The following is a 72,089-nucleotide window of genomic DNA, read 5'->3' as shown; positions in this document are numbered from 1 at the left end:
TAGGATGGGGATAATGTTTAGAACCAATTAAATACATGTTTTTCAGTAGACAAATACCTATTTTGACACAGATCTGTACATCATTACTGAAAGAGTACATGAAGAAGAAAGAGTGACATTGGGCATTAGGTTTCCAAAGAGGGACTGTCCTATAGAGTAATATGAGAGTGGCTGAATGCCTAGTTTTGCCCTCCCATAATTTTGACAGCTTGCAAATAAATACCTTGAAACTGTGATGTGTTGTTTTGCAAGCATTAGCAAATACATCCCTGTAATTTCACTCCTGCCAGTAATTAAATGGGTTGGATTACTGGACCTGCGATGACTATGATGACAGCATGTCTGCTTTGTAAGGACTGTAGTAATCCTGGGCAAGTTGCTGTACAGAATTATTTCATAAGGCTTTTACCAGTGTTACACAAACATTTTTTTCAGGTCATCAACATTACCACGTGAATAAATCTTTACTACCCCATCTTTAATGTGGGCAAGAATCTTCAGGCAAAATGACACACAGAGCTAGAGATATACACCCATGGATGTTTTAGAATTGCCCTTTAGGGCGATGTATAGGTTGCTATTAAAGTACGACTTCGTAAAGCAATACATTATAACTGCAGCACGAAACTTAATATCGGCTTTGCCCATAACTAATATGGCCACCGAATTCCGCTATAGAGGCGGGATAATTCCCTTGACAGCCTTGGAGCGGTGACGTCATGGCAGTATAAGAGCCCGAGAGAGCGCTGCACAGTAGAGATGGGAAGTTCGGATCTTTTCAATGATCCGGATGATTCGAATCGGATCATTGAAAAGATCCGGATCTTTGATCCGAATCTCGGATCATTTTACTACCGAAGCATTCGGGGTGAAATGACTAGCAGGACAGGTCTTTCCCTGCTGTGGACAGGAGAAGGGGAGGGGGGTGGACACACAGAGAAGGGGAGAAGATGGACAGAGGGCAGGGGGTGGACAGAGAAGGGAGGAGGGACGAGCAGAGAGCAGAAATGTTTGCACACAATACCCACATGCTGCAATCATATGCTTTACATATATTTCACCTATATGCTCATCTGTATACTTTGACTGCAAACGTCGCACAGTGAAGGAAAGCATTCCCAGAAGATAAGTGCAGCTGTTTAGTGCGAGTGCAGTGCAATCACAGTGCCTGCAAAGTTACTGAGCTGTGCTGAGCCAAAAGTTTCCAATGTGATCACTGTGCAGCACTACGGAACAGACAGCCTATAATGGGCAGCACATTGCAGCCAGTATGTGTGCTCTACACATATCTGGCAGTGGCACCCATGTCCCCTCTCTCTCATCTACCTGCTGTCCCTGCAAGGCTGCCTCGCATCCAACAGAGCGATCCATCTCAGCTCTGCTTCCAGGAGCCCGCTGCCCGCTGAGAGGGGGCGTGTCGCTTCTGGCCCCGCCCCTTTTGCGATCCGAATCGTTCATTTTGATGATTCGGATGATCGACTCATAAAATAGATTCGGATCAAAGATCCGAATCGTTCATGATCCGGACAACACTACTGCACAGACAGACAGCAGATAGATACTAGCTTAGCTTGTGTAGCAATAAGGAGACCTACAGGGTTCGCGCTTCAACAGTGATTGGACGGAACCCCAGCAGACGACACGATGAGTTCTCAAGTCCGCCAGAATTTCCACCAGGATTGCGAGGCTGCGCTGAACCGCCAGGTCAACCTGGAGCTGTACGCGTCCTACGTGTACTTATCTATGGTGCGTATGAGCCCTGGCATGGCGCGACTACCCTGCCTCCTCCTCCCTCTCACCAGCCTGATCAGTGTGCCAGGGCATGCTTCACTTCCAGCCCCACAGCACTGCCCTGTAATCAGAGTATGTAGACATTTGCCGCACTGTATGTATAGGGCCTCGTCCATTAGCGACTCTGATTTGTGCTTTGATGTTTTTTCATCTGGCTATTTTGTTAGCAAAAAAAAAAAAGTTCAATCATGAATTACTTGCAGGGCAATAATTGAAGATCTGCTGACGAGTATAATGCCTGCCACACACCATTCTGTCAGATCAATGGGCTGATGATGATTTTTGATAGGTCTGATCAGGTTTCCGATTGATCTTGTTCAAAAGTGATCAAAAAAATCAATTGGACCTGTTGGGAAATGATTTGACAAGCCGATCTGATAGGAAATTGCAGGGGGTGCTAATTTTATTGATTGTGACTTGGTTGAGTGGTCTTACACTGCAGACTGCACATCAGATGCTTGTGCAATTTACTTAGGTTTGGCACACTATATTTAATTTTAACTTCAGATCTTATTTCTGATTAGAGAAATTGCCTTTTCACCCAAAGTTTAAAATAGATCATCCTTGTTTGGACATGCTGGAAAATATTGATTGAAATACTGGCTATTCTGTGTAGGTGTTTTTTTTTTTTTTCAGTCCATTTTTGCTCACTACTACTAATTGAAAAGTGTGTGTGATGGATTTCAGTTCTGAAGATCAATAAAATTGCATGGTTCCCAAGGGGTTAACATTTTCCATCCTACCTGACTGAGCTTCACTCAGTTTTACTCTCAAAACTTATCACTTTTTTGTTTCATTTAAATGTAGTATAACTGGTTTGCATGAGCTTGACTGCTACTGGTTTATGGTAACATTTGCTTGCCAGCTTAGACCACTGTCAATATGGCTTCTGGTACAACTTATAGGTAATGTGGTGGACCTTGGGCAATGGCCTCAATGAATCCCATTCTGGTTGCTTGCTACTAGGTCTGACCAGACCTCTGCCATTTTTCCCTACTCTGTAGTTCAGGTATTTTGAATTTACCTTGGCACTTTCCTATGTTACTTGTGAACAAGGATCCACATTTCCTTTTGGGGTATTTTGAATGTAGCGATTACTTAGTTATGGGAGTCCTTTTTACCTTGCTCAGGTGATCTTCCCTAAGATAGGGGGCAAGCTGTGCACTGAATTCTTGGTGGGGTCAGCTAGTGACCATCTTGGGGTGAATTTGTATAATCGTAAAGCTGTAGTACTTCTGTAAGAAATGTGGCGTTGTTGCCTTCAGAACCAACGGTTTGTGATTTGTTGAGGGCATTAATGTTCCTGCATGGCATGCAGCATTTAGGAAGTGGTATCTTGATGAGCAATGCAGCCGATCTACACACAGGGTTATTTTGTGTATCCATGGATCTATGGTAACTTTTGCCTTCAAAACAGGTGTTTGAGATTATTCAAGTTGGAGTGAGCATTTATCTCCCACCGTGCACCACTGCTGAAGATGCAAATCCTCTTATTGTTCCTGGAAGCTAAGCTCTGCTCCAGAACCACTGGATTGCAATGATGTGCCTTAATTGTACAGAGCCGCAATGATACAACATGCATTCAGACTGGTTGGCCCTCATCCGTGCATAGCCTGTATTAATGTGGCTCTGTGTTTAGTAAGAGGGTGTTTGGTTACCTATACAATTTTTTTATTTTTTATTTTTTTTCATACTTGCTGTTGCAAAACATTAGTTATTCCTGCTATTCCTCTGCTGTGGTGGTTTTTTCGCAACCAGGCCTAAGTGAAGTTTGCAGTATAATTTTGTGTGCTAGTTATGGGCTTGTCCACCAGGCTTCTTGCACCTTGATACTCATGCTTAGTCTTATCTCATTTGTACGATGCAATTTTTTTTTTTCTTTCTAATATATTGACGTCTCCCTCCTTATAGCAAACCTGAACTGAGAATAAACTGGCAAAGATTGTATGGGAAGTTGCAATAGGGGTATAGCACCTTCCGTGTGTCTGTCTCTTCCAGGGGGCCTGGCTGAATTGACTGCAATTGCATAGTAAACACACTATCCCTTGCAACACAAAAGTGAACAGAGGCAAGTTGTAATTGGGCTTGGGAATATATTTTAGAATGAATAGTTCAGGCAGATTAGATTAAAATGATTGACTGCTAGACACCATGCAATTTTCACTTCAGATCCTACTTCTGATCAAGAAGATGATTGTGTGGGCAAAAGACATAGCCACCTGACTGCCAGAGACTAATATCAAGATCGATCTTTCTCGATCCAAACAAGATCAGATGTGCTGAAAAATATTGATAGAAATTCTGGCTATCGTTCAATGTTTGCCCTTTTTGAGTCCGTTTTTTGACAGGTATCAATCAGAAATGTTATCAGAACTTGAACATTTCATAAGTGTGCTGTCTTTATTCCATGTCAGGTCTGGACATCGATCTGATTGCTTGCTTCAGTTGGATCTGAAGTGCAAATGACAAGTCTGACAGCAGTCTTTGTGGAGAACACTGGAGATCTCTTGATTTAGGGGAAACGATGATTATCTGCCAGTTAGAATACCACCACCCTGTCCCCTTCCCCTCTTTACCTTTAGATCATCTTTACTGTGCAGGCAACAGAGTGCAAGTCGCTTGTTCTAATTATTGGTTTTGGTGATCATGACGGTAGTCTATCTGAAGTGTTACCCACCCCATCATCTCTCAGATCTGCTGGCTTGGGGCTGTTTTCTTGTGCATAGACATGATTGTCACTGATCTTTTAGAATACCGTAGACAAATTTGCAATCATTTGGTTTCAGGACACGTAATGCTAAAATACAAGTTCAGTTCATTATAAATAAGTGTCTGAAAGGGTTAATTATTGGAGACCTCATGCTTCTGCTAGATCATGGCTGCTTTTCTGAAACCATCCCTTCTTAGAGGTCATAGCGTCTTTGTATGATATGTAGAGGGAACAGCTCCCACGTGGCATACATGGCTGCAGTTGTGTTCATTGCAGCACCCTCTGCTGGACATGATGTAACTTGGAAATTTTACAGCTAGAATGTTGTTGTCCTGAAGAGAACTGTGCTTTTTCCTTTTTAAGCAAATGAAATAAATATAGCTCTCTAATGAGATCTTCAAAACGCTCTCGCCTTAATGTTGAAATGGCTAGCTGCTAGGCTGTTCTGTCAGATGGGAACATGTTCTGAAATGTATCTGAGGTAACTATGCCAGGGAAGTCACAAAATGTGATCTGCATGCTTGCTGGGGTGAGGTTTTTATCAAGTTTCCATGTCGGTTTTATTAAAATGAAGACCATGCATAACAGAAATCACAGTGAATATGAAAGCATAGTAATTGTAAATGGACTGTATTTTATCAAGTTTCAAGCTCTAGGGTCAGTATTTCTACAATGAGGCTAGCATTTTTTCCAAAGTAACTGAACAAATGTGAGAATATTTCCCAGATCAAGGAAAGGTTCACTTCCACATCCTGTTTTGAGCAGCTAATTTTACCACCTCCAAGTAGTATGAGAGCTTGCATACACAATCTGGTCATGGTAATCAAATTCTGTTGGCCCTCAACTACTTGGAGGTGATAAAATTAGCCAGTCATTGGCCAATCAATTTTGAGGTGTACGAGGCTTAAAGGGAACCTGACGTGAGGGACATGGAGGTCACCATTAATTTTTAACTATAAAAATTGCTTGGCTTTTCTATTGATCCGGCCTCTTAATTTTTTTTTTTTTCCATAGAACCCCAAACAAGCATGCATATTAATGGTTTGACAAATCTTGACAAGATTGGCTACATACATGCTTGTTCCAGGTGTGGCTCAGATTACAACTGTAGCCAAAGATCTGTAGGACTGCCAGGCAACTGGTATTGTTTAAAAGGAAATATGGCAGCCTCCATATGCCTCACTTCAGGTTCCCTTTAAGCTGAGTGATGTGGGAAGTGAGGTGAGTAAAATGGTCTTGTGTAGGGTTGCCAGCACTGAGGATAGCATGCTGTGGTCTGGTGCAATACCTCTCGGTCACTTTTAATGTCTGTATTGCCTTTGAAACAATTGATTTTGAGCTTGGGAGCAGACAGGAAGCAGCTGAATTATAAAAGCACAAACCTTAAACCTTTCTTCTCTGAGCAATTTAAAAGCATAGCTTGATAAATAATGCACATATTCTGCATTATTGATTTCTTTCTAGATGGTCAATTGAAATATCAGCCATTGTTCCATGTGTTCATTTTTTCACTTGAGACATCTATCAAAATGAGTTTGAGAACGCGTGTATGTGTGCACTACCTTCTATATTCAATAGGTCGGATCTCTCCTAGGGTTTGAAGTAAAATTGCATGTATGTACCAATTGACTGCCAAGCTGAGAGTTCAAGCGCAAAAGATACAGAAGGCCTCCTTTCCATGATCACACTGGGTGCAATGGAGGTGGCCACCGCGATGCATGGTACTGCGTTGCTACACGACTTTTCTCCTACTGTGGATACGATTCCACTCATTGATGGCATCACAAATGTGAAGAAACGCACGCAGTCATGCTTTGTGAATCGGCACATATGTATGGACTTCAAAGTGCGGTCTATGTTGTGATGCCCCTGCGGATTGCATCGCCAAACACTACCGTAATTTTCAGTTTAAAAAAAAATGTACTTTTCTATTGTGCATTGGTTCTGATTTGTTTAGCAATTCGAAGCAGTATTTCAATCAAAATGTCCCTTCTCTTCAAATTTGTTCAAAGTTTTTTATAGAAGCAGAATAATACTTTAAAAAGTGCTTAAAACGGGTTGTTACTGTCCATGCGGTCAACCCTACTCGACACATCCGTATTGTAGGTGCACAACAAAGATCCATCAACAGGAATGTTAGCTGAATGACTGATGAAAGCTAAGTACACACGAGAATTGTTGCCAGTCAGTGGATCGAGAAACGATCCCTCGGGTGACAATTCATGGAACGATATTGTACAGACCCATCCCTAGCCTTGAGGCTAGCAATGTGTTCTGTTGCTGTGGAGGGCAGAGGGATGACTGAGTGGTTTTAATTGGTCTGCAGGGCTTGTAGAAAGCTTTGCAAACAGTCATGCTTGGCCATCAAGGGTTGTTAAGAATCCAACCAGATGGCTCTCTAATGATGCCCAAGCATCAGTAGCTGCTGTAAACACTATTGTTGGCTAAACCGGTTAGCGGCTGTTTCAGACGATTTATTGCATGTGTGTATGCAGCTTGAGGCAGCTGCATGAATAAGCAAACGACTGCCTTCATATAACTCTTAAATTTTTGATGTGGCCCAAAAAATGGAGGGGGAGAGAAGCAAATGGCGGCTGCCTCCATAACAGCTGGGGACTAATAGTAGTTTGGGGGGGGGGGGGTTGTTCTTACACAGATTAAGACTTTGGTTCAAAATTGTAGCACTGTGGCTATTCTAACATTAGGCCAGATGCACAATGGTGCATTCACTGCAAATCCTGAGGGGGTACAGTGTCCTGTCGCAATGCGATGTTAATGCTCACCACAGTTGTGCATGCAGCCTTCTTCTGCCACATATCAAGTCTTCTACAGCTCAAAGCTCTGGCAGAAGCATAGGGCTCACATTGTTTGCAAAAGACCAATGGGAATCCTGCCTAGCAACAGGTAGGAGTCTCATTGGTCCACCATAAACCAATGAGAATCCTTCCTGTTGCTAAAATGTATACTGAAATATTGTTGTTGGCTCCTAGTAGTCCACCTGTACTGGACTACTTTTTTACTTTCATAAATCCAGAAGCTTGTCATGGTCAACTGGTGCTGCCTCTAACAAGTGGCAACTTTTAGAAAGCAACATTTGTTTGCTTGTTTCCAAAAATCAGGATCATCCCTCTCATCCCTTTTTGCCACAGAAATCCCCATTTCTATGTGCAGTGAGGAAATGTAGTTTCCAGTGCGCTGCAGAAGTTGCCTACAACCTTTGGGGATTATTGTAGGCGTTTACGTAAATGTTATGCTGCTCTGGTTCTGTACATTGTACAGTCTAAATGCTTGCCAAGCTATTTTCCAACATGTTAAACAATAACTAGTGTGTAATTGTACTGTACAGAATTAGCCTGTGACAGGTTGTGCTCAGGCCAGGGTGTGTTCCTTGTATAAACACTGTTCCCTGAGTTATTAAAGGTGAAACCATTACTTGTATAAAGAGAACCTGGGGTGAGAGACTTAAGGAGTCTGACATATTTCCCTTTAATAAAGGTGGCCATACACTGGTCGATTTGCCATCAGATTCGACCAACAGATCCCTCTCTGATCGAACTGATCAGAGAGGGATCGTATGGCCACCTCACTGCAAACAGATTGTGAATAGATTTCAGCCTGAAACCGATCAGTCTGTGGAGCGGCTGCTGCATCCCCCCCCCCCCCCCCACCCTGCATACATTACATGCAGTGCAATGTAACATTAGATGTTAAAAGCCCTATCCACCCAGCACAGACTCTTCCATTCTGCAGTGATGGCAAGTAATCGCATATCAACTCCCCCCCCCAGATCTTATCAAACTTGTCAAAATGCCTTTTGAACCACCAGCAAGCAAAACCATACTCAAAATAAATTTCTTAGTGCTTTTTCCATTGCAAAGTGCTAATTAATTATATCAAAGATGAAAAATTGTCTCCTTGGAGAAAAACTGAATTGCATATGAGCCCTGGACTGTCTCACTTGTGCTCAAACAGGGATAGCAGATGCATTCAGTATTGGCTAAAGAACTAGGCTCTGTAGAAAAAAACTGTTCCAAAACCCCTGGGAATCTAGTCATGTTTACTGCAGTAACTGCATAATCACACCAGCAAGAACAACATAACCCTTATTTGGTGAGTCATGTTCTTCCTGGCAATATGCCTATAATTGTACCAACGTAATATGCTCAAGGGGGGATGGTGCACATGCAGGCTGCTAGTCCTGACTACAGCTGAATTCTCTAAGGGGCGGAGTTCTCTTATCTAAGCAGTCTTTGCTTTGTTCATATTCTGCACTCACTGCTTGTGGCCCTTCATTAGCTAGCATAACAGTTTGTTGTATTTATGCAGCACTGTAGGCTCATTCATAAGTGTGATTGCAATGGATTTTGCAGCAGTTGTACAGCAGTCCTCAGTCAGTGATTGAGAATTGCATTGCGATCGCTCTAAAAGCTATAGGCAGGAAGTTTGATTTTTTGCAAATCGCAGATGCTACAGTGTGAATGATCCCACTGACTCCCTTGCGTTGCAAGACTCGCTACTGCGCTCTCCTTCCTTCCAGCTTGGAGGAAGTGCGCGGTAGTGAGTCTTGCAATGTGTCCAATAGGACATGTGCAAGACGTTTGGAACACTGATAACAGACTTATGGGTAAGTAACCCCCCTGAGGCAATTAAGCCTCATTTTAATCACAAATTCAAGTGGCTTCCTACTTGGAAGCCCATTGCTGCACTTCAACTAGCAAGAAAATCCTATTTTTTATTTATTTTTTTTCCCCTCACAAATGAGGCCTGTCTTGTTCCATAAGTAACTGAACAGGATGACTAAAGGGTAGAAATTTGAGGCATTCAGGTATATCTTTATGGGTGGTTTCTTAGGGAACAAAGAATCAGTGTATTTAGTACTGAGACTGAGCTTGTGGTAATTTGGAGTGATCGGTTGTCTAACCTAGAGCAGTTTGGCCTTAATGTATCTTTGTCGTGTTTTTTTCCCCCCCAGTCTTATTACTTTGATCGTGATGATGTGGCATTGAAGAATTTTGCACAGTACTTCCTGCACCAATCCTATGAGGAGCGTGAGCATGCAGAGAAACTTATGAAGATGCAGAACCAACGCGGAGGTCGCATATTCTTGCAGGACGTCAAGGTGAGGGCATTTTTTGTGTAGTTAGTCATGCATATCCCATGCATGCATATGGGTACGTTAGCTGCTGATGCTGTTGCTCCCAACTTGTGATTGGTCTGTTTGCTCGCAAGGGTTGTAGTGCAACCACTCCATTGGGATCCACTGATGTTGTACTTTGCAGATTGCTGGCAAATGGTGGAGTGCTGCCATCTGCTTTGGAGACAACTTCTCAGGATTTATGGTCTTTCTTGCCATGGATCATTCTTCACCTTTCATTAACCCCTTAATTCCTAACTCTCCCAACTCCAAATGACCACTATCACAAATGTAAGCTTAGTTTTGTAGTATATCTAGTCACCTTCCCATATGCATAGGTACATCTTAAGATTAGAACATTAGCTAAAGGCTCCATTCCCACTTGACACAAAATGGCCTGGTTTACACAACAGCTTGAACTTCAAATCAGGTTTGTGTTTCTATTTTCTCTAGGGAAATGTCCTTGATTTTGGCACGTTTTGTTCTTTAAAGCATGTCAACACTTCTGAATCTTGGGGTAGGTGTGAGCACTGTAGGACTTTTGTTACTAAATGTCAGCTGGACTTTGGCCTTTAGCAGAAGCATTGCTGACATGACATTCCTCAGGACAGAGTTTAAGCCAAGTTATTCTTTGAGTGTAATTTGCTCAGTTGAGAGTTCAGTTTTAAGTGGGCAATGATGGTTTGCCATGATGCATTGCTCCTGAATAGGCAAATTAACTTTATGCCCCTGAAGCCAGGGTTATATCTAGAATCGCTGGTGTATAGCAAACCTATAGCTTATAAAGTTTGCAGAGCCACATCATCAAGCCAACATGCAGATATCCTGTTTCAGACTGTTGGTCCACATCCCTGCATTGGCAGGGATTGAAATGGCTCTATGGGAAAGGGCTTGAACCAGTACTACAGAATACCTAGATTGCTCATGGTGACTCAGAACATTAGGAAAGTATAGGGGACTTGAAGACTAAAAAGCAACACCAAGTGTAATTTGCCTTCCTTAAAACTTTATTTTCCTAGTGTCTGGGTCGCCATGAGCTACCTGGGCGTCCTATATCCTATGAGAAGAAATCATAGCACTATTCAACACCAGGGGATGCTCCCATCTGACTGGATTTCTGCAAAATGGAGCCACAGCCAAACCCAGTAGCAGATAAATGTCACTTTTCACCAAGATATGTTCAGGCGCATCACAGCAAGCAGTTAAAGGAGTTATCGGGCAAAAAGAGTTTAACTTACCTGGGGCTTCTACCAGCCCCATGCAGCATCCTGTGCCCTCGTAGTCACTCACTGCTGCTCTGGTCCCACTCCGTCTGCTCGTTTAGTTTTTGCCAACCTTGGTCGGTGGGCCGCATTGCGTACATTTTTACGCATTCCCGCGGATGCAGGAACATTAACTTTTTTTTTTTTTTTTTTTTTTTTACACGCGTTAGTGGTTCAATGCGGGGTCCCTGCACAGTGCAGAGGATGACCTCAAGGCCGTCCTTACTGCACCTGCGTTAAGCACTGCTGTCAAAGCCCTCATTGTCCACAGTGTACTGCAGGGCTGTGGAGTCAGTACAAAAATCTTCCAACTCCGACTCCTCAGTTTATGAAACCACGACTCCAACTCCGGGTACCTAAAATGGCTCCGACTCCACAGCCCTGGTGTACTGTGCATGCACAGTATGCCGCGGACAACGTGGGCTTGATCGACAGCGGTGCTTCACGCAGGCGCAGTAAAGACGACCTCAAGTTCGTCCTCTGCACTGTATCCGAGAGGCAACTGTGCATACCTCGGACGAGGCTTGGGTTTGCCCTGCGACGGTCGTGCACCTATTGGCGCCTACACCTGCAACCTCCCCCACACCCAGGTAAAGCAACAAACCCTTTTTGTGATGCCACATTTCTGATGTTATGTCAGGTCGCTTATCTGCACGTTTTTGTATCAACTGTATCTTGCCACATGATGTTTCTGCCACATATGTTGCACAAATAAACTATAGTGCCAGACATTTCTTGCCTCTCGGATACTTTGCATGGACTTTGCCTACTGTCTTGAGCATAGTTTTGCTGGATGTGTAGAGCCTATGCCAGTAACTTACAGCGTTTCCCGAGTGCCTGCCAGCTCACCCACAAGAATTGTCCTCTGCAAGGACCCCGGGCCGGTGGCTGCGAATGGAGCTGTCCGTGTGGGACAGACGGCTGTAAGGGGGCTGGAGTAAGCCCCAGGTAAGTAAATTGGATTTGCATTAATATTGACCGCTTTCCTTTTTTAAAATATACTTTTTATTTGCCAGGTGTTAACAACAAAGTTACTTTCAGACCTTGTTGGGACAGCACTCCTATTTGTCAGTGTCAGGGTTTGGACCAATACTACAGAATACCTAATCAATCCCTGCTGTACACTGATGGTCAGATGGTGAGAGTCCAAAACTGGCTATCTGCATGTTGGGTTAATGTGGCTCTGGAAAAGTTTTTAGAAGCTATTGGCTTGCTATACACCAGCAGTTCTAAGTAGAAGTTTGGATTCAGGGGCATAAAGAGATAATTTGCATATTCAGGAGTGATGCATCATGGGAAACCAGTTGCTCATTTAAAGCTGAATTATTGCTTCTTTGCAGTCTTTGTGATGTCTCTGCTAGTGTGGTATTCTTGCACTTTATATAATCAGTTTGCTGTAAGACGCGATGCCAGCGGCATTTCAGACTTGTTACAGCAGGTGAAGCTGACTTCTAAGGATGTTGCAGACTCTCCCTAGCCTCAGTAATTGTGTAGCGTCTTACCACAACTGTTAAATATATCTGCAGAGATTGACTGACTGGACAGCCTGCTTAAAGCAGAATATAACCCTGCATTTCAACTTTGCTCTAAAACATTATTTACAGCATATTATATGCAAAAAGCATTTTTTTTTTGTACTAGGGTTTAGTTTGATGGGTTAAACACAGAGGTTTAGGCTGGTTTCACACCAGGACGTTGCGTTTTAGGGGACGTTATGGTCACATAACGTGCCCCTAACACAACGCCTGGTGCTCCCTGCTTTGGACGTCAGAGTGATCCGCGTTGTGCAGCTCTCTGGCGTCCGTAATGCGCACTCTTGAACGCATGCGGCATCACATGGTCCCGCCGGCCATTTGCCGCACAGAGCGGCCGTTCCAAGAAGTAAACACTGCACGTCACTGAGTGCAGTGAATATTAATTAGCCATGTGCCTGGCCGCTCTCCGCTCCTCCCCAATGTTACTGAGCATGTGCAAGCAGTCTAACGCGGCTCTGCCACTTACAAAGTACTGCATGCAGTACGTTGACTTGTGGCGCAGCGTTACTGTGTAACGCAACGTGGGCACTGTGAACAGCCCATTGATTTTTCACTGCTGTGCGGTGGGCTGCGCTACAGGCTGCACTAACGTACGCCTGTAACATCCCACTGTGAAACCAGCCTTAAAGTTCCATGGAGAGCGTTGCAGAAGTTCAGATTGTTGCATTCTATTTAGTTAAATGTATCTATTGAGAAATGTTACACTCTTTGGCTGTCCACCAGCTCCTTCTCAATCAGAGGGTCACATTCAACATTTAGATACATTTATGTAAACAAAATGTATCTATGTCAACTTTGGATGCTTCTGCAGAAATCTCCAGCAATTTTAAAGCCCTGTGTAACCCTTCCAATGCTGGTCTAGTAAAAAAAATAAAAATATGCAGGTTGCATATAATATACTGTAAATGTGTTAGAGCAAAGTTGAAATGCAGGGTTATATTCCGCTTTAAAGTACTTCAGGCAGACTTTGTTAGTCTCCATTCTGCAGCCATGCAGATGACAGCTGAAATGTTAATCGCATAGGCCCTTCCTTCCCTGAAAATCTTAGCAATGAATCATGGGAGGTAATTTTCCTAACAAAATCAAATGATGCTGCCCTGAGGCAGTGCAGGTCTTCTACCACTTTCACCGGCATTGGAGTGATGCAAGAGAAGCTGCTGGATGAAGTTTGTCTCTCTAGGTGTATAGCAACCCAAAAGGCTGCAAATTGCATTACATAAAGGAGGGCCTAGAAAGAGGGGGGGGGGGGGGGATGTGTAGCTACTAGTTTTCTCTGGACTCAGTGATCACCAAACACAATGAATAGTGTAGTTTTTAGGGTAACGGACCAGGTCTGGAGGGTAGAAGCTAGAGTTTAGTTATGAGGGTCCTGAGGCACAGGTACAATGGCTTATTACTCCAGTGTCATGACAGAACCAATTTCTTAGTGTTCATCAATTTCCAGATATGTCAGAGGAATGTGACCATACTAAGCCTGACATTGCAGTAAATTCATCCTGTTTAAAATAGACTTATAAGTTGTTGCTTAGCAGAAAGGAAGAGGCTGTGCTCTTGTCAGCTTCTCTTTGCCCTGTTTTACCCCTCTGTGCATCTTTGGCTCTGGCTGCCCCTCTGCGTGTCTTGTGTGAGGGTGGATGTGGCTCTGGGTGCGCAGAGCGAGCCTGGATACGCACAGGGGCACGTCAAAGTGTCCATGTGCTGTCATGCCGAAATGCTACGGAAGTAGAAGGGGGTTATGGCCATCTTGGTAGGAGGTTGTGAGCTTGACGTTCAAAAAAACTGCAGTGAAAATCTTTTTTTTTTTTTTTTTCCCTCCCCTGGCGTTCAAGGTGACCCTGGATGCTATATGTAGCGTCCTAGGGCAGTTAACCACCACAGGGTAATGTTCCCCTAGGGAAGGAAAAACGCATAGTGCATCCGCAAGCTACGTGAAGGCTGCTGAAAGCCTAAATGTGCCGCCGCCACAGCCGGGCAGACACCCGTGTGAACCAGCCCTTAGTTATCCAGATTTTATAGATAAATGGTCCTGTAATATAAACTACCTGAACTCAGCAGCACTCTTGCATTTAATATTGCAGTAATGTTACGGTGTACAGTAAAGTATAATTCTGGAAGGAAACCGCCCCTGCCCTCAACTCTTGCCAGGAAGTTCTAAAAGCACTCTGTTTTGAAGGGTTTGTGTAAACCTTTACATATTTGTATGGACAGTCAATAGAAGGGGCAGTGTTTACATGGTAATATGCATGCTTGCTATAAACCTTTTCTGCTTTGCCCCTCGTATTATCTGTTCTTGTGGAGTGTTGTAGTCTTTGTATGATCATTTTTGTCCTGTGACTCTTTGCAGAAGCCAGATCGTGATGAGTGGGGCAATGGTCTGGAAGCTCTAGAATGTGCTCTGCAGCTGGAGAAAAACGTTAACCAGTCCCTGTTGGATCTGCACAAACTGTCTACAGAACGCAACGACCCTCATGTAAGAAGCTAAAATCCTACTTCTGTTCACTGAAGCCATAGGTCACACAAGCCAGCCTGCGAGAATAGGGATAATGCACACTTCTAAAATGTCTGACACAATGTAGTATTTGGGAAACCTTTTACTTCAGGCAAACCTAAAGTTAACTCTGTCTTGACGTTAACGCTTCAATCCTTAAAATAACTCCAAAATTCTAACAGGCTGTTAATTAACTGTCTGAAAATAACTACAGAGGAGGTAACTTTGAGAGTCTGAAGCCAGATTAAAAATGGCTTTTTAGCTTGTATTCAGCAGGGGCATGTTTGCCCCTGCTAAAACACCGCTATCCTGCAGCATAACGAGGGGTCTTTACCCCCCAAATCACCCCCCCCTGCAAAATCCACAACCAACTTTGTCGTGGATTTTGCTGCCCCTGTGCTCTTCCGTGTGAGGCAGGGCTACGAGCTGCAGCCCTGCCTCACACGTGTCTATCAGCGGCGGATCTCTGCCTCTCCCCGCCCCTCAGCAAAGGCAGACAGAGGGGCAGAGATCCGCCGCTGATAGATGCGTGTGAGGCAGTGCTGCAGCTCGTAGCCCTGCCTCACACAGAAGCGCTCCCCAGAGGTAGCAGGGGAGATTTGGGGGGTTAAGACCCCTCGTTATGCTGCGGGATAGCGACGGTTTAGCAGGGGCAAACATGCCCCTGCTGAATATAAGCTAAGAAGCCATTTTTAATCTGGCTTCACTCTTTAAAGGGAACCTACGGCCTAAATCTGCTCAGCAGAACTGAAAAGGCTTGGTGTTTAACAGTTTCACAGCATCGGAACTTTGTTGTTCGTTCCAAAGCATCATATTTTTTTTAGCTGCATTTTTAGCTAAGCTCCACCCATCAAAGAGACCTGCCCGGGTTTATTTATTTTTTTTCCCCCTGATGCTGTGCAAAGCATGATGGGATTTCCTATGTTCACATTGCCTAGCAACTGGGAGGGGTGATCAGCACACAGGACAGTTGGAACTCTCGCTCCATCACCTCCTTTCAACCAAAAAGATGGCTGCGCTTATGAAATCAAACATTTTCCTATTCTTTTAAAACAGGGTGGCTAAGATTATATTGCCTATTTTAATTAACATGACTAATGTAACTTAATAAGTGTCTGTTTAGGCTGGAGTTCCTCTTTAAGGAATAGAGATAAGATAACTCACTGGTGGCAAGCTTCCTCTTGCCTTATCTCCAGCATGATCTTAGTGAATTGAGGCCTTTGATTGCTAAGCTATTGCGCCTGTTGCCAAGAGCGTTTTTAACAACTTACCGACCGCCCACTGCACAGGGGCCGGAAAGTGGATCCCGCAAGGACCGCCACATGTACAATTGGCGGCAGTTCTTGTACAGGCATGGGCGGAGCGATCGAGTCATCTGTGACGCGATCCTCCACTGGGGATCGATGGCTGGGGATTTAGCCTCCAGCTCGCCGGTCACTTAGCAGCGCCGGCGGGCGGAGGAATACAAAATGCGTATAATAGGCTTTGTAATGTATACAAAGCCTATTATACAGGCTGCCTCCTGCCCTGGTGGTCCCAGTGTCCGAGGGACCACCAGGGTAGGCTGCAGCCACCCTAGTCTGCACCCAAGCACACTGATTTCCCCCCCCCCTGCCCAGCCCCCAGACCCTTGTTTGCAACCATCAATCACTCCCTGTCACTATCTGTCGACTAGTTTTATTCCCTAAACTGCCCCTGCTCCCTCCTGATCGCCCCCCCCTGTGTACTGTATGCCTCTATTTCCCTCCCCCCCCCCCTGTAATAACCCACTGATCACCTGTCAATCACCCCCTGTCACTGCCACCCATCAATCAGCCCCTAACCTGCCCCTTGCGTGCAATCTGATCACCCACCCACACCAATAGATCACCCGCAGATCCGACGTCATATCGCCTCCCAAGTGCATTGTTTACATCTGTTCTCTACCCTAAACACCCACTAATTACCCATCAATCACCCCCTGTCACTGCTACCCATCAGATTAGACCCCTATCTGCCCCTAGGGCACTCAATCACCTGCCCACACCCTTAGAACGCCCTCAGACCCCAGCCATGATCACCTCGCCAGTGCATTGCTTGCATCTATTCCCCCCTCCTCTAATCACACCTTGAGACACGCATCAATCAACTCCTGTCCACCCCCCCCCCCCCCCCCTAGCACTCCTATCCATCAGATCAGGCCCAATACAACCTGTCCTCTAAAAGGCCACCCTGCTTATGACCGGTTCCACAAAATTCGCCCCCTCATAGACCACCTGTCGTCAAAATTTGCAGTTGCTTATACCCCTGAACAGTCATTTTTGAGACATTTGGTTTCCAGACTACTCACGGTTTTGGGCCCGTAAAATGCCAGGGCGGTATAGGAACCCCACAAGTGACCCCATTTTAGAAAAGAGACCCCAAGGTATTCTGTTAGGTGTATGACGACGAGTTCATAGAATTATTTTTTTTTTTGTCAAAAGTTAGCGGAAATTGGTTTGTCACTTTTCACTAACTTCAAAAAATAAAATATTCTATGAACTCGCCATACACCTAACAGAATACCTTGGGGTGTCTTCTTTCTAAAATGGGGTCACTTGTGGGGTTCCTATACTGCCCTGGCATTTTAGGGGCCCTAAACCGTGAGGAGTAGTCTAGAAAACGCCTTAAAATGACCTGTGAATACGACGTTGGGCCCCTTAGCGCACTAGGCTGCAAAAAAGTGCCACACGTGGTATCGCCGTACTCGGAGAAGTAGTATAATGTGTTTTGGGGTGTATTTTTACACATACCCATGCTGGGTGGGGGAAATCTCTGTGTGTGTAAAATCAAACAATTGTCATTTACAGAGAGATTTCTCCCACCCAGTATGGGTATGTGTAAAAAAATATACACCCCAAAACACATTATACTACTTCTCCTGAGTACGGCAATACCACATGTGTGGCACTTTTTTGCAGCCTAACTGCGCTAAGGGGCCCAAAGTCCAATGAGCACCTTTAGGCTTTACAGGGGTGCTTACAGTTTGGCACCCCCAAAATGCCAGGACAGTAAACACACCCCACAAATTACCCCATTTTGGAAAGTAGACACTTCAAGGTATTCAGAGGAGCATAGTGAGTCCGTGGCAGATTTTTTTTTTTTTTTTTTTGTCACAAACTGTCATTTTCTGCTAACTTGTGACAAATATCTTCTATGAACTCACTATGCCTCTCAGTGAATACTTTGGGATGTCTTCTTTCCAAAATGGGGTCATTTGGGGGGTATTTATACTATCCTGGAATTCTAGCCCCTCGTGAAACCTGACAGGTGGTCAGAAAAGTCAGATGCTTGAAAATGTGAAAATTCACTTTTTGCACTATAGTTTGTAAACGCTATAACTTTTACCCAAACCAATAAATATAGGCTGAATTTTTTTATTTTTATCAAAAACATGTTTGTCCACGTTTTTCACGCTGCATGTATAAAGAGATTTTACTTTATTTGAAAAATGTCAGCACAGAGTTAAAAACCTTTTTTTTGACAAAATTCTTTTTTTTTTTTTTTTTTTTTGATATAATAAAAAGTAAAAATCGCAGCAGCAATCAAATGGCACCAAAAGAAAGCTTAGTGACAAGAAAAGGAGCCAAAATTCATTTAGGTGGTAGGTTGTATGTGCGAGCAATAAACCATGAAAGCTGCAGTGGTCTGAATGGAAAAATTACTACGGTCCTCAAGTGGTTAAGGGTCCCTGAGCTTTGCATAAATGAAATTTGGTTTTACCAGTGGCTTCCTGCAGCCCACAAGATCCTCCTTGTCCCGTCTCCGGTAATCTGGGGAGTTCGGCTGAAGCCACCCGTGTGCACCCCCGCTGTGCGTCATCACACCGACCAGCATAAGGGTCCAGCGCATGCATGGTTCAGTCCTAAGCCCAATCTACTCGATACGATTACTTGTGCGATTCGATTATTTTATTTCAGATCTGATTAAATCTGACATGTCTGATCAGGATTCGATTTGCCATTGCAAAACAATGGCAAATTGAATCCTGGTTGGACATGTTGTATTTAATCGAATTGCACAAGAAATCTTATCGTGTAGATGGGGCTTTAGAGACTGGCTTCAGCCAGATTACTGGAGCCAGGACAACGGAAGGGACCAGGAGGATGCCGGGGGACCTCACTAGGGCTGAACAATTTTCAGTTTAAAACCGAAAATCACAATCAGGGTAATGACTATCTTAAGATCGTCAAAGCGGCGGTTTTTGCCGCTGCTGCCTGGTCTGCTCCTCTCCACTCCTTTCCCCCGCTTGTGGCCCCCTCCACCAGTAAGTTCCCATTACAGTCGGGCTCACCGCATTGCACTACCACGCGGTGAGCAGTGGGAAAGAGCAGGTGTAGTGACAGTGCAGCCTCGCAGATTGTTGGTTCTGCGCATGAGGCTGTACAACATGCATGCTACGTCATCCTCCGACGTTGCAGCTTGCATTCACTCATGAGAACATTATATTTTAGTGCTGCTGCGCTCTATTATACTCCACCCCTTGCCCGCCGCCCCTTCTGCCTTTTTTCACCTCCTGCTGTTTGCTGAACAAACACTTTTTTTTTTTTAAATATTTACATTCCATAAGATACAGAGGATATCGGAGGGCAGTAGGAGGCCTTTTAAAACTGCGGAGGGGGGCATACGCGGCCAGACGTTTATAAACAATTCAGCAGCGGGAAAACAGGCATGCGCTTTAAATTGTCACGTTCTGATGACAAGACAAATAACATTTATATTGCGCTTTTCTCCTTGCGGACTCAAAGCGCCATGACGTGTAGCCCGATGCTCTTGCATGTGATGACGTTTCCCCCTTCAGCGTGCTGGGCTGCATTCGGGCTGCCCATTCTGTCATTACACTGGCAAGCGTTCTTGGACTGTACCAGGAAGTGTGGTGTCGCTTCCTGGCGGCCACTGTTGCTAGGCAACACTCGTTGCCTCTACCATGCGGTTCACCGTGCAGCATGTAATGTGGTGAGCCCGACTGTAATGGGAACTTAGTGGAGGAGGGGGCCGCTAGCAGGGGAAAGGAGCGGAGCAGGTAAATTCAGAGGGAAGGGGATCTGGAGGCTGCAGCACCTACACGCTGCCTAACCTGTCCGGTGGCCACCTATACTGGGGAACTCCTACTCTCCATTAGTGTGCTGATCCATCATTGTGTATCTAAAATCGTGAATCGAAATCACAATTTCTGACAGAAATCGTGCAATTCAAGCTTTTCTTAAAATATTTCAGGCCTAGGCCTCACAAGCTATGAGGGGCTGAAGGAAGCCCCAGGTAAGTCCAAATTTTATTTTTATTCAGAGCTCAGGGTCCCTTTAAAGGGAAGCTGAGATTAGAGGCTAATATATAGCTATTTATTTTTTCACAATGTAAGTTGCCTGGCTGTCCTCTTGTTTATGTGTACTTTAAGCCATAGACCCTGAACAAGCATGAAAATTGAGTGCTCTGACTCAAGTCTGACAGGATTGGCTGCATGCTTGTTTCAGGGGTGTAATTCAGACACTACTGATGCCATAAAGATCAACACACCTGCCAGGCAACTTGTGTTTAAAAAGGATATAAGGCTGCTTCCATATCCTGTTTACATCAGGCTCCCTTTAATGTTTCACTTTGCAGGTGTTCAAAAAGAGGGGAGTGAGGGGACACACAGACTAACACAATTTTAGATTTTCTGGAAACAGGCCTGTCCCATTAATCCTTGTGCTGTCAATTTAGAATGTTACCTGAGGACTGGAACCCACTTGGATTGCTTTTCTGAACGCTCTGTGATTTGAAAAGCTCTTGCTCATGTCATGCTATGGATGTGTGACGCTATGGACTTGAGCGATGTGATTTAATAAAAATCTCCTTCTTTTTTTTTTTTTTTTTTTTTTAATTTGCTAGCACTGAGAAAAAGCTTCTAGTGGATTTGAGCCCTGCTAATAGTATGAATTAAAAAAAGTCACTAAATATACACTAAAATCCTTACTAGTACCAAGTGTCCCTACTTACAAAGTACTCCCATTAGCTACAAAGCTGTCTTCATGTGAAACATGTCATTGGAAGGGTATGTAGTGTTAATGTAAGTTGATGGGGTAAAACCAGCAGCAGAACAAGAGCGGATGCAGTAACTAAATGTGATATTTAAAGGACCACTATCGCTAAGGATAACTTAAAATGCATGTAGAAACCTACAAATAAGTACATTTCTTCCCTAGTAAAATGAGCCATAAGTTACTTTTCTCCTATTTTGCTGTCACTTACAGTTGGTAATAGACACTAATGCAGCCAAATAGACCAGTGGGACAGCCAGGCAACTGGTATTGTTTAAAAGGAAATAAATATGGCAGCCTCCATGTAACGCCTTACTTCATTTGTCCTTTAAAGATACTCTGTAACAACAAAAACCTCCCCTGGGGGGTACTCGCCTCGGGTGGGGGAAGCCTCCAGATCCTAATGAGGCTTCCCACACCGTCCTCTGTCCCACGGGGGTCTCGCTGCAGCCCTCCGAACAGCCTGCGACAGAGCCGACTGTAGCTTCAATATTTACCTTTGCTGGCTCCAGCGGGGGCGCTGTGGTGACTTTCGGCACGGAAATAGACGGAAATACCCTATCTCCGTCGGGTCCGCTCTACTGCGCAGGCGCCGGAAACTTGCGCCTGCCCAGTAGAGCAGACCCGACGGCGATTGGGTATTTCCGCCTACTTCGGCGCCGACAGCTATCAGAGCGCCTGCGCAGGAGCCAGGAAGGTAAATATTGCGTCACGGCTGTACGAAGGGCTACAGCGAGGGACGCAGGACGGCGTGGGAAGCCTCATTAGGATCCTGAGGCTTCCCCCACCCGAGGTGAGTACCCCCCAGGGGCCGTCTTGTCGTTACAGTTCCTCTTTGCATTTATTTGGAAAAATTCTACAAGCATAATTTAGTGTTTAACCTAAATTTGCTTATTTTCCAGCTTTGTGACTTTTTGGAAACACACTACTTGGAGGAGCAGGTGAAATCCATAAAGGAGCTTGGTGACCATGTGACCAACCTGCGCAGGATGGGAGCCCCACAGAACGGCCTGGCCGAATACCTGTTTGACAAACACACACTGGGGGAGTCACATGACTGAGCCATTGCAGCCAACTGCATCCAGCTTCTTGCACTTTTATCTGTTTTTGTTTTTGTGATTTCTTCTAGTTTGTTTCTCTGCTATATATTTTTGCCACAAATAAAAATTATTGTACAAGGAATTTTGTGGGTGAATAGTGTCTGTTTAGTAATCAGTGGTGAGCAGATTGGGTTTGCCCAATCAGGAATTCTTTGAACAGGGCCAATCAAGGGTAGATCTCTCAGCTGCTGCACTGCCTGCTTCTGGCAGTGGGACAAGTCGTCATCGCCTCTTCAGTGTAGCGGCTCATGCCTGTCACATGGCTGGAGCAGCATAGTGACTTGCTGCGCAAAGCTACACTGAAGAGTGAGGAAGACCTGTACCACTGGAAGCATGTACAGTCCCCAGTATCCGGTACCAGCAGGGATCACCTTGTACTAGATATGTGCTTCCCTTTTGCTTAAAGAGAATCTGTACTCTAAAATTACAATAAAAAGCATACCATTCTATTATGTTCTCCTGGGCCCCTCTGTGCTGTTTCTGACACTTCCTGCTGCAATCCTGGCTTGTAATTGCCAATTTTTTATTTTTTTTTCAAGAATGCCTGGGGTAGATTGCAGTAACTCCCCTGGGTGATGTGAAGCGAGCTTATGTTATCCAATGCTGAACAAAGAATTGACAGATTTTGATTCCCCACCCTCTTAAGCCTAGTGTACACAATCGCTAAGCATCAATTGATCGATGAATTTCCATTAGATTTCTGTTTAGTGATTTCCCTAGCGTTTGTGTTTAGCAATTTTGATTTTCAATTCAACAGGAAGTACATTTTGACCTGAAAGTGATCAGCTTTTTACAAATGCTAGGAAAATCACCATGTGCAGTGGTTTTATTGGCTTAAGGCCAAAACTTACCTGGAGCTTCTTCCAGCCCCTGGACTCCTACTGTGCCCACAATGTTCTGATGCTCTCTGGCCTGCAGCGGTGACCTCTGCAAAGCTGTCCGGTTGCTGCCAGTCAGTGGCTACTGCACATGCACAGCCTCGAACTGTATGTACACTAATCACACTCCTGTGGACGGGAGCGTTCTGCACAGTACGTGGGATTCGGTACTGCGCTGAATGCTCCCAGCTGCGTGATCAGGGTGCTTGGGGCCATGCATGTGCAGTAACCACCGACTGGCTGCAACCAGCCAGCTTTGCAGGAGTCTGGGCAGCAGGCCAGAGGGGATCAGGACGTCGCAGGCACAGTACAAGTTCAGGGGCTGGAATAAGCCCCAGGTAAGTAAGACTTTTTTTTTTTTTTTTTTTTTTATATAAATACATATGGGCAGATGGCAATACTGGTTGCTAGGCAGCTGAAAACTGCTGTTTCCCACAATGCAACAGTGTTCCTGCAGTGTGGTGGCAGCACCTAACTGCTGACATCACACTGTGGGAGGGGTTTCACCACTCAACTATACAGATATCACTGATCTATTTGATTAAAGATTTCTCATGGGAAAGGGGGTATCAGCTACTCATTGGGATGAAGTTCTGTCCTTGGTTACAGTTCTCTTTAACCACTTAACAACCGCCTAACGCCGATGGGCGTCAGCAGGTCGCAAGTGGTTTCCCATGGAAACCGCCGCTTGTTTCGAGCGGCCTTTCATGTCAGTTCACGGAGGGTGTCTCTGTGAACAGCCTGCGAGCCTCCGATCGTGGCTCGCAGGCTAATTGTAAACACGCGGGGAAGAAATCCCCGCTGTTTACATCATACAGCGCAGCAGCGGCGTAAAGGAGATCGGCGATCCCCGGCCTCTGGCCGGGGATCGCTGGCATCTGATAGGTTGAAGCCTATCCTAGGTGGCGCAGGATGGATCGCAGTCCCGTGCCGCCCACAAGAGGGAGGAAATCGCTGCGGAGGGGGGCTTTGAGGAGCCCCCCTGCATAACACAACCAGCGGCAATCAGACCCTCCCCAGCAGGCCATCCCCCCCCCCCCCCCCCTAGTGGGGAAAAGGGGAGGGGGGTTAAAGTCCGGTCGCCCTGGCTGAAACCTGATTTGTGCTGTGGGCTGGAGAGCCCACGCAGCACAGATCAGTGCAGAATAGCCTGGTCCTCAAGTGGTTAAGCTTCCCTTTAACATTGAGGTGTAAATGCTGTAGGGACCGGTTTGCCCCCCAAAAAATCACATTGCTCTGGAGTGCACTGGCTAGTCCATAGAAATAAAATTTAGCTAAGTGCTTTTTAAAATCAGCAGGTTTGGGGTATACAGTATTTCACTAGAAGTGGCATAACTGGCAAAGAATAGTTTTTTTTTTTTTTTTTTTTTTGGTCACTGCACATTTTTGCACTAAATTGCGCGCCATGTGTTATTTGGTATAGGAAAGTGGAGTAAGGCTAGGTCCATACTGGTCCGTTCAGGATCGGATCCGTTTCTCAGTCCATGGGAATATATGCCCAGCTGTGGGGAGAGGCAGCCAGCCATCATGCTGGCGGGGTATAGCAGGCAGGATGGGGGTTGAAGCGGGGTCCCTTCCCCCCCCCTCACCTGGGTCCCCAATCCTCGCTACCCCTCCAGCTATGTGCCACAAAGCTTGCTACAATGTATAGCAGCAAGCTTACCTTCACTCCACTTCCTCCACTTGCCCAGTCACTGCATGCAATGCTGCCCTCCAAAGTATAGTTTCTAGTTTTGTGGCATGTAGCTGGAGGGGTGGGGGGGGGGGGGGGGGATGGATAGCTGGGACATGGGACCCAGGTGAGGGAGGGGCGGCGTCCCCACTGACTGCTGCCACCCCCATCCTGCCTGCTATACCCCTTCGGCATAAAGGCCTCCTCTCCCCTCACAGGCTGTGACACAAATTTGATCAGTTTCTGTGTCCAAATCTGCCTGCGTAGAGGGAGCTCCGTTTTTTTTTTTTCTATTGCTTGTCACTACCTCTGCCTGTATCAGGATCCATATCCGTTGCGTGAAAATGCAGCAGATCCGGACCTTCCGGGAAGGTTTTGAAAACTGATGCGCGCAAACACAGATGGATCTGTTTTTGTTTGGGTGAAGATGGCTGCTATTAACATTGCTATCCGTGGCTCCGGTTTTAATCAGGTTTTAAAACCGGAGCCACGGATAGGTTTCCGGACCTAGTGTGAACGAGCCCTTAAACAGTCATTGGACTGATTGTTTTGAGCACAGCCATTTCATGATACAGCCTCATACGCAACTCAATGAATGTTTTGCTATGGTGATCTCCCAATTCTGGCCAGAGCTGTGGTAATTCTTCTGCAAGCAGGGCCAGATAGGCACTGTAGGTGTGTGCCTACAGGTGGCCAAAGTATTACACAGATCTTTGACAACCTTAAAGTGCCCCCTCTGTTCCCCCTCCCTCTGTAGAGTGACAGTGGAGTAGTTTCGGGAAGAGTCACTGGCCCCCGGCGTTTCAACTATGATCAGCAGCAGCAGTGCATCCAGCGCCATCTCCATGGCTACAGCGGGTCTCTCTGCGTGTGACCTGGCGGTTCGTAACAGTGCATCACGTGACTTGCTGTTACAAGCCACAAGGTCATATGCAGAGAGATGCGCTGTAGTCATGGAGACTTCTATACCTGGCTAACCTATACTGGGTGCACCTATAGCTGGCACATCTGATTATTGGGGGAGGGCAGAAGGGAAGCACATCTGAATGTCTATTGGGTGAGGGCTGTAGCCTGTGTTAAGGGGCAGGGTTTAGGAAGCCCGGAGCTCATGTGCCTACAAGCCCTGCCTGCAAGTGGTCTGCCTAAGAGCCATTCTTGCTTTTTGTCCTATGACTGCTTACATGAGTAAAAGGCATCCCTTAAGGCCTAGGGCCTACTGGCAGCGCTTTTGCAGCACTTTGTGATCACTGGCAAAGCACTGCAACAGTCCCTATGGGGGTGCAGCTTTCTGATCAGAGCGCTGCATGCAGCATTTTTGCAGTAATCCCGGGGCAATTGCATTCAGCTGGCTGCAAAGCCAAATTGCCATCACTGGGAATCGTCAAAATTGTGGGATTTTTGCATTTTGGAAATTGCAAATGTGTTGCGATTTCTGAATCTCTGCCAGGAGGCACCCCAGACCTGAAACTGTATGACTCCTAAGACCCTCTGATTCTCTGTATCAATCTATACTTGTGCACATTTTACAGGGCAATGGAAAACTCTATGAATGTGCCCTGCTTTAGGGTCGGTTCACACTTATTTAAAAACAGTGTCCATGTTACATAGTTACATAGTTATTTTGGTCGAAAAAAGACATACGTCCATCGAGTTCAACCAGTATAAAGTACAACACCAGCCTGCTCCCTCACATATCCCTGTTGATCCAGAGGAAGGTGAAAAAACCCTTACAAGGCATGGTCCAATTAGCCCCTAAAGGGAAAGATTCCTTCCCGACTCCAGATGGCAATCAGATAAAATCCCTGGATCAACATCATTAGGCATTACCTAGTAATTGTAGCCATGGATGTCTTTAAACGCAAGGAAAGCATCTAATGCTTCATACACACTTGAGATAAGTCTTTGGAAAATGAAAGATCACAGACCAATCTTACCCCCTTCCATGTAGTATGAGAGCCATACTCTACACAGTCTATTCTATGGAGCTGAACTCCCCATCAGATAAAATCTTTGCAAGATGCTGCACACAAAGATGCCCGTACACACTCAAAAGATCAATATCTGCAAAAGATCTGTTCCTGCAAAAGATCCGTTCCTGCAAAATGCATTCATAGTCTATGAGATCTGCAGATCCTCATACACACTTGGTTTAACAGACAATCATCTGCAGATCAAATCCACCAGGATGGATTTTCAGATCTGCAGATGATTGCCAGATATGCAGATGAAGTCTGTTAAACCAAGTGTGTATGAGGATCTGCAGATCTCAGACTATGAATGCATTTTGCAGGAATGGATATTTTGCAGGAACAGATCTTTTGCAGATAATGATCTTTTGAGTGTGTACGGGCATCTTTGTGTGCAGCATCTTGCAAAGATTTTATCTGATGGGGAGTTCAGCTCCATAGAATAGACTGTGTAGAGTATGCTCTCATACTACATGAAGGGTGGTAAGATTGGTCTGTGATCTTGCCTTTTCCAAAGACTTTTATCTCAAGTGTGTATGAAGCATAAGCCCCCTTTAAATGCAGGTATAGAGTTTGCCATAACTACTTCCTGTGGCAATGCATTCCACATCTTAATCACTCTAACTGTAAAGAACCCTTTCCTAAATAAATGGCTAAAACGTTTTTCCTCCATGCGCAGATCATGTCCTCTAGTCCTTTGAGAAGGCCTAGGGACAAAAAGCTCATCCGCCAAGGTATTATATTGCCCTCTGATGTATTTATACATGTTAATTAGATCCCCTCTAAGGCGTCTTTTCTCTAGACTAAATAAACCCAGTTTATCTAACCTTTCTCGATAAGTGAGACTTTCCATCCCATGCATCAATTTTGTTGCTCGTCTCTGCACCTGCTCTAAAACTGCAATATCTTTTTTGTAATGTGGTGCCCAGAACTGAATTCCATATTCCAGATGTGGCCTTACTAGAGAGTTAAACAGGGGCAATATTATGCTAGCATCTCGAGTTTTTATTTCCCTTTTAATGCATCCCAAAATTTTGTTAGCTTTAGCTGCAGCTGCTTGGCATTGAGTACGATTATTTAACTTGTTGTCAATGAGTACTCCTAAGTCCTTCTCCAAGTTTGATGTCCCCAACTGTATCCCATTTATTTTGTATGGTGCTAGACCATTAGTACGTCCAAAATGCATGACCTTACCTTTGTCAACATTGAATTTCATCTGCCATGTATGTGCCCATATAGCCATCCTATCCAGATCCTGTTGCAATATGACACTATCTTCCTGAGAGTTGATGATTCTGCACAATTTTGTATCATCTGCAAAAATAGCAACATTGCTCACTACTGCATCTACTAGGTCATTAATAAATAAATTGAAGAGCACTGGACCCAGAACAGACCCCTGTGGGACCCCACTGCTAACAGTCTCCCATTTTGAGTACGATCCATTGACCACAACTCTTTGTTTTCTGTCCATTAGCCAGTTCCCTATCCATGAACACAGACTCTTCCCCAGTCCTTGCATCCTCAACTTTTGCACCAGACTTTTGTGGGGAACAGTGTCGAAGGCCTTTGCAAAGTCCAAGTATATCACATCTACAGCATTCCAAATATCCATATTAGCATTCACTACCTCATAAAAGCTGAGCATGTTAGTCAAACAGGACCTGTCTTTAGTAAACCCATGTTGATGCTGAGAAATAAGATCATTTTCTACTATGAAGTCATGTATAGTATCTCTTAGTAACCCCTCAAATAGTTTGCATACAACTGATGTTAAACTTACAGGTCTATAATTTCCTGGATCAGATTTTTTGCCCTTCTTAAATAATGGGAAAACGTGGGCTGTACGCCAATCCACTGGGACTCTGCCAGTTGCAAGAGAGTCACAAAAGATAAGATAAAGGGGTTTATCTATAACTGAACTTAATTCCCTTAGGACCCGAGGATGCATGCCATCCGGGCCAGGTGCCTTGTCTATTTTTAATTTATTTAGTCTTGCCTTCACTTTTTCCTGCGTTAAGTATTTAATATTACAGTTAGAAGATTGAGACTCTTCTGCCTCTGTAGTTTGCAACAGTGCTGTTTCTTTTGTGAAGACAGAAGCAAAGAAAGCATTTAATAACTCTGCCTTACCTTGGTCATCCACCATTGAGTTCCCACCCTCATCCTTTAGGAGTCCTATACAGTCAACCTTTCTTTTCTTAGAGTTAATGTACTTGTAAAACTTTTTTGGGTTAGATTTGATATCCTTAGCGATTTGTTTTTCAGCTTCAATCTTTGCCTGCCTAATTTCTTTTTTACAATTTTTATTGCACTCCTTATAATTGCTTAGTGCAGCCTCGGTCCCCTCCTGTTTTAAGACCTTATAGGCATTCTTTTTCCTCTTCATTTTATCTTTAACCTTTCTATTCATCCATAGAGGCCTTTTTTTATTCCTAGACATTTTGTTTCCATATGGGATATACATACTACAGTATTGAATGAGTATAAGTTTAAAAGCTTGCCATTTCCCTTCAGTGTCTTCCCCTTGTAGTACATTTTCTAATACATTGTGGTACTTTATTTTTTTTTGAAGCAGACAAAGGATCCCAATGTAAAAAAATATTTGCCGCCCTCACTTGTAATGAAAGACGGATCAGTGGGATCTGTGCATGAAAACTGTCCGGACTTGGCACTTATTTCTGGAGCGCGGATCCCCACGGAGGCAATGAAAGGCAATGTAAAAATAGACCTCCCTTCACACACAGAACTTTGCACACAAAATGGAAGCCAAAGCCTGCTTCCTGCTTCTCCCCTCAGTGTCATCTTTGCAGACTTATCCAATAGAAAAACCCATGAAGGACACGTTTTTGATATAAGTTTAAATGTAGTGGAAACGTGTGCTACAAAGGCACAACATTTTGACAGATGGATCAGGTTTCAGAAAAACTGATCCATTTGAAACGGGATCCGATCTGCATCCGCAAATATGTGAACCGAGCCTTACTAACCATGCAGTGTTTCTCGGACGCCATTTCTCTTTGATTTTGCACTTCATAGAACTGTATTTGAAATGAAAATGTATTAGAGCTGTGCTGCAACAGTGGGGTCCATGAGGGTGGTTCCACTGCAATGTTGCGATCGTGAAGATTGCAAAAGTGCTGAATGCAGCATTCTCAGAGGAATCATGTTGAAGGAATACAGGTGCAAATTGTTTTCCTTCAGATTGCTTTGAGAAACTCGCTGAAAATTGTGGCGCGTAATCGCAAACTATTAGCATTTTGCCAGGGCCGGATTTACCATAAGGCACTGTAGGTCAGTGCCTACAGGTGTTGGATGCTGGAAAGGATGCTCAGTACCCTCCCTGAGTGCCTCTCGCTCGCTCCCTACGGTATGTAGAGTTCAGATGAGAGGGTAAATGAGGGGTTATGCTTAGTCAATTTAAGGAGAGCCATCACTTTAAATAGTCGTGCAACTACACAATTGTCACAACCGTCTCATATTGCACATAAAAAGACTACTTTATTGATGCCAATATTTGCCTTGAGAAACCCCCTAGGCGAGGAGAAGCATCAGTAGGCGTGGCTGACATCCAGCGCCACCACACCCCACCACGCCGAACGAGACAGGAGTCTCGTGGGAGTGCAAGTCTAACAGCTGACCCCCCTCTCTACATCAGTGGCTGCCTCTGAAACAGCTTAGGAAGCGTAGTCATAGTGCAGGAGCTGAAATGGGAGCTTGAATCAGGTGACTGTGGCAATGGTGATAAGAAATGCTAGCTTATGAAGTGACCATCCTTATACTAATATCCAGGAAGAGACTGAAAGTACAGTATAGCATACAAGCATTAGACAGTCTATGAAGCTGTGGAGCCTCAATATACAGTGGTTTGCAAAAGTATTCGGAAACCCAGGGCAACAATGGAATGGTTTAAAACAAAACCTATCCATGTGTTAGAATGGGCCAGTCAAAGTCCAGATCTAAATCCAATCGAGAATCTGTGGCAAGATCTGAAAACTGCTGTTCACAAACGCTGTCCATCTAAGCTGACTGAGCCGGAGCTGTTTTGCAAGGAAGAATGGGCAAGGATTTCAGTCTCTAGATGTGCAAAGCTGGTAGAGACATACCCTGAAAGACTTGCAGCTGTAATTGCAGCAAAAGGTGGTTCTACAAAGTATTGGCTCGGGGCTGAATAATTACGCACACCCCACTTTGCAGTTCTTTATTCTTTTTTTTAAATGTTTGGAATCATGTATGATTTTCGTTCCACTTCCGCGTGTACACCACTTTGTATTGGTCTTGCACGTGGAATTCCAATAAAATTGATTCGTGTTTGTGGCAGTAATATGACAAAATGTGGAAAACTTCAAAGGGGGCCGAATACTTTTGCAAACCACTGTATTTCTTGTGATATCTGGAACTGATCAAACTTTAAGCTGTATGACCAGCCTCCAAAATAGCATTGCCCTTAGTCTTATAGTTAGAAGAGGGACAGTTGCATGACACTGAGTGGGGTGTGTTTGGTGGCGGGTCCCTGACAGGCAAACTGGCAGTGGTGTGGGTGATTTGCAAAGGCAATTGCTGGGCGATCACGACACACAGTAACTGCCGTGCCGTCGAGATATTTAAATAGCGTGCTTGAACAGTATAAGCATTTTAAATTATTTTAAAAACAGTAATTGTTATACCCTGCTATGGCATCAATAATTTAGTCTTTTTTTATGTGCAATATGAGACGGTTGTGAAACTTTACTTTTTTTTCCCTAAATGAGAGGTTACATTCCACTGATGAGATCTCCCTTTAGTCAGGGGCACCTCTAGCTACTTAAAGGGACACTTAAGTCCAACAAAAAAAAATGAGTTTTGCTCACCTGGGGCTTCCAATAGCCCGCTTCAGCTGTCCGGTGCCCTCGCCATCTCCCTCCGATCCTCCTGGGCCCGCCGGCAGCCACTTCCTGTTTCGGTGACAGGAGCTGACAGGCTGGGGACTCGAGTGATTCTTCGCGCTCCCAGACACATTAGCACCCTCTATGCTGCTATATGGTATATGATATATGCTATAGCAGCATAGATGGCGCTATTGTGGCCAGGAACGCGAAGAATCACTCGCATCCCCAGCCTGTCAGCTCCTGTCACCGAAACAGGAAGTGGCTGCCGGCGGGGCCACTAGGATCGGAGGGAGATGGCGAGGGCACCGGACAGCTGCAGCGGGCTATTGGAAGCCCCAGGTGAGTAAAACTCATTTTTTTTTGTTTGACTTAAGTGTCCCTTTAATACTGACCAGGGCCGGGACAAGGTTCCCCAGCACCAGAGGCAGACATTCCAAAGTGCACCCCCCCCCCCCCTTTTCAAATCTGCCCCCAGATGCCCAGTATAGGTAGCACAGTCTATATAGCTCAGACATTCCACAGCCCTGTACAGAGTACACTGATCCATTCACATCAGTCTCTGCACCAGAGGAGCTTACACTTGATACTACATTGACTATGATTGTGAGCTGTGCAATCAGTACTTAACAGCCTACCAATGGTTTAAAATTTTGGTAGACTAGAACGCTTAAGTCAGAGAAAGTCGGAAAAAGACCCGGCATGTACAGTAGGTAGCTAAAAAAACGTTCAAAGTGCATTAAAAAACTCTGCAAAACAAAGTGCTGCACAATCACAAGTAAAGTTCTTGCAAATCGTGCTGCAAATCATGGCCAAAAAAATTGCACTTTAGCAAGTGCTGCTCTCCAGGGGCTCACCTAACAGCTTTTGAATTTAGGACCCCAGTGCTGCAACAGTACTGTGAGAACCTCTAATACTAGTAATGCTTTTAATAAACAGTATATGCTCCATAAATCCCACCACCACCATCTATACAAACTACAGATCCAACCACACTTCTCATCGCTTAAGCTGGCCACTAATGGTCCAATTTCTAGTGAAAAATCGTTCGAGCGATCAGAAATTCTGATCGGATTGGTTGTAAATAATCTCCATTGGTGGAGGCAATCGATTATGAACGAGTGAAAAAAATGTCGCCTGAATGAATTTTCGCCGAAGGAAAATTTGGATTTTCTTGGTGGTCGTGATAGATAGGAGGCAAAGTTAGTAGTTGATGGTGTACTGAACGATTTTTCGTCCGATCAGAATTTCTGATCGCTCGAACGATTTTTCACTAGAAATTGGACAGTTAGTGGCCACCAGCGTGAGAGACTATGAGGGATAAGTGCAAGTGGCTCACTACATGGCACGTGTGTCCTGTACCCCACTTTCTCCCCACTTGCTGTGCTGCCCGGAGAACTCTTACCATGACCCTCTATTCACCCCAGTTAGACTACTTCCTGTTCTCTCCACGCCGATCAGCAATTAGCATTATTGCTCTGAAGAGAGAAAGCGCTGGCAGTGCCGATTACACACTTGAAAGGATACAGCAATGAACACCGGACTGAACGTGCTACAAGGCTGGATTGTATGTAGTGTAGTAAAGGAAACCGGTGCCGCTTCTGTAGAATCAGAACCAGGCTTCCTGCTGTTGCATAGCAACAATGACATCACAGCCGCCTGACTTTTACAGAGGGTATAGGATGTGCTGGTATTAATTGGCTGGATTCACCAGAGCTATAAAAAGCAATGCGGATTCAGAGGGTTGTTGGTGGAGGAAGGACAGTGGGTAGGCAGGGAGAGCAGAGGTGAATATGCCATTGTGCCCAGACGCTGGAGCCTCATCTGGCCCTGATACTGAGGGTGCTTCTGGCTACCTAATACTAAGGGGCAGGGCCGGGCCGAGGCATAGGCTGGAGAGGCTCCAGCCTCAGGGCGCAGTGTAGGAGGGGGCACACAATTCATTCAGCTGTCATTCCTAATTGTGTATGAAGCAGAAAGAAATAAGAAAAGGGGATACATAGCAGTGGCTGCAAGCCAGATAACTAGATATTAAGGTGTTGGGGAGGTTGTGGGCCCTGTGGCCCTCTTAGTCTAATAGCAATGAGTGTGTGACGGCTGGGGTGGGAGGGATGGAGGGGCGCACTTTGGTGTCTCAGCCTTGGGTGCTGGAGGACCTTGTCCCGGCTCTGCTAAGGGGCACCTGTAGCTACTTATGGCAGGCAAAAGAAGTAAGGGAGAAGTGACAGCCTGCACACTTGCAGTGCAGTTTAGTGAAGGTTTTTAGGTTCATGGACGGCAAAGTCTAAGGTACCAGGATATATATGCCTATAGGCTCCCATGAAGTAAATCTGGGCCTGCATTTTGCAATTGCAGAAAAGTGCTCATAGTGGACTCTGGACCTTTGTCTTGTCAAAAAAAAAAGTTTTTTTTTTCAGAATATAAAATGAAAACGTGCCGGAGCAATTCCTTCCTTCTGAGCCACCTGGAGTTATCTGCTCTGCCTCACCTTCTCCCCCCCCCCCCCACCCCAAACAAATGCTTAAGCCACAACCTCTCTGCTGACTGCCTGTAATGGCTCTCAGTATTTATTAGGGAGTCATGACTTCAGAATCATTAAGGGAGAGTGTTTCTACTTGAATTTTTGCAGTGGCTATATTCTGTCTTGCAAAAAAATGCAGCGATTTTTCATAATGCGGGTTGGAACCAACTTGGATTTGCTGCAGCGCTTTTAAATTGTGCAAGCACTGTGTGCAGCAATTCCTAGGCCGATTGCAATCGCGTTTCCCTCCGATTTGAAGTGCTTTTTTAAAGAAAAAAAAAAACTTGGACCAATCAAAGAAGCGCCTCTGACCTCTTCCGCTAGGAGGTGGAAGCCAGACATCAAGACACTCGGTATGTATAATTAACTTTATTTAAAAATCAAAATGCTGGGCCCCCAAGTTGCTGCAAAATCGCTTTTCAACGTGATTTTGCAGCGCTTCTATACATAGCATTGAGCACCCAAAATGCTGCATGTCTCGTGATTGCGATGAATCCTAATCACAAACGCACTAGTGGGTTCCCCACCTGTTGAATACATTGGCAAAGCGGTTTTATGGAATTGTCGGCGATCCATAAACGCTGCCGCTCTAGTGGGTCCCAGCCCTCCTTAATAATTCATTTGCAGTGATGTTCTATCAGCTGCCTACAGCACTGATCCTGACTTTGGGCTTTAATCACCCAGACACAGTTTCCTTTAGCTGCAAAATGGCGATACAATTTTTCCAATAATTTCAATGGCCAGCCTTTTCCCATCTACAATGTAGTAGTAGCAGCACCATAGATGTAGATATTACAGTAGCTATTGTGAATGTTTGAGCCGCTACCAGGCCCTTTAGGAAAGTAATATGAAGGTTGAGGGGAACCAGTGTGTGTGTATAGTATACTTTTAACTGCATCTTCCAAAGCACATCACCAAAGATATTCGGTTATTATGGTCTTAATGCTTCCTTTTTATAGATGGAAAGTGTCTGTAATCCTTTATTTTGAACCTATTACATTTAGTTTGCACTTTTAATTTCTTCCTCAGATGGCTCTCCAGCCTCCATGATAACTTCCATGAGCTGGGTGAAGTCCCCCTCAGCCAGGCTGATGCCGGAGTCTTTGGGAGATGAGCACTGTGTCCCATGCTGCTCCCTATTGCTGCCCTCAGAGGCAGTGTCTGTCTGTACATGAGAGATTCGGGCAGCCCTCTGCAGGCTTGGAGAGTTTACAGGGCTGAATGAGAATATAGGGCGTGATGTCTTGCTCCCTGGGGTATGTCGAACATCAGGAGATGCCAATGCTTGGTTTCCCAGGAGTAATGCAGAGACCCCGTGGGCTCTTGCTAACCTCCTGGGGATCTGCATGGGACTTTGCACAGTTTGTTCTGTAGTTTTAACAGGCGTAGCACTTTCGCTACTACCAAAGGTAGCCTCCTCTTGATCATCCATACTCTCTGTGGGCCACACGAAACACTCCTTGGAATTAGGTGAAATACTGGATGTTTCAGCCTCACTGCAAGTCCCCATCTTCTTGTTACGTTGTGTTAGGCTTATATTTTGTGGTCCATTAGTAGAAAAGCGAGGACAGAAAGTAGGTCCTCCATTAAGTGGGGTTTGAGGTGCACTGTAGAAACCAGGTCTTTCGTAATAAGGGGTGGTCATGAAAACATTGAGGTCACGGTGGGCTTCTCCTCCCCTATGGTTTCCAGCATCTCTGTGATTAAAGTGATGAAGTCCAGGAGGAATCCCACTCCTCCGTCTCATCAGCAAGCTCAGGCGTGAGTTGGATCGAAGTGGACTTGGAGAATGAACACCCAAGAGACGCCCTAGAGGTCCAAGCAATGGAGTAGAGTGGTTGGCTTCTTCATTTTCATTAATTTGCTCCAGAGGTGGAAACTCCAAATCCTCTTTTTGCAAACTGAAAGAATGATATAAAACAAGGATGGTCAATGAGATGAACATAATTCTGATCTAACTGAAGTTATTTTGTAATTTTATGGAGCTTCAAAATGGATCAGAGAAATATAGCTGCTGTGACATTTGGTCTGTTTTCATGCAGTGTAAATTTGGGTAAAATTAAAATAACCTTTCTATCACGAACACAGTGAATCCAGCACAGCAGACTTGGGCGCACAGGGAGTAACTTCGGTGTCGTCAGAAGACGGAGCTGAAGTTACTTTTAAAACAATAATTCGGCTTCCAGCAATTGCTGGAAGCCGAATTATTTCATTCCCTACCATCCATGGCGGCCTGGAGGGGGAATAGTATTTAACACGGCCAGGAGCTTGTGCAGGAGAAGGATCAGCCATATACCGGCTGTACCCTGCGCCCAAGTCTCCTGTGCCGATTCCTCTTGTACGCTTTCTATAACACACTTGCTAAAATGTGTGTGAACTGTCATGGAGACTGGACATACACGTTAATTCAAAGCCCATCATGCAATGAGTTAGAATAACGTGATCAGTTACAATGCAGTACTGTGAACAGCCCCATGGAATTTTATGAGCAGTGATTTGACATGCAGAATTATTCTTAAACACAACTGAGCACTGTGAACTAGCCCTAAGGCTGACATTGGTTTCTGTAAGATACAGCCATGACTTAATGCACACCTGAACCGAGAGAGATATGGAGGGTGACATATGTATATCCTGAGCAAGTACCAAAAAATGCCATAATAAACTTATCTGGGGCTTCCTCCACGAACATGCTGAAGACAGCGCAGGAGATTTGGGCGCAGCTGGCGCCACCATAGGCCGTAATAGGAATTACGGCTATAGCAGGTACAGGGAGTAACTTCAGCGCCGTCAGAAGACTGAGCTGAAGTTACTTTTAAAACATAATAATTTGGCTTCCAGAATGCACAATTGTACATGACTCTGGGAGAAGTCGTACAGCTATCGGAGCCACCAGCAGAATGAAGGGAGAACAGATTATGCCGAGGGATCTCACGGACTACGAGAGGCAGCCCCAGGTAAGTTCATTATGGCATTTTTGGGTCCTGCTCAGGGTCATTTTACACAATTCAAATTGCCTGGCTGCCCTGCTGATCCTGTGCCTTCAATTCTTATAGCGACAGACAAGGAATGTCGATGTCCAGTCCTCAAGGGCTGAGGTCCTCACACATTTTTGGCACAGCTGAAATGAACTGATAGGTCTGAATCAGGAAAGGTGTGCTTCATCGGGTAGGACACATTTCTCAGTCATCCTAAACATTAGCATGGATGGCCTTCCAAAGTCTGGAGTTTGCCATCGGTGCCATAGACCCTAAACAAGCATGCAGATCTGGGCCCATGTGCAATTCACCTTTTCTCCTGAGTTTTCTCCTAGGAGAACATTTTTCTACTTCTTTTAAAATACATGTTTAGCACTTTTGATGGCACGCAAATTACTCAGGGCATGAGCCCACTAATGCAGTTGTGTCCGCTTTTCAGTTACACATCAATGTTACAGATGCTGAAAAGCGGACTGAAGCGGATACAACTGCGTTAGTGGGCTCAGGCCCTTACTGTGCGCCGCTATAGCTGTAATTCACATTAAGGCCTATGGCTGCTCCCAAATTTCCAGCCCCATTTTTGCCTGATTTAAAGCAGGACTCCCAGAAAACTGGTATTGTTAAAAGGAAATAAATATGGCAGCCTCTATTTCCCTCTCAGTTCAGGCATACTTTAAGGGCCCTTTCACACTGAGGCAGTGTGGTAAATTTACTGCACCCCACCGCTGGCTTATTAAAGTCCTAATAGTTCTAAAAGGAATCTTGGATGCCAAACTAGTGTTCTGCAACTCTGTGCAGTCACCACTACAACAATACTTCTCCACATCTGATAGTGATCATTAGGCTGGATTCACAGTGGTCAGTTGCATAATGCATGCATTATAATGAGTGTGAACTGCAATGGAGACTGGCCATAGACTTTAATATAAAGCAGTGAAAAAGCAGTGAAAAATGGCACTGCATTCACTTTCATTGTCAAACGATATTTATCGTTTTAAACCTTAAAAAATGGTTAATCGCAAGGCCCCCTTATATGGTAGAAACACCAAATTTGCAAGATATGTTAAAAACATAATGGGAAATAAAAAAAAAAGTTAAATTTAAATTGTAATTTTTTTTGTTCAAAGTGTGGGAATTTTTAACAAAACATTATGTGGGCTCCGCCCTACAGAGCCTCTGTAACCCCTTGTCCCTCCGGAGCCCTTGTCCAATCAATGGACAAAGGGCTCTTCCCCACCTTTGGTGCCCCAGGAGGAGGTGGGGGGCGACGACTCCTGGGGGGGGGGGGGGGGGAACCCATTTCCATAAAGGGTTAAATGAAATAAAAACACAACCACGAGTATTTTATTAATCTTAATTAACCAGAAATACCTGTACCTTTAAGAAAATGTTCCCACGCCAATATCCTCGGAAATGGTCCCACGCCAATATCCTCTATCTTGCGACCTCTTGTTCCTACTGTTCTTAACATAACCTGCAAATTTGGTGTTTCTAGCTTTTAAGGGGGCTTTGCTATTAAACGTTAAAGTCGGCGGGCAGACATATTTTCAAACGGCAGAAAAGCAGGGCTTAAAACGATAACGTTCAGGCAGCACAAAAAAAGCCGGATTTAAAACGATAAATAACGTTCACAAGGTCTGCACCATTTTAACCTTTAAAACGATAAATATTGTTTTAAACAAATATCGGGCGGAAGCGTGCATTGTTTAACCAGCGCCATTTTTCACTGGACGCGTACCATAAACAGCTCCAAAGAACTGTATGGGTGGTGAATTGACATACAGAATTATTCTCAGGGCCAGTTCTCTCATGAAACAAGGTGAAACACTGGCATCAGGCGCAGAGATTTCAGGAGTAGCATGTTTGACTGCATGCTGTTAGGGCCCGTTTCCACTACTTAGTGATGCGAATGCGGCTACCTAGCCGCATCGCATCACTTCCGCTGCCGGCCACATCACTTCCGCATCTCCCGGTGCGGAAGTGTATTGGAGGAGATGGGACGCGGCTGCAGTCGGATGAGGCCGTGCGAGAATGCTGCAGATTCTCGGATCGCTCCGCACAACATGCACGCAGTGGAAACTCTTCCATTGCCGTGCATGTTTTTCAGCATACACGCGGTGCCATGTGGCTATGTAGCCGCATCGCACCGCTCCTAGTGGAAACGGGCCCTTAATGTAAACACAGTATAGAGTAGGAAAAGAAGTGAGAGGAGATCAAGGGGCGGTCATCATTGGGGAAAAGCAGCTTGTTGTGCTGTGTGAGGAGTGAGTGAGGAGGGGGGAGGCAGGAGAGCAGCAGTGTTTCATGTCTTCCGGTCTAATGCAGATCGCCCCAGGAGCCACATGATAACATAAGTTTGGAGGCGCGTAAGATAGAGCACTTGTGGCGCAGCGTACCGCAATGGGTGGAGTGTGAACTCCCCCTTAAAGCTTGTTCACACCTAGAGCATTTTCAGGTTTTTTTTTAAGTACCAGCGATTTTGAAAATCATTGTAAAAGCGCTTGTGCAATGATTCCCTATTTCCCTATAAACTACAGGTCCTTCTCAAAAAATTAGCATATTGTGATAAAGTTTATTATTTTCTGTAATGTACTGATAAACATTAGACTTTCATATATTTTAGATTCATTACACACAACTGAAGTAGTTCAAGCCTTTTATTGTTTTAAAGTGAATGGGAACCGCATTTAAAAAAAATGAGATAGATACTTACCCAAGGAGAGGGAAGGCTCTGAGTCCTATAGAGCCTTCCGCCTGCCAACTCTCTTGACCTGAACCCGATAGAGAATCTGTGGGATATTGTGAAGAGAAAGTTGAGAGACGCAAGACCCAACACTCTGGATGAGCTTAAGGCCGCTATCGCAGCATCCTGGGCCTCCATAACACCTGAGCAGTGCCATAGGCTGATTGCCTCCATGCCACGCCGCATTGAAGCAGTCATTTCTGCAAAAGGATTCCCGACCAAGTATTGAGTGCATAACTGAACATAATTATTTGAAGGTTGACTTTTTTTGTTTTAAAAACACTTTTCTTTTATTGGTCGGATGAAATAGGCTAATTTTTTGAGATAGGAAATTTGGGTTTTCATGAGCTGTATGCCAAAATCATCAATAAGAAAAACAATAAAAGGCTTGAACTACTTCAGTTGTGTGTAATGAATCTAAAATATATGAAAGTCTAAGGTTTATCAGTACATTACAGAAAATAATGAACTTTATCACAATATGCTAATTTTTTTAGAAGGACCTGTATAGCAGCTGCAACACCAGTCCATGGACCTTCATGTTGTTTCTTGCGTGACACAGCAAAGAGCTCTACTGCTGATGTAAGACCCTTTTTTCATGGGCAGTTGATAGGCAGTAAAATGCCTCTCAAACTCTCACAACCGCTTGCTGCTGCCTGGTAGCTGCTTGATGAGCACACAGTTCAACTGCCCATGGAAAAGAGGCCTTAGTAACTGAGAGTATCAGCATTAGTGAGGTGCACCCTGAATTTCTGGTCATACGATCCTGCTGCCTGTGCCATTTGGCTTGTTGTTTTTTTCTTATGCTAGGTGCACACAATGAGATTTTTTTTGTCAGATTGATTACTTGTCAGGTCCAATCTATTTTCCATTCACTTCTATGAAAAATTGATCGGATCAGGTTAGACCTGTCAGAAATAATCGATCTGACAGTAAATCTGACAGAAAATCTCATTGTATGTACCTAGCATTACATTGACCTTCTCTAATATTACAGATTGCCCAGCAAGCTCATGGGGAAGCAGAACTCCGAGGAGTGTGTAAAGCCTCGTCTACACGAGTAGATGAGGCTCCGATCCAGCAGCTCGATTAGCCGCTGGATCGCCTCTTCCGCATAACCGCGCGTACCCGCCGCGTCCCCGCTCGCCGCGCGTGCGTCGGATACGATTCCCCGCTCGTCCCCGCCGGCGCCGATTATCTTCCGCTCCATTACCTGCCATTGACCCCTCGCGGGGAACGAGCAGGGAATCGGCGGTGGGGAGATCCGTCCTGTCGGATCTTATCAATCGAGCCCATCAGCGGCTCGATTGATAAGGAACATCGCCGCCGCATCTACGAGTGTAGATGCGGCTTAAGGGGCTGAAAAAGACCAAAGAGCCTCCTTACTAAAATGTTATGCATAACAGAATTGTGCCAGAAGGTATTTGCGATTATTCAGGTTGGCGTGAGCCCTGAGGTGTCCCACAATGCATCGCTGCTGAATATGGAAACCATCTCTTTGTTGATGTGTCAGCTTGTTAATATTACATTTCCAAACTATGTTTCATGTCCTACCCCATCGAGCCATAATCCATGCTATGCACTGATGAGGATCACCCAATCAGAAACAGTCTATATGCATGATGGATAAGTTTGGCTCTGTGATATTCACAAGCTGACACATCATTGCATTCCAGCAGTTCTGCATACATTGTATGCATGTTGAATAATTGTGGCTCTGTACAATGAAAGGACAACTGTAGCGAGAGGTATGTGGAAACTGCCATATTTATTTCCTTATAAGCAATACCAGTTGCCTGGCTATCCTGCTGATCCTGACTGTCTGTAATTCTTCTAGCCATAGATCCTGAACAAGCATGCAGCAGATCAGGTGTTTCTGGCATTTTTGACAAATCTGACAAGACTAGCTGCATGCTTGTTTCTGGTGTGATTCAGACACTACTGCAGCCAAATAGATCAGCAAGATAGCCAGTCAACTTGTATTGTTTAAAAGGAAATACGGTAAATATGGCACCCTCCATATTCTTCTCACTACAGTTGTGCTTTAAGAAGCTGACACATCATTGCATTACAGCGGTTCTGGAGGTGTGTTTAGCTTTCAGGGACAACAAAGAGATGATTTGCGTATTCAGCTGAGATGCATTGTGGGACACCTATATGCTCACTCCAACCTGAATAATCAGAAATGCCTTCTGTTTTAAAGAGAAACTGTAACTAAGAATTTAACTTCTCTTCTTCTTTTCTCAATCAGATTGTCAGGGGGCTGATATTGTGGTGAAACCCCTCCCACAGTGTGATGTCAGCGCCTCACAGCACTGAGGTGCTGACATCACACTGTGGGAACCTTGTTGCATTGTGGGAAATAACAGCTGTTTCCAACTGCCAAAAAAGCAAGCAGCATCTCCTTCCAGTGCCATCACCTGTCAGCAGTAAAAATGCCACCACATGATACATTTCAGAATGTAAATCAGGGAGAGGAAAGATTTTAAGATGGGCAAACACTGACTAAATAATTTATACATAATTCTTGTAAAAATGAAGCACTTTTTTCATTGTTTTTTTACTGGAGTTCCTCTTTAAGAAGGCAAACTTCTGTCTCTTTAATATTGTGATTTAACGTGTAGCAGTGAGAAGATTGAAGAGCAGTCCTGAATTATTTGTACTTTCAATCTTTACCTGATATCAAAAGCAGAGCCCAGGAAGGATGGTCTGCGGGTCTCCACAGTAGATGCTGTGTATGGAGGTTGTGGATCAGAGTCATTCCAGTATATATCTTTTTCCAGTGGTGGCAGATGCTGGTGCATTTCATCCACTGCTATCATAGAAACCTGGGGAGGAGTCCAGCAATATGACCCTGAATAATGTTTCTGATTCATAACAATGTAGTATGAAATGTAGCAAAATGCACCATGAACACATAAGATTAACATTGTTTTATTACTTGTAACATTCAGTTCCAGATCCTTAGGCCCAGTTGATATTGGGCAATTAAGCCAAACTGATCTGATAATCCGGACATGTTAAACTTACTACTGGGGCCCATAGTTCCTTAGCTACACCACTGAGCACATGCATAGTTTTAACACAGGCTCGCAGTGGGAGATGGGGAATTTGGGAGGGGTAAGAGCTCATAAGGAACCTGCTCTAGGCTCAGACCCCTTAGCCCCCGGGCTTTTGTTACACCAGTGGAGCCGAGCCGGCCTACTTAGACCGCTGCTAAGTTCATGTAAATTTGGCTCCACCTGTGACCACACCCACATCCTGATCTGTAGCCACACCCATTTTTCGCCACGGCGTGCCCTTTGGTGCCACTGATCTTTTGGGATCCTAGCAACGCCCCTGGGCCGAGACTGTACAGATGTGTCGCCAGCTTGTTGCAGGATTGAAGTCACAGCGAGCAGGGCGAGTGGGGAGAGTGTAAGGGGCTCAAACACCTTTCTACCAAAAAGAGTTCTAAATATAAATTTACTTCTTAAAACAAGGTATTTGCAATAATTCAGCTTTATTTTTTGCTCGCTTACAAGTAACTCGAGGTGAGAGACATCTAGAGGCTGCCATATTTATTGTCTTTTAAACAATACCAGTTGGTCGGCAGCCCTGTTGATCTTTCATGCACCAGTAGTGTCGGAATCGCACACCTGAAACAAGCATGCTGCTAATCTTGTCATATTTTTGTCAGAAACATCTGATCTGCATGCTTGTTTTGGTTCTATGTCTCAAGAGTATTAGAGCCAAAGGATCAGCAGGACAGCCAGGCAAAAAACATTATTTAAAAGGAAATAAATATGTCAGCATCCATATGCCTCTCACTTCAGGTGTCCTTTTAAAATCTGAATCTTATTGCAATGATGGTGATATTTCAGTCCTGTTTTCCTCTCCTTTGTCTGGGGGTAAAGTACAGGGATGCCCAATAGATTGAATGAGACACGCACAAACCCCACCTTGTGAAATGCTGTTTTCATCAACCTGTATGTGGCTATTCTCACCAATGTCATATAAACCTGTAAATAGGCAAACAGAGCCACTCTCACAATGCTTCTGGGGGTTGCAGAGATTTCTGCATAAGCAATGCCCATTTCTAGAAAGAAAAATCGCTAGCATAGCTTATAATCATAAGATACATTAGCAATATTTTTTTTCATCACTCTAAATATGCAAACCTTGAGACCTTGATCACATTGATCATCATCAGTTGCGTTACAGAATAATTCTGCATGTCAACTCACTGTCCATACAATTCTATAGGCCTGTTCATAGTACTGTATTGTATCTGATGACATTATTCTAACTCTTTGTATTAAAGTCTATGTCCAGTCTCCATTGCAGTTCACACTCAAACTTGTGAGGATGTGCCACTCCCCCTTTCTGATTTGGAATGATCTCACAGCACCCGAGAATTTGCACGGCACGTCATACAGTAGCTGTGGTGCGAGTTTTATTATGTAATGCTATTATGCTATGTAATATTTCTGCTTCATCTGTTCTCAGTCAGCAATGGAGCATATGCAACAACCTGAGACATGACATGCTGCAGCTCAACACAATAACACCCTCTCTGGCTGGCTGCAAGGCTGTGACAAACAAACTGCTCATCTTCAGCCAGTCAGCCGTCCTCCATTCCTCTTCAGTCAAGACAGCAGTGCTACCTCCTCCAATCTGCTGTGCAAGTCAAATGAAACACTGCTGCTCTCCTACCTCCCCCCTCCTCACTCACTGTCAGACTCCTTACACAGCACAACAAGCTGCTTTTCCCCAATAATGACCTCTTCACCTTGCTCGCTCTCCTCTTGCTTCCCCTCCTATCTAGACTGCATGCTGTTAGTGTAAACACAGTACAAACATGCTGCCCCTATAATCTCTGTGTCTGATGCAAATGTTTCACCTTGCTTCATGAGGGAACCGGCCCTGATAACACACTATAATGCGTGTGTTATACAACTGACCACTGTGAACCTAGCCTCAATTCAAGCGTAGGTCTGCAATTCAAGCATAGGTCATGTACATCTTATCAAATTACTTATGCAGAGTATCGTGGTATGCAGACCTGAACAGGCATGTTAATTTAGGCTTTTAAATGTTCCGTTGTACACACAAGACTTTATTTTCACTGCATCCTTTACCTGAAAATTTCTGTCAATTAACCAGTTTGTTTCAAAGTCATCATCATCTTGTCCAAAGGGATTAATCAGCTGTTCGGCCACCTGTATAGAGGGAGGGAGAGGTAATAAAGTAACACTACGTTTTGCAGGAAAGTGTGATCTCAAGTGTGTGTGTTGGTGGGTGTCTTACTTTTAACCAACCAGCATAAAAGAAGAATTGCAGCAGGGTAAATACTGGCACATACAGGTCTAATTCATGGCCAGGGTAGCCCCTTTGAGGATCTAGGAACTGACGGCCAATTAGGCAAGCCAAGAAAAAGCTGTAAACAGCCACGGTCACTACCTAGTAAGAAAACAATACAAATACATGAGCAGGTTTGTAGAATATCAAATCCAGCAAGCAAGGAAGATAAAAGAACATACCTGGGTATAAACGAGTGGAATGCTGATCCAATCATAGGCAAACAACCTTCCACACTGACTTCGCAGAGAGTTCAGCTCCTAATACAGAGAGAAATGGATTGCTCAAAATCTGTGTACTTACAGTCCTATTACACAGAGTTTTAAATGTACTGTATCTATAATCGCCACGATTTGCTTTGCTTTACAAAATATGTTGGCACTATATAAATTAAAAACTATTATAATAACAACACGAACAAATCTAAGACTGATGCTGGGAGTACTTATAAAGCCCAGATGATAATGCTGGTCATAGACATGGCTTCTGTGTTCAGATTGTCACTGAGTACATGCAGAGCCAGCCGGATTTGGGCCATGGCCTAGGGCACCACAGGAGCAAGGGCACCAAAGCAGCAGGCTAAACTGGTGCTGCATTTGCAAGCTTGCAAATGCTGCAATGCAGGGAGATCAGGTGAGTGCCTGACTGTGGTACTCTGCTGACGGCTGCCTGTGAAGCAGCCACCTTGCTCTCTGTGCACATTTGCATTGTGGCTGGTGGCTATGGACTTAGGCAGCATTGGAGACAAATGGGAAGAGGAAGATTCTGCACTGGAGACGAGTGGAGAAATGAGTGACACTGAGGGCTGCTGCGGTGTGAAGGTGAGCTGGCTACCTATACTGAAAGGGGAGTGGGAAAAGGAGGGATTAAGGGAGTCATTTGGCTGCCTATACTAGAGGGAAGGGGGAGGGGTCATCTGGCTACATATACTGGAGGGAAGGGGGAGGGGTCATCCCGCTACCTATACTGAAGGGGGGCGGCTGGTGACCGTGGCCTTGGGCGGTAAAGAGTACAAATCCGGCCCCGAGTACATGCAAAAACTACTTGTGGAAGTCCACCAGGGGCCATATGCAATTCACTTTTTCTCCTAGGAGATTATTTTTAATCTTCAGTTTAGTTTAACCTTTCAGCACTTTGCAATGAAAAAAAATTCCCAGCATGCCTGTCACCGTTCCTGTATAGTTCCGCTACAATGTAGTCAAACTCCGGTGAACTAGTGTTCTCAGCATTCTTGCTGCCTTTTCCGCAGAGTTCCAGCACACTGTAGGGGAACTCTGCCACCATTATTTTTCATCAACGGCTCCCCCCCCCCCCCCGCCCCTCCTGCACCGAAATTTCCAGCTGTAGCTAGTATTTTCTTCATTTAGTATGGGAGCCTATGGCAGTGCCCAAATGTCCTTAATGTCACTTGCGCCCTAATTGTCTGCTTGGTTAAAACTTGCATTACAGGTTTCAGCTTTGTTTAAAAATACTGGCATGTGACTCACATTGTACAAACTAGGAAATAGCTGATTAGTTCTATCCTCTAGTACTCAGCATTTGTTGGAGTGATGACGAGATCTGCAGCGGCATGATTGCAGGCAATGAATTGATATACAATACAATACAATAACATTTCTATGGCGCTTTTCTCCCATAGGACTCATGGGAAGGAAGACTGCAGAAACGGTAGGGAAGGTGCTGGCACACACTGATTGGTCTATACTGTTGCTAGCTTGCTATCAGGATATGCACAGCTTATACTGTGCACACTGGAGATAACATGCCAGCACTATAAAATAGCACTAAAACCAATAGTGCAAATATACTGATTTGACCTGGATGAAGTTTTAATACCTTTTAAAGTGGAACTAAACTCAGAACTTCCTTTTATCTCAAAAATATTAGCCACAGCATAATAATCTTTAGGGGAAGAACATTTTGCCATTAAAATGTATGGAAATCCTAAAAATAATTTAATTTGGTTTTACATTCCAGGTAGCATTGAAAGGGTTAAGCCTTATGAGCAGAGAGCCATGGCAGAGCTCACAGCTCTGATTTGCAGCTGCTGATAAGATCCTTTAAACTGGCTAACCAAGCACAGAACCCACAGCAGTGAATTTCTTCAGCAACTATATGTGGAATAAAGATTTTTCATTGTGTGCTGTGCAAGAGTTTGGGTCTGTTTAAGCACAATTAAATATCAGTACACCGGCACTTTAAAACCAATTCTGCTGTGGTTCAGAAAGCTGCTGCACCTGCCTTGTTACAGGGAAGGCCTAAATATACTGCATGCATGTCCAATATAATGAAAGAGCCTTATGTATCAGCTCTCATCATACAAATACGCAATATAATTTGTCAGGGTATACAGTCTTCCAACGCTTACATTCAGGATGAGATGTAGCACAAAGCCATCACGGATCCGTCCCTCTGTCCTTGCAGTCACCGCCAAATTAGCAAACCACACACATGGGATCCAGAATTTATTGTGGGGAGAGGACACAGCTTCAAATTTCACACGTTCAATGGGTGTCATGAAACCTATGGCCAGCAAACACAAGAAATAGTTACATCAAGCAGATGTCAACAAGCTATGGCTATACATTCCCCTTACATGTATGCACTGGAAAGGAATAACCTTTTTGTTTGAAATGCTATAGATAAATATTAAAGTATATCTGAGATATTTAATAGCTAACCTTAACCAGCCACCCACGGCTAACCTCTTAACTACCACCCCATGGCTAACCTTAACTGTAATTTAAGTGTGTTTTATCAGCTACGTTACTGGATGACACTTACCAGCATTGACAACGTGCTGCAGAGTGGGGAATCTCTTGTATGCAGCAGTACTGATTGAACGTAGAATCAGGACCCCGCTGAGGCTTGCATACCGCATGAGAGTCCGTCGTAGCATCCTCCCTCGTTCATCTGTGCCATGGACATTGCTAGAAACCAGACACATGATACGGTCTAGCCAAGGTACACTCTCATACTGGGCCCACCATCGGGAGACCACCAGGGTAACATAGAAACCTGGCAGGAAGTAAAAAGCAGGTTATTCTTGTTCTAACTTTGCTGATAGTGGAGAAAAAAGTTTGGTACAATACAATATTGCATGCCTGGCACATTCAGTTCATCCAAAAGAGCAGTAGGCCAGACTGGTCCACTACTCATGCCTGGACTGGGCTGCAGGCTGTAGGCATTAGGAAGGGAGTGTGATATCCAATATTTTACACTGTAATAGTAAAATATTGGTATTAAATACCAATATTTTACTATCGGCATTACTGGGCGTCCACATTTCCAGGCCCCTTTTTTGTATGTATGCTCCAGGTCAAGCTCCAGCAACTCTACAGTTAGTCCCTAATACTGCTACCTGAGGGATGAGCGGACTGAGGCCCCTAGTACTACCATGCAGGGTATTGAGGGAAACAAAAGCCACCTAATACCACTACAGTGGGATGCAAAGGTTTGGGCAACCTATTAATTGTCATGATTTTCCTGTATAAATTGTTGGTTGTTACAATAAAAAATGTCAGGTAAATATATCATATAGGAGACACACACAGTAATATTTTAGAAGTGAAATGAAGTTTATTGGATTTACAGAAAGCATGCAATAATTGTTTAAATAAAATTAGACAGGTGCATACATTTGGGCATTTGTAATTTTATTGATTCCAAAATCTTTAGAACTAACTATTGGAACTCAAATTGGCTTGGTAAGCTCCGTGACCCCTGACCTGACACAGGTGAATCCAATTATGAGAAAGAGTATTTAAGGAGGTCAATTGTAAGTTTCCCTCTTCTTTTCATTTTCTCTGAAGAGTAGCAATATGGGGGTCTCAAAACAACTCTCAAATGACCTGAAGACAAAGATTGTTCACCATCATGGTTTAGGGGAAGGATACAGAAAGCTGTCTCGGAGATTTCAGCTATCTGTTTCAACAGTCAGGAACATATTGAGGAAATGGAAGACCACACGCTCAGTTCAAGTTAAGGCTCAAAGTGGCAGACCAAGAAGAATCTTGGATAGACAGAAGCGACGAATGGTGAGGTCAGAGTCAACCCACAGACCAGCACCAAAGACCTACAGCATCATCTTGCTGCAGATAGAGTCACTGTGCATCGTTCAACCACTCGGCGCACTTTACACAAGGAGATGCTGTTTGCGAGAGTGATGCAGAGGAAGCCTTTTCTCCACCCACAGTACAAACAGAGCCGCTTGAGGTATGCTAAAGTACATTTGGACAAGCCAGCTTCATTTTGGAATAAGGTGCTGTGGATTGATGAAACTAAAATTGAGTAATTTGAGCATAACAAGAGGCGTTATGCATGGAGGAAAACGAACACACCATTCCAAGCAAAACCCCTGCTACCTACAGTAAAATATGCTGGTGGTTCCATCATGCTTCGGGGCTGTGTGGCCAGTGCAGGGACTGGGAATCTTGTTAAAGTTGAGGGACGCATGGATTCCACTCAGTATCAGCAGACTCTGGAGACCAATGTCCAGGAATCAGTAACAAAGCTGAAGCTGCGACGGGGCTGGATCTTTCAACAAGACAATGACCCTAAACACTGCTCAAAATCCACTAAGGCATTCATACAGAGGAACAAGTACAACTTTCTGGAATCTGTGGTGTGAGTTAAAGAGAGCTGTCCATGCTCGGAAGCCATCAAACCTGAATGAAATAGAGATGTTTTGTAAAGAGAAATGTTCCAAAATACCTTCAAGCAGAATCCAGACTCTCATTGGGACCTACAGGAATCGTTTAGAGGCTGTAATTTCTGCAAAAGTAGGATCTACTAAATATTATTTTAATTTCTTTTTTTCTTATGCACCTGCCTAATTTTGTTTAAACAATTATTGCACACTTTCTATAAATCCAGTAAACGTCATTTCATTTCTCAAATATCAATGTGTGTGTCTCCTATATGATATATTTAACTGATATTTTTTATTGTAACAACCAACAAATTACACAGGAAAATCATGACGATTTACAAGGTTGCCCAAACTTTCGCATCCCACTGGATCTGGGGAGCACTGAGGCTACTTAACACTTCTATCTGGGAGGGGGGTAGGAAGGCCACCTAATACTGCCAGCAATTATTATGGATGGGTTCCATGTTTATTTCCACCCAGGGTCCAGCTTCACCTGAAACCGGCCCTGAATATAAGCATTCTATGTTGGGGGTCCCTTACCAGTTAGAAACCCATTCAGCTTACTTAAGCAAGGGCCTGGTTCTAGCAATCCCTGCAGTGATGGACAGGGACGATTTTCTGGAAAGGCTAAATAGGCCCGGGCCTTGGGCGGCTGTAGCCCAAGGAGGCACCTGAACATGAAAGAGGGAAATCAACACAGGAAAAAGGGAAACATGAAGCCCAACAGCGCTGTTCGTTAAAAAGAGAGGCTACGGTGCATGGATGATACACGTGGGAGAGGGGGCTGCACATAGAATGGGAGGGGCGCTGCTGCACATGGAAGACGAGCCACGCCCACAACATATTTGTCCTAGTGGCACAAAATGTATAAATCCAGCCTTGGAGACTGACAGGACTTTCATCAGCTGTCACTTAGTGACAGAACTCCCTGTGTAGGAGGAGCTGTCTGTGTGTCAGTGTACAGTTATGTGACCTATAATCATACTGTGAACAGACACAATAATGTACACAGCTCTAACAACACGACACTGTAAATATTTTTTCATGTAGAACAGCATTGCTGCTCATTGTTAAGACTGTAATCTGATTATAAACCTGTCTAAACCTCTTTGCCTGTGTAGGCAGCTGTGTTTACCATTCAGGCAAAGTTTGCTTATGCAACCCTTATGACAATTACAAATGCTATGTGTAACGCTTGCACCATTGTTCGAGAGTCAGAACAAGATGTGAAAGACATAGATAGGACTAAACAGAAACTTGTGTGATTGCTAATTGGAAAGCTACATACACACAGTAAACATTCATCATTCAAAATGATCATGTGTGCCTCCTCTTTTCAGTAATTTACCAAGCTGGAAGAATTTAGATTATTGTTTTGTGTCCTTCAGCAATTATCAATGAAGTTTCTGGTTGATTATAATGAATGGAAATCTCAACAGCATCAGGGAGTGTTGCATAGCAACGCAAGCAGGGCCGGGCCGAGGCATAGGCTGGAGAGGCTCCAGCCTCAGGGCGCAGTGTAGGAGGGGGCGCACAATTCATTCAGCTGTCATCCCTAATTGTGTTTGAAGCAGAAAGAAATAAGAAAAGGGGATAAATGGCAGTGACTGCAAGCCAGATAACTAGATATTAAGGTGTTGGGGAGGTTGTGGGCCCTGTGGCACTTCTTAGTCTAACAGCAATCAGTGTGTGATGGCTGGGGTGGCAGGGATGGAGGGGCGCACTTTGGTGTCTCAGCCTTGGGTGCTGGAGGACCTTGTCCCAGCTCTGAATGCAAGTGCTGTGTGCTGCAATGGCCCCTGCGTTTCCTGCAGCCCAGTGTGGGGAAGGGGCCTGAGTCTTTGCCTGCATTGTTTGTGATATCTGCAGTCAGGGGAGTTGCTAGTATCCTAAGAGATGTGGGGCACTTTTGGGCACTCCAGCTGGAAAATGGGTGTGGCCACGCACCAGAATATGGGTGTGGTCGTGGGTGGAGCAAAATTGACATGAAATTAACAGCGGTCTAAGTAGGCTTGCCCAGCAAAATGTTGGATGAAGCCCCCTTTTCCATTAATACAAAAAAAATGCAGCATATTAAATAGGCAGTGAGAAACAGATGCTAGGAGCTCTAGCATCTGATTCATACTCAGACACTAGGGGGAGAAGCCCTGAAGAGAAGATGTCTGCAGAATCTGGAGACCAAGCGGCCGAAGGTGAGTGCTGCCGCCTGCTGCCTGACTCTGCCTGGGGGACATCCAGGGCACCTCAGAATAGATCCGGGGCACGTGGCACTGATCTTTGGGGCTAGCAAAGCCCCTGCCTGCAGTTTTGCTCTTACTGGGCAGTGCCACGACTCAGCCTGCCACTGCCTGGCTCATTGACACGGCATTATCTGAAGCAGCTACATAGAAGAACAACACTTGTACATTTCTCACCAGCTATGGATAACTAAAGCAGTCTTTATGAGAGCTGGAGAAGGAATTTAAAGAGGAACTGTAGAGAAAATAACACTAAGAATAGATATAGATACTATAGATTATTTAGACAGTGTTTGCCCATTATAAAATCTTTTCTCGCCCTGATTTACATTCGGAAATTTATCTCATGGCGACATCTTTAGTTCTCCCAATATATTGTACAACAAATATGGGTTACCAGCCGCCTTAATGTGCCTTGGCGTCTGGCGTCCGGTCCTCCCGCTGTTAACCTCTCCGGAGAAGACAGCTAACCGGCCTGTATCCAGAGCGAGGTGATCTGACTACCGGGGGGAGCAGATGAATAGGACGGCTTTATATCAATCCAGGCCGCCCCATAAGCAGTGAAAGAAACTGTGTTACATGCACCGGAGAAGCCAGAGAGACGCCAGCATCTATGTTTGGTGAGACCCACCCTTTCTTTCCCTATATGGATATGTGAACTGCAATCACTCCAGGGATATATATCATGTCAGCCCTAACTCTATGGATACTGAGTAGGGTGATAACCTAATTCCACTACTAGTGGCTATTGCCTGGAGTTTGCTGGACCGTGGAAACATTAAGGGGGGCCCCCATAAAAACTGTCCATGATTTGCATGGCACCAGTATGCAAGCGCGGGATGCCTGGAGTATGCATGTGTGAGACCATCCATGTGCATTACTAAACTGGAAAATGTATTATTACTCGCTGCTTTGATGGCTATATTAGCTTTTGCATATGCAATTTTAATTGTTGAATCATGAGTGCTCCTTTCACATGTGTATTATTAGAGATTTCGTATGTCCTTTTTTGATTAATACATTTTTATACTTGGCACATTAAGGCGGCTGGTAACCCATATTTGTTGTACAATATATTGGGAGTAATTGGTCTTGGGGTTGGCCCCACCCATTATCCTCTATGTGGGTAAGATGGACAAGTATTTAGGGACAATTTGTTTGCCCATTGTCTTTATATAGTTGTATGACATCTTTAGTTCTGCCAGGTTATTTGTATGGAATGTTCGTTACTGAGTGGGAGATATTGCTTGCTTGGCAGTTTCCAAAAAGCTGTTAATTCCCACAATGAAATGAGGTTCACACACAGCAAACTGTCAGAACCATGGTCATGACATCACATTGTGGGCAGAGCCATATCATCCACAAGGTAATTCTAGGTAACTACTAGGGGCCTGGAGAAAGTGTAGGGGCCCAGAGGATGCTACCTCCCCACCCACCACCACCACCAAATCTAATTAAAAAAGCCAGGTGACCATTACCGCTGGGAAAAATGCTATCTTGCCTAGGGCTCCATTTCATCTTAATCCTTATCTGACTGTGGGAAGTGTTTTACTTCAATATCAGCCACACAGATTCCCCCCCGATCTGTTCAAGAAAAGGTAAAGATTTCCCGTGGGAAGGGGGTATCAGCTACTGATTGGGAAGAAGTTCAATTCTGGGTTAAAGTTCCTTTTTAAAGTCTACCTGAGATGGGCTATATGCCAGTATGTATACTTACCTGGGACTTCCTTCAGCCCCATGAGGTCCGTGGGCTCTCTCGGCGTCCTCTCCGGTTTTCAGTTGCAATCCCCTCCGGTATTCTGGCCAGTCGCAGCCCTTCAGAGCATGCGTGGCTCGGCTGCCGCTCTTATGACCCCGAGAGCGTTCTGCGCCTGCGGGAGCACGACAGGTGGTGCACACAAGAGAGCTTGGCTGGACAGAATGCCGGAGGGAATTGCTACTAAATGGAGCCACCGGAGAGGACGCCATAAGAGTCCACGTACCTCATGGGGCTGGAGGAATTCACAGGTAAGTATAAATACTGGCATATTGCGCCCATCTCAGGTTCTCTTTAAAGGACAACTGAAGTGAGATATGGAAGCTGCCATGTTTATTTCCTTTGAAACAATACCAGTTGCGTGGCAGCCCTGCTGATCTATTTTGCTGCAGTAGTGCCTGAATCACACCAGAAACAAGCATGCAGCAAATATTGTCAGATCTGACACTAATGTGCTGCATGCTTGTTCAGGGTCTATGACTAAAAGTATTAGGGGCAGAGGATCAGCTGGACAGCCAGGCAACTGGTATTGCTTAAAAGGAAATACATATGGCAGCCTCCATATTCCTCTTGATTCATTTGCCCTTGAACCTTCCTGGTGGTATTGAAGTGTATGCACGTCAAGACAAAAACATGCTGCGAGCAGTATTGATGTGCATACACATCGATACTCTCCTGCACTGTATACTAGACCCTTGCTTGACACATTTTGACAAGTTGGATCACTGTTTGCATAGAAATCCTGGGGAAATTGAATGCCAGGGAGGTTAAAGGACAACTGAAGTTAGAGGAATATGTAGGCTGCCATACATTTTTCCTTTAAAACAATGCACATTGCCTGGCTGTCCTTCTGATCCTCTGCCTCTAATATATTTAGCCATAGACCCTGAACAAGCATGCAGATCAAATGTTTAACAAGTTTGACTGGATTTGCTGCATGGGCTTTTCAGATATTCGGCAAGTGGTTTTTTGAGTGCAGCCACACTGGTGTACTGCGCCTATGCGAGTTTGACCGTGCCTGCGCTGTAAGTCGCTTGTCCACAAACAGCTCTGTGCTACTGTGTAGATGCGGCAGTAGTACTCATACAGACGCAGTACGGCTGCACTGGTTAACAGAGGGAAGCATGCCTGCGAACTGTCAGAGAGTCCAGGCCAGTGGTGGTTGTTACCAGGAGGCTGTGGGAAGACTCTGGACTATCAAATTCCACTGATCTCACGCCGACGGAACATCTGTGGTGTATGTTAGAAATATAAGTCTGATCGATGGAGGCTCAGAATTGCTAATTACAGATCTTAAAGGATTTTCTGCTAACGTCTCAATGCCAAATACCACCAACCACCATTAGAGGTCTGGTGGAGACCACGCCTGAACAGATCTGAGTTATTCTGGTGGTACCAGGGGGATCTGCATAATACTAAACAGGTTGTAATGTTTTGGCTAAGCAGTGTACACCCAATATTGTGGTTCTTAATGAAACCTGGAGGTCTTACCTAGAACAAATGACACAGGGATGAGCTCAGCATAGTTGTTACAGTACAACGCCAGCTTCTCAAAGTAAATCCTCTGCTGCCCATCGAGAAGGAACCTGTAGCATACATACAAATAGGTCAATGATATGTGCTGGCCTCAAGCAGGGGGGTCTCTTTTTAATGATCAAAGACATTTCAAGATTCAAGTTTTTGAAACAAACTATAGTGCTGTTGTAGCACCTTCTATAATTTGCATGCAGGGGACAGCACAGTAGCCTCATCTATGTATATAAGTCACTTGCCTGTTCTGCACCTCTGCTAAAAACTTCAATAATCTACAGTGTGGAGAAAAAATAGTATTCACTGCCTAAGTTGGATAACTTTTTATAGCACCACTCATTGGTATGGTCAAAGATATAACAATACTTTAATATGAAAATTGCAGAAAATCAATAGGTGAATTTTGATTGGCTGTTGTTGGCTCCACCCACTGTCCTGAATTTAAATTCCAGTCACCCAGTGACCAACTGTGCAAAGTTTAAAAACCCTGCCATAACTAGACATTCACATCCTCAGTGATCTGATAGTGGGTGTGGTCTACTGCTGTGCTCTGCAATAAATAGGCCAGGCTGGGTGGGTACCATTTTGGTTCTATAGCACCTTGCTGCAAGTATAAAAGCAATGTCTACCTCTCATCATCCTATAAGAAACCAACCATTCTTACGGCTCTTTTATTTACTCACTAGCTAAAGACCCAGCATTGCTCAGGTATGTATTTGGTTCTTGTTGGCTCCACCCACTTTTTCTAAATTTGACATGGTCATTCAATGTACGAAAAGAAAAAGTGCTTGCCCCATAGAAAATAGCACCACTCTTTGTTACTTTTTGAGTTGTGGAACCTCTCTCAGTAGGCCATACCCTTTCCAAGGGTCAGACATGCAGGGCCTTCCACCTGGGTCCTGCCAGGATCCACGAAGCAGTAAAAGAGATTGAGGTCCGCACTGTCTTCATAGGTTATCAAACTTTATTGTAGCAAAAATATTGAAGCATATTGCTGTAGGACAGCAACAGTCTGCAGTTTCGGGCTCCTGCCCTTTTTCAAGCCAGCTTGAAAAAGGGCAGGAGCCCGAAACAGCAGACTGTTGTTGTCCTACAGCAATATGTTTTATTATTATTATTATTTTTGATACAATAAAGTTTGATAACCTATGAAGACAGTGTGGACCTCAATCTCTTTTACCACCACTCATTGGTATGGTCAAAGATATAACAATAATATGAAAATTGCAGAAAATCAATAGGTGAATTTTGATTGGCTGTTGTAGGCTCCACCCACTTTCCTGAATTTTAAGTCCAGTCAACCAGTGACCAACTGTGCCAAGTTTGAGAACCCTACCATTAACAGTGTAAGAATGGCTGCAGTTTAAATTTACCCAGTGAAAAATGTGGTTGTTGTTGGCTCCACCCACTTTTAGTAACACACACACAGTCGGTACCCATCTGTAGCCACAAAGAGTTAAATACTGAAAAGAAGGTGGATGTGGGTGGGGCCAGGTGATCTGTGCACACATGGAGAGACTGTGTTACTGCCCCTCACCCAATTCCTGAATATCTCACATGGGTGATGATGGGATTATGGTTTGGATAGCTAGATATCCATTAAAGTTGCATCTCAACAGGAAATGGAGCTACAGCAGCCATCTAGCCAGGTAATTTCAATGTATTCAATGTAACTCGATGCACTGATGTCTAATACACATCTACAATCATACTGTATATGCATTAAGAAGGTTGGAGGTTTTAAAGTAAACCTGAACCAGGTAGAAAAAGTGGACTTCTACTTATCAGGGGCTATTCCAGCCCCCTATAGTCTTTTAGGTCCCTCGGTATCCTATGGATCCTCTCTGTTTTGCTGTCACCCCAATTAAAGTTTGCAACCTGGCTGGGTCGTGCACTACAGTGCTTGCTCTGTCCTGGCTGTGCACCTCCTCGATCACACTACCATAGCTGGAAACATTCTGCTCATGCGCAGTTCATAAAGACTTGTAGCTGTGCATGCGCAGCAACGGGAGTGTGATCGATGAGGCCAGGACAGTGCATGAGCCATATTGTACATTCCAGATGGGTCAAGGACTTTAACTGGGGTGATAGCAGAACAATGGAGGGGCCCTGGAGGACACTAAGGGACCTCAATGAATGCAGGGAGCTCGAAAAAGCCCCAAGTAAGTAAAAGATATGGATCCTATATTTATTTCCTTTTAAACAATATCCGCTTCATGGCAGCCCTGCTGAGCTATTCGGCTGCAAAAGTCTCTAAAGTTCCCACTATTGATACAATGTTGATTGTTCAATCTTACCACTTCTATGTAGTATGAGGGACTAACATAAGTATCCACACAAAGTATATTCACTCAGTAAACCCTTATACTACATAGATGTGGTAAAATTCTAAAAACAAGGTTGTAACTTTAAATGATAACTGAAGTGAGAAGAATATGGAGGCTGCCATATTCATGGGCGGCGCTAAACTGGGTCATGCTGGGGCACTGACCCCCCCTGGGCATCACTGTGCCCCCCCCCCTGTACCACCCACTCAGTAACAAACAAATAACTGGTTCCAGGCTCCAGCAGCATACAGTGAACACGATGGGATTTGTAAAGAACTCTCCATGTCAGTCCGAGTCAATGTAGGCATTCAATAAATCAAGGGTCCTATCTATTTGCCATAAATACCTCTCAATCCTTCCAACAAGATCCCTTATAATTAACGCATCTGTCAGTCAACAGGAACAGAGACTGAAGGATTACAAGCTGAAATGCATATTATTTTTCTTTTAAATGAGCCAATAAACTAGAGCGTGTATTTTACAAACTCCAGCAATACTTAGCTACTAAGATGAGAAATTACACACACAGTGTTACTCTCCCTTCTGCCTCTTCCTCTTCCCTTGCTTGTAGAGTCGCAAGACAAATCCTGGGGTCTGGAAAGATTTGTCTGGGATCTGTCCACACAGGAGCACCATCATTTGGATAATCTGCTCTGCTCAAAAGCTTCTGAATTCGGTTTGTGATTGTTACATTTGGTTCCTAACCATGCTGAACTATTTAGCCTTAATTTTATAACGTGAGTTTGGCAAAAAAGATCTAAAGCTTACCATACAAACATCGATTTTTATCACGAAAATGGGCCCCACCAGCCAGCCATCGTGCCCCCTCTGTGCCCTTACCCCTAAAAAAAAAAATGAAGCTGGTGCCGCCACTGGCCATATTTATTTCCTTTTAAACAATACCAGTTGCCTGGCAGCCCTGCTGATCTATTTGGCTGTAGTAGTGTTTGAATCACACCAGACCCTTGTTCAGGGTCTATTGCTAAAAGTATTAGAGGCAGAGGATCAGAAGGATAGCCAGGCAACTGGTATTGCTTAAAACAGGGTTAGGGAACATATGGCTCAGGAGCCAGATGTGGCTCTTTTGATGGCTACATGTGGCTCACAAATAGGTGTTGATTCACTAAGCCACACTGCACAAGCAGCACAGCTTAGTGTGACAGCGCAATAAAAATTTTCAAAGCAGGCATGCTACTGCTGTAGCATGCACTACTAACTTACTCACGCTCCCCCCAAAACTTATAGCCGCTCCAGTTGTCCCACCCTGGTCACTGTCAGGTCCAGTGACTTTGTAGGACGAGATTCCCGCACTTTGATTGGCCCAATAAGCTGCTTAGCAAGTGACAGGCAGCCTATTTAGCCAAAGTGCTGGTTGGGATCTTGTCCTACAACGTGAATCAACCCCCAAGTCAGCTAGCTAATTGTACAAGCTGTTAGTCTGTATTTCTCCTGTCTGGCTCTCGGGGAAATTGCTGATGTTGCTGAAACCCAAGAAAAGCTGAAGGCGTGTCTGACACTTCCGCTGCCCAGAGGATCAACTGTATACGCATCACCATGACAACAGAGACATGAGCCCTCTGCTGCACATGTGCACTGTCCCAGTTTGAAACATAATGGGCTTGATTCACTAAAGCGTAACGCCTAAAAGCTTTGCACGTGCAAACTAGGGTGCTAAGTAGTTTGCATGGGCAAAGCTGTTACTGGTCGTGCGCTCTTTGGTGCATGCGAAATGTTGCACCGGTGTGTGCGCGAAATGTCTCACCGTCCGCATGCAAAGTACACTTATCAGGCTATTTTGCACGCGGACAGTGCGACGTTTCACGCGCACCACGCAGTACTAAACTTTGTGCGCATATTAGCGTGCGCAAAGGCAATTTGCACGCGTTAAAGGGCTTTAGTGAATCAAGCCCATTGTATGGCTCACACGAAATTACATTTTAAAATATGTGGCGTTTATGGCTCGCTCAGCCAAAAAGGTTCCTGACCCCTGCCTTAACAGGAAATAAATATGGCAGCCTCCATATCCATCTCGCGTCAGCTGCCAGTTTTATTTCCACACCTGAAACAAGCATCCAGTTAATCAGTCAGACTTCAGTCAGAGCACTTGATCTGCATGCTTGTTCAGGGTCTATGAATAAAAGTATTAGGGGCAGAGCATCAGCAGGACAGCCAAGCAATAAGTATGTCAGCCTCTATATTCTTCTCACTTCAGGTGTCATCACTTCCTTGACCATCAACTGAAAGAGCACAACTCACTAAAGCTGCATAGTTTTCCCAAAACGTTTTAATTTATTCTCAAGGTGTTGTGCTAACTGTACTGTAACATTTTTGCTTTTTTAAAACAGAAAGTATTTGCATGTATTACTATTCACCTATGAGCAAGAAGTAATGCCCATAATGCTTCACTTTTTTGAAGGTACCTGAAAATCATTCTTTACACTCCTGGAAAGCCAGGCATACCCCCAGGACTGCTGATTTATAGCACACATAGGCCCCTGTGCAATTCTGTTTTTCTCCAACGTTTACTCCTAGGTGATATTTTCACAACTTGTTGATAAAATGCAGTACTTTTTAGCCTACTTTTTTATATGTTTTCAAATGCAAAGTACTGAAAACTTATATTAAAGTGAAGATGAAAAATGATCTACTAGGAGAAAACTAAGGAGAAAAAGCGGATTGCATATGGGCCCTTAACTCCTTTTTTAATCTTTTAGTTAAAATTAATTTTCAGCACTCCACTATTAAAGGAGCGGTCCAAGCTAGTGAAAAAAAAAGATCCACTTAGGGCTTCCACCAGCCCGTAGCAGCCGTTCTGTGCCCTCGCCGCGGCTACGGTGGCTCCTGGTCTTCTCCGCTGGCGCAGGTCGGGTTCCGGGTCAGCTTCTTCTGCACTCCACCGTGCGGGTCACGTGGTCCCTCCGACGTCATCAGGACGATACTGCGCAAGTGCCAGCTGAGAAGACCAGGAGCCACCGGAGCTGCGGCGAGGGCACAGGACGGCTGCCACGGGCTGGAGGAAGCCCCAGGTAAGTGGATCTTTTTTTTTCACTAGCTTGGATGTTTCCTTTAAAAAAATGCCTTTTATTCATAAGATGTGAAAAAAATCACCTAGGAGAAAACTTAGGAGAAAAGTGAGTTGAATGGGGGCCATTGGGGTTATTACTTTAACAAACCAGACAATACAGTTTGCAGACAGCAGCTTTAGGACCTGTTTCCGATACCTCTGAATATGCAGCATTTCCCTGCATGCAAGCCGGACATGGAAGCGCTGCCTATTCGTACAATAGGCATGCCATCCGAATGCTACAGTTTTCCGTAGCACACATCCGAATCTTGAATCGGCTGTGGCTTCACAGCAGCCGAGGTGCCACTCTGATTGGGAACTGACATGGCACCCAGTAGTAATAGGCCCTTAAAGTGAACCTAAAGCCTGGGAAAAAAAATGAGATTAACTCACCTGGGGCTTCCCTCAGCCCCCTGCAGCCGATCGGTGCCCTCGCAGCCCCGCGCTGACTCTCCAGGACCCGCCGGCGAACACTTCCGGTTTGGCCGTCACCGGCCGACAGGCATGGGAACGCGAGTGATTGTTCGCGCCCCCTATGCTGCTATTGCGGCCTCAGTATGTACTGAGCCTAGCACACAAATAACTGTGCTGTGTTCCTTTTTTTCCTTTCTCTGCCTTAAAAAGAGTTAAACATCAGGTATGTAAGTGGCAGTTCCTGTCTGAGTCAGGACTGAGTCAGACTACAGTGTGACCCTCACTGATAAGAAATTCCAACTATAAAACACTTTCCTAGCAGAAAATGGCTTCTGCGAGCAGGAAAGAAATAACAAGGGTCAGTAGTTCATAGATTTTTAGCTCTGGCATACTTCAATGAATGTGTCATAAAGCAAAAAACAATAAAACAGTAAAAACTTTAACAGTAGATTCAAATATAAAACTGTGGAATATCTTAAAACGTCATTTTTAGGAGAGGGAAGATAGATACAATTGTTTATTTCATCACTGTACTTTCACCTCGGGTATCCTTTAAGCTATTGTAGACTATTATCTCTGCAAGGCATAGACTGATATGGCTGTGTGCAAGGAGAGGGAAGCATTACAGGATAAGTTATGGAGAACCGTCAAATTCATACACTATATATATATATATATATATATATATATATATATATATATATATACATATATATATATATATATATACTGTATATATACAGAAAATATATATATATATATATATATATATATATATATATATATATATATATTTATATATATATATATATATATATATACAGTGGAGGAGATAATTATTTGACCCCTCACTGATTTTGTAAGTTTGTCCAATGTCAAAGAAATGAAAAGTCTGAGAACAGTATCATTTCAATGGTAGGTTTATTTTAACAGTGGCAGATAGCACATCAAAAGGGAAATCGAAAAAATAACCTTAAATAAAAGATAGCAACTGATTTGCATTTCATTGAGTGAAATAAGTTTTTGAACCCCTACCAACCATTAAGAGTTCTGGCTCCCACAGAGTGGTTAGACACTTCTACTCAATTAGTCACCCTCATTAAGGACACCTGTCTTAACTAGTCACATGTATAAAAGACACCTGTCCACAGAATCAATCAATCAAGCAGACTCCAAACTCTCCAACATGGGAAAGACCAAAGAGCTGTCCAAGGATGTCAGAGACAAAATTGTAGACCTGCACAAGGCTGGAATGGGCTACAAAACCATTAGCAAGAAGCTGGGAGAGAAGGTGACAACTGTTGGTGCGATTGTTCGAAAATGGAAGGAGCACAAAATAACCATCAATCGACCTCGCTCTGGCAGAGGGAAGGAGGTTGTCGTTCAGGATTTCACGATACATGGCTCCATCCATTTTCCCGTTAATGCGATTAAGTTGTCCTGTGCCCTTAGCAGAAAAACACCCCCAAAGCAAAATGTTTCCACCCCCATGCTTGACGGTGGGGACGGTGTTTTGGGGGTCATAGGCAGCATTTTCTTCCTCCAAACACAGCAAGTTGAGTTAATGCCAAAGAGTTCTATTTTGGTCTCATCAGACCACAGCACCTTCTCCCAGTCACTCACAGAATCATTCAGGTGTTCATTGGCAAACTTCAGACGGGCCTGCACATGTGCCTTCTTGAGCAGGGGGACCTTGCGAGCCCTGCAGGATTTTAATCCATTGCGGTGTAATGTGTTTCCAATGGTTTTCTTGATGACTGTGGTCCCTGCTAATTTGAGGTCATTCACTAACTCCTCCCGTGTAGTTCTAGGATGCTTTTTCACCTTTCTCAGAACCATTGACACCCCACGAGGTGAGATCTTGCGTGGAGCCCCAGAGCGAGGTCGATTGATTGTTATTTTGTGCTCCTTCCATTTTCGAACAATCGCACAAACAGTTGTCACCTTCCCTCCCAGCTTCTTGCTAATAGTTTTGTAGCCCATTCCAGCCTTGTGCAGGTCTACAATTTTGTCTCTGACATCCTTGGACAGCTCTTTGGTCTTTCCCATGTTGAAGAGTTTGGAGTCTGCTTGATTGATTGATTCTGTGGACAGGTGTCTTTTATACAGGTGACTAGTTAAGACAGGTGTCCTTAATGAGGGTGACTAATTTAGTAGAAGTGTCTAACCACTCTGTGGGAGCCAGAACTCTTAATGGTTGGTAGGGGTTCAAAAACTTATTTCACTCAATGAAATGCAAATCAGTTGCTATCTTTTATTTAAGGTTATTTTTTCGATTTTCCTTTTGATGTGCTATCTGCCACTGTTAAAATAAACCTACCATTGAAATGATACTGTTCTGAGACTTTTCATATCTTTGTCATTGGACAAACTTACAAAATCAGTGAGGGGTCAAATAATTATTTCCTCCACTGTATATATATATATATATATATATATATATATATATATATATACTGAGTAATATAACAACGCCGAGCTGCTTATATAAGGAAAGCGCAGCTTCGAACGACAGATGTTTTACAAATACACTCACACAGAAAAAAATGGCATGCACAAAAACATTTAGTACCAGAACCACTATAAGTGTATCATGTAATTGACTGCCATAGTAGAGAGTAGTATAGAGTGCTGTGACACTGAACAAGTACCTGTAGGTGACACTGATGATGAAGTAGAAGGTGACAAAGATGAGGAACTCTCTGTAGAGTAATTTGTAGATGCTGCCTTTCCAGCGGAGGAGCAGCCGAGAGAACGTGCCAAGCTTAGCGTCAGCCACACGATTGCTGTATGTCACTGTCATATTTCCAGCTGTTCCTATAGATGAAACACAACCAACAGGGAAAGTATGATGTGATAGCAAAAACTAATTTCTGAAATTCGTAACAAGGTAAGGCTGTGCATTACTGTCCCAGAGCCAGTTATGTTTCACAAGTAGCAGAGTGACAACTTCAGCCTGACCCTTCTCACACAGGTATTATGTCTTGTGACAAATTCCCTTTAAGGGGAACCTGAAGCCCTAGAGGCGTATATGGAGGCTGCTATATTTATTTCCTTTTAAACAATACCAGTTGCCTGGCTGTCCAGCTAATCATTCAGCATCAGTAGTGTCGGAAATGCACACTTGATACAAGTATGCAGCTAATCTTGACACTTTTGTCAATAACATCTTATCTGCATTGCTTGTTCGGGGTCTATGGTTAAAGGTATTAGAGGCAATGGATTAGTAGGATAGCCAGATAACTGGTGTCCCTTAAAGTGGTCTGAACGTCAGCATTTCTACTTTGCTCTAAAAGATTCCTCACAGCTTTAAAGCTTTAAAGCTACTTTAAAGCTTTAAATCTACTATCCCAGAATTTGGGAAAATGGTTAAACAAAGCACCTTGTCCAGCTATTCAGCTTCAAATCGGCATCCAAACTGGAGATAACAGTATCTTTGTTTATATTCCAATGTTGATACATTTGTCTGTGACAAGTACAAAACGCACACACAGTTCGGAACAACTCCAGTCTAAGCACATGGGTGCTCCCTGGTATGGCAAATCCTTTTATTATGGACAATAAACATTCTTAGTTTTACCGGGTTCCTGATACAGCACTGCAGTATCTGAAGAATCACTGCAGATTTATAGACAATTTCATTTTTTGCTGGACAGGAGCTGAAGAAGATCTGACTGCCTTTGTGGAATGGCTGAACACATAACAATTCAGCTTACATTAGACTACAGTGCAATATGATTACACTTTGTGGATGAATGTACAATTGTATTTATCTAATGGTCGTTTGATGACAATGACTATGGGGAGGGAGGGGGGGGGGGGGCTGACATACGTGTGCTATACCAGTGTTTTTAAGAATTTTTGGAGCATGTACCTCTGTCACTGTTGGTCAAGTACCCCCTACTGTAAGCAACATCAGCTCAAGTGATAGGGTTTTTCTGCTTTGGTGATTCTTGTAAGGGCCAAGAACACTTAGGTGAAAAGTAGGGAGATACCGGGAGCCCAATGGTGCAGTATCGTCAGGTATAGGGAAGATAAACTCATATAAATATATACTCACAAAGGTGGGTTGCAGTACCTGCAACCACCGTATAGGCCTGCAGGGAATTAACCGTCCCTGCTCGGTTCTCCAGGTCCTTCTGGATACTGGATGGTCGCTCTCCTGTAGTACAATAGACTTTCCAGAAAAACTGCAAAGCTATTACCTCCAAAGGAGGTCTGACTGGTAGTGGGTAGCATGGAGGCACCCAATGTGCGTTCTATTTTACGTTTTTAGAATACAAAATAAAAAACTATATAATATAAAGAGAGGTAATCACTTACCTCTCCAGAAGATATAGACACCAGTTCAACTGGAAAACAATTTTTATTTAAAAAGCAATCTGACAACACGTTTCACGGATCATGGACTGCTTCCTCAGGTCAATACAAAATGCCTTGATAGCATAGGGGATAGTTGAACTGGTGTCTATAGCTTCTGGAGAGGTAAGCAATTACCACTCTTTTTATTCCATTTTTATTTTATATTTTAAAATCTTAAAATATAACACGTTGGGCGCCTCCATCTTACCCATTATTAGCTTGAGTGCCCCTTGAATGCGTATCTATTTCGGAGGAGTAATGCATTCATTTTGCAAAAATGTAAGTACAGTATATACTTGCATATAAGCTGACCTGTGTATAAGCGGGGGTACCCACTTTTCCCTTAGAAACCAGGAAAAAGTGATTGACTCATGAATAAGCCTTCTCCCCAATATAGTCCCCTCCACAGTAGCCAGATGTGCCCCCAGTACAAGTCAGCCCCCCTCCCCATAGCCAGATGTGCCCCAGGATCATACAACTGTGTCTCAAGAAGCTACCAGTCATAGATATGACGTCATAGATATGAGACACAACAATTGCCACACAGGAAGAATCCTCAATCATTGTACCGCTGACACGTTGCTTACAAGCTCCGCTCCACAAGCCAGGAGACACAGGTAGTCTTGAGCAGAACACTCTGCACACCATGTTGCAGGGGATGGGGGGGGGGGGGGGACAGGGCCGGCCCTAGACTTTTTGCCGCCTGAGGCAAATTTTGAAAAAATTATTGCTGCCGCCGCCGCCGAGCTGGAGGGGTAGCGAGCAGGACGGGAGTATTGGGCCTAGGGGCGGGGAGGGGAGTCGGACCCCCTCCCTCGCCTGGGTCCCCTGTCCTCCGCTCCCCTCCAGCCTTAAATAGATCAGAAGCGCTACTCGTAAGAGGCAATGGGCGGGGAGGACTCACCTCTTCCTCGCTCGATCCAGCGTGCGCTCCACTGACGTCACTTCCTGCAATGCCGTCCACTTACAATACAGTGGGTGGCGTTGCAGGAAGTGACGTCAGTGGAGCGCACGCTGGATTGAGGAAGAGGTGAGTCCTCCCCGCCCACTGCCTCTTACGAGTAGCGCTTCTGATCTATTTAAGGCTGGAGGGGAGCGGAGGACAGGGGACCCAGGCGAGGGAGGGGGGGTCCGACCCCCCTCCCCGCCGCTAGGCCCAATATCCCCGTCCTGCCCGCTACCCCTCCAGCTGGGCGGCCGGCTCCCCACACCCACCGACGGGCGGATGCCGCCCCTAGAAATGTGCCGCCTGAGGCAAAAGTTTCACCCCGCCTCATGAGCGGGCCGGCCCTGGGGGGGGGGGAGCACGGACACAGCAGGGCACAAGCTGGTAAGAGCAGAATCACTATTGCACGATCCTTACGCTCCTTTGCCATTTCAAAACCTGCTCCACCATCCGTTCTGCACCACTGAGGGGGTAACTTTTCAGCACATTTTTATGCTCAAAAATTAGGCTTATACATGCGTATATACAGTACTTAACCAGTTTGTTATACTGTATATGACTTTTCACTTTTTTTTTTATCACAAAACTCACTATAATGGATTGCCCATATCAAGTTCCCCCTGAGCTCTACTAAATTGCCCCCTGGGGTACTATGTGTTGAGAACCTAGGTGCCATACAATTATGGCTTCATTGCTGTCATTTGCCCAAGTTGACTTTGGTTGTAAATTTTTTTATTGGCCAGGAAAATGTTGGCACTTTATAGATCAATAACATTAGTATCCTATACAATAAACCTAACTGTCCCTGCGTCATCCACTTTCCCTATCTGTCCGTCCGAAGCTTTTTAGTACTGCGCATGTGTGCAGTACAGACAGCCGTTGGGATGAGAGGTCGGGCCAGGGAGCAAAGCGGGCGTGTACGCGATTGCGGCGGGTGTGCGCACGGCGGTGGGCACACGCGCACTGTCTGCCGGCGGGTGCGCGGTAATTTCACTACCTAGAGCCCACTTTTAAATAGGCTTAGGTAGCCTAGTTTTATATATTATTATATGATATTAATACACTACAAATATGTTAATGGCTATGTTTCCGTTGCCATAAATGACTCTTCTTATACAGTATTTCTTTTTAAGAATCAGAAGTCAATGAAAATACCTTTCATCAAGGCTGTAAAGATAATATTATGAAGAGGGAATTTTATTTCAAAACGTTCCCGGTGATATGATCTTCTCTGTATTGTGTTTGTGTCTTTTTATATATAGTGCCAGAACAGCTGTTCTCATCCAAAGGAACTGAACATATAATCACCATTAAGCTGCCATGTTTATGAGCGCTGCCGCTGAGTTTATGTGGGATAGTAACCTTCTTTTTCTCTAGCAGAGTAGGGCTGGTTATGATATTTGGTAGGTCTGTGTTTTTTGTCCATTCGGGGGAGAGAAAGACACCCTTCCATTGCCTAGGCATCAGTCATGTGACCAGGGCTGCAAATCCAAGGCATTAAAGATGAAGAAGTAAAGGTATTTATTATTTATGTTTAGTTTATTTTGAGGGCTTGTGTGTTACACTGAATTCATTGTTTGCCAGCATATCTCTTTACTTTACTTTTAGCACTAACAATTGCATTAAAAAATTACAATGATAATAGCAAGAGGGACAGTCCCTTTTTGGGAACCCAATGCCTGTCCCTCTTTCTTTCTTATTCGTCCCTCTTTCAGGACTGCTGTAAATATATGTATTTTTCTACTTAAAAATGTGTTTAACTTTACTCCCATCAATTCACTTGATATATTTCTTATTTTCAAATGCTAAAATGAAAACTAATAATGATAGATAGGACCAGTGCAGTTTGAATGATAAAACTAAAACTCTTTTAGTTCTGAATTCTTTGTGATATGTGTGGTGAGGGGTGTGGCGGGGGCGCGGTTAGAGGCGTGGCAGGGGCGTGGTTAGAGGTGTGGCATGGGTGTCTTATAGTGTCCCTCTTTCTTATCTCGAAAAAAAAATGGGATGTATGATATAGATATAGGTTTAATTTAAAAGTATACAAAATATTTAAATCTTTATATAGATCAAACAGGAATATATCAAATATCCAAAATATGGTAATCATGTCTGCTGGTCTGATTTGTAATGTTCTGTACCAAATAAATGTTCTGTACCAAATAAATGGAGTCCTGCTTACTGCTGCACTTCATACGACTCTAACGTTATAGAACGGAAGCCTGCAGACCTCAGGTGAATAGAGATGATTCATTCATGCTACATCGTTTGTCATATTGGAAAAGCAAATGAAGAAGCAAGTGAGGAATCTGATCTTGTGATTGATTTGTACGTTTCTGATTGATTGGTCATTATCATGGCTAAAACAGGAAGGTTTCTGATATCTCGGATATAGAACTTCTTAATTGGTTACTGTTAAAGTGGACCTGAACTCAGAATTTCCTCTCTGCTCTCAAAGATACGCAACAGCATAATAACTTTTAAAGAAAAACATTTCTTTGTTACAGCTGATACAAATCCTGCAATAATTCTCCAGGGTGTCTACTTCCTGCTTTCATGGAAGCAAACATAGGGTTAACTTCCTGCGCTTACAAATTAGCTGCTCTGCCAAGGCAGCCAGTTGGCCCAGCTGAGAGATTAAATTACAATTGTGATTAGTCACGGATGAGGGGGAAATAGACAGGGAAGGAACACAGGCAGAATCGCATGAGTTTTCCCCATAGCACATAGTGGAAAACGCATATGCGTTTCTGCCTAGGGTGTTCCTGCCCACTGGCTAAACTCTCTAAATACATACAGGGTGCTGTGTTAACTAGACATTCAGATGCGTACACATGGAGCAAGATTATCACCCACAGGGATCGTTAGGGATTCCTTTAATGACAGATTGTTGCTGGGTGCATGCTCTGTTGCTATGGAAGGGAGGAGGGATGGCGTACCACGGAGCAGCTTCCAGTGGGAGGGGTGAGCAAGGAAACAATATGCCTGAGCATCGGTTGGGTGTTGCTGCCGCTAAATATTCAGCATGCCAGATTTGTATGCAATATTGTGAGGCAGCTGTATACACACTAGATCAGGCTTTCTCAATCAGGGTTCCTTGAGTACTCCTGCAGGGGTTCCTTGGCATTTTCCCCCCATCGTGGGGGAAGTATAACAGAGCACATTGTAATAGTGGGAACTGCAAAAAGAAACGCTAAATTGGGGGTCAGAATAATAATGAGCACATTAAAAAAAGCACCAGGAGACAGTATAATAAGTGGCAGTGTTCTATCTAGGGAGTAGTGAAATAAACAACCTCATCTATTTTTAAGATAAAATAAATAAATAATAATAATATATTTTTTAAAATAAATGCAGGGGTCCCTCAAGTTCAAAAAGTTGTTTGCAAGGGTTCCCTGAGATCCAAAAGTTATTTTCAGGTTTCCTCCAGAGTAAAAAGGTTGAGAAAGGCTGCACTAGATTATTGGCTGAGATGGTTCTGAATGTCAGCCTCAGCCAAGTGCCATCTAGCCTGTGTACCTAACTGTGCATTTCTGTAAGGAATTATATTGTCTGTACTTAACAGCAGTAAGGAAAGACCTTTCTTTAATTCCAGCAAAGCCAGCAGGTGGAGCACTGTACATTATGAAACTGAAATTAGTAGTATTTAACAGTTTCCCAAGAAAGAAATACTTAAAGAGTAACTGTTAGCCCCCAAATTGAAATTTAAATCTGTATTGCAATGTTTTATTAAGTATTTCAGTGAACCAAAAAGCCAATGCAGAACTTTAAAATTAATCTAATTTTTTTACAATGTAACCTTTTTCTCCGCTCCGGACGCAAAGCCGCATATCAGATACTGTAGCATGCAGAGCATGCCTATGTCTGCCCGACCCCCCTCTCCCCACCAGGACCAGGTGCCAATATATTCTCCCCAACAAACAGCTGACCGCTCTGACACGGAGATAGAGCGGCAGCACTTCCAGCGCCGTCACCGCAGAGCAGCCGCCGCCGTGCATCTCTCACATGTGATTCTCTCACATGTGACTCGGCGGCTGCTCTGCGGTGACGGCGCTGGAAGTGCTGCCGCTCTGTCTCCGTGTCAGAGCGGTCAGCTGTTTGTTGGGGAGAATATATTGGCACCTGGTCCTGGTGGGGAGAGGGGGGTCGGGCAGACATAGGCATGCTCTGCATGCTAAGCAGTATCAGATATGCGGCTTTGCGTCCGGAGCGGGGAAAAGGGTTACATTGTAAAAAAATTAGATTGATTTTAAAGTTCTGCATTGGCTTTTTGGTTCACTGAAATACTAAATAAAACATTGCAATACAGATTTAAATTTCAATTTGGGGGCTAACAGTTACTCTTTAAAAATCTAATTTTTTATATATTAACGTAAAGATCGGCTAGTTGTTACGTCTATTTGGTTTACACGTGAACAAATCCTTATACACCAGGTGCTGAGATTGGGTACTACAACCTATATATATATATATATATATATATATATATGCTTATACAAAGTAGATTTCACCCTGAAATCAATAAAATGCACTATAAATTACCTCTCCCCTATGCTCCTGTCACTTACATTAGGTAAGAAAAATCTGACAGGTTTTGGACTAGTCCATCTCCTCATGGGGATTCTAAGAGTTTTCTTTATTTTCAAAAGCACTTACTGAACTGCAGTTGATCAGTCCAACTGCCCAAATAGTGTGCTAATGAGTAGGTAGGTTGACTGACATATAGATCATTTCCAGGTGTTGTTTTTGTAAAGAATAAATGAGGTACTGAAAATCCCCCATGAAGATATGGACTTATCCAAAACCAGCCAGATTCTTCATATTTTTGCTGCCTGCGACAGTAACAAAGGAAAAAAAGTAATTTATAGTGCATTTCAATCAGGGTGAAAGCTACTACTTATAAATATGTGTACACATGAATTTTAAATTTTACAATTTTTAGCGACTGTGGTCCTTTAAGATATTGTGTGCCAGGTATGGGTCATACCAACACTGTGCGGTGTACGGGTAGAGTGTGTTATCTGTTCACATAAAGAATGCTGTGCATCCACACACAATACAGGAGGAGCCTTGATAGATGTTATTATGAATATGGCGCTTGGGATTAGTGATAAATTACAATAAAGTTAATTGCGAGAGTCTCATAATTATAGAGTCATGATATCTTTATAAAGTTACTCACCATTGAGTGCTCAGACGCCGTGCCCTACTTACATCTTCACCCATTTAGCTCTACAGCAGAAATGACCAAATCTTTCCTGAGATCCTGTGATCCCATAATCCCCCCTCACAGTGTGCACTTTGTTGTCCCCAGAACCACTACCCCCACTATCGCCCGCGCACTGTAGTGGGCTTAGTGTGCGCAGCTCCTGGCACCGTCTTCTCTGCTCAAACATAAACTGTTTGCTCTTGAAATCTTTTCCTGTTTGGATTTTCTTGGAGATTAACGGGGACAGAATTAGCAATTCCATAATGTGTGGGGTAGGCCCGAGCCATCATGATAAGAGAGGGCTCAGAGCACAGCAGGAAACCACATTCTATGGAGGTGACCATACTTGATTTACAAGTATGTGCACATTTCATAAATAGTATGTACAATAAAATAGATTAAAGAGCCTATTAAAAAAACCTACCACTAAAAAGGGGATGAAGCTGGCCAGACCAATGTGTGTTAGAGTACTGTAAGTCCACATGGGGTGTCCTCAAGATATTTAATAATTACGCTGTAGCTGAGGTAATTTCTGTAATTTACCGGTAATTTATGTATTACCGGTAATCTATTA

The 72,089-nt window shown here is 44.2% G+C and overlaps 2 protein-coding genes across 2 annotated transcripts; one reads left to right on the top strand and one right to left on the bottom strand.

Annotated features, from left to right (window-relative positions):
• Positions 1 to 1,513: 1,513 nt before the first annotated feature.
• FTH1 (ferritin heavy chain 1) lies at positions 1,514 to 22,137 on the top strand. Its single transcript, XM_068261499.1, has 4 exons — positions 1,514 to 1,746; positions 9,474 to 9,620; positions 14,777 to 14,902; positions 21,858 to 22,137. Exons 1-4 carry the CDS (start codon positions 1,645 to 1,647, stop codon positions 22,014 to 22,016), a joined length of 534 nt encoding a protein of 177 aa, XP_068117600.1. The 5' UTR covers positions 1,514 to 1,644; the 3' UTR covers positions 22,017 to 22,137.
• Positions 22,138 to 34,311: 12,174 nt separating this feature from the next.
• On the bottom strand, positions 34,312 to 71,575 carry LOC137538970 (bestrophin-4-like). Its single transcript, XM_068261421.1, has 10 exons — positions 71,489 to 71,575; positions 63,650 to 63,815; positions 55,155 to 55,249; positions 47,804 to 48,037; positions 47,388 to 47,542; positions 45,202 to 45,279; positions 44,969 to 45,121; positions 44,800 to 44,880; positions 42,356 to 42,507; positions 34,312 to 35,859 (listed from the first exon to the last, which is right to left on the bottom strand). The coding sequence occupies exons 2-10, from the start codon at positions 63,799 to 63,801 to the stop codon at positions 34,959 to 34,961; spliced, it is 2,001 nt and encodes a 666-aa protein (XP_068117522.1). The 5' UTR covers positions 63,802 to 63,815; positions 71,489 to 71,575; the 3' UTR covers positions 34,312 to 34,958.
• Positions 71,576 to 72,089: the final 514 nt, after the last annotated feature.

The sequence above is a fragment of the Hyperolius riggenbachi genome, chromosome 11 (genome assembly GCF_040937935.1).
Source record: "Hyperolius riggenbachi isolate aHypRig1 chromosome 11, aHypRig1.pri, whole genome shotgun sequence".
NCBI lineage: Eukaryota > Metazoa > Chordata > Amphibia > Anura > Hyperoliidae > Hyperolius > Hyperolius riggenbachi.
This window is presented reverse-complemented; position numbering and strand designations above follow the sequence as displayed.

What these genes read in the sequence shown, in the direction of transcription:
- FTH1 (XM_068261499.1), top strand. Translation starts at nt 1,645, where the DNA reads ATGAGTTCTCAAGTCCGCCAGAATTTCCACCAGGATTGCGAGGCTGCG. An exon ending in CCTACGTGTACTTATCTATG is followed by an intron (nt 1,747 to 9,473) that starts GTGCGTATGAGC and finishes TTTCCCCCCCAG; the next exon opens with TCTTATTACTTTGATCGTGA. An exon ending in CAGAACGCAACGACCCTCAT is followed by an intron (nt 14,903 to 21,857) that starts GTAAGAAGCTAA and finishes CTTATTTTCCAG; the next exon opens with CTTTGTGACTTTTTGGAAAC.
- LOC137538970 (XM_068261421.1), bottom strand. Translation starts at nt 63,801, where the DNA reads ATGACAGTGACATACAGCAATCGTGTGGCTGACGCTAAGCTTGGCACG. An exon ending in TGCTACATCTCATCCTGAAT is followed by an intron (nt 45,280 to 47,387) that starts GTAAGCGTTGGA and finishes TCTCTGTATTAG; the next exon opens with GAGCTGAACTCTCTGCGAAG. An exon ending in TTCCACTCGTTTATACCCAG is followed by an intron (nt 45,122 to 45,201) that starts GTATGTTCTTTT and finishes TTTTCTTACTAG; the next exon opens with GTAGTGACCGTGGCTGTTTA.